The 72,089-nt window shown below is 44.0% G+C and overlaps 1 protein-coding gene and 1 non-coding gene across 2 annotated transcripts; one reads left to right on the top strand and one right to left on the bottom strand.

Annotated features, from left to right (window-relative positions):
* Positions 1 to 23,636: 23,636 nt before the first annotated feature.
* Positions 23,637 to 23,709, top strand: Trnav-uac. Its single transcript has one exon. It is a non-coding gene; the product is annotated as a tRNA-Val (tRNA).
* A 4,432-nt stretch (positions 23,710 to 28,141) lies between these two features.
* LOC115331964 lies at positions 28,142 to 43,811 on the bottom strand. The gene is made up of 6 exons (XM_040214299.1): positions 43,674 to 43,811; positions 37,986 to 38,146; positions 36,427 to 36,506; positions 33,784 to 33,879; positions 33,556 to 33,690; positions 28,142 to 28,395 (listed from the first exon to the last, which is right to left on the bottom strand). Exons 1-6 carry the CDS (start codon positions 43,809 to 43,811, stop codon positions 28,142 to 28,144), a joined length of 864 nt encoding a protein of 287 aa, XP_040070233.1.
* Between the last annotated feature and the right edge of the window lie 28,278 nt (positions 43,812 to 72,089).

Raw genomic sequence — 72,089 nt, forward strand, 5'->3', positions numbered from 1 at the left:
GAACGTGAATGATCGTTCACGTTGTGTGCCGTCGAACCAAATCATTTCGTCTGCTCGCGGTCGGCACGGCAGTGTCTGCCCGCAGATCGCAAATATTTACTAGCATGCGCAGTTTACAGCATTCACGATCGCTTACCATTGTGAGCAGTCCTCGAAATGATTTGGTTCAAGCTCTCAAATGAAGCAGACTAACAGGACGGCAAATCGCCTCCCGCTGTCCTAAGCCTAACGCTCGGCTGGGTCGGCGAAGGCGGTCGCCGAACCGACCGCCATCTTTTTTTTTTACCCGAGTCGTGAACGGTGCTGGCTGCGTTGCGGTGACGACTCCAGCGGCTGGAATGGGAGAAACGAACGAGAGGAGCCTCCCGACTCCCCGAACGACTCGCGCGCGCATGCGTAGTGGCGTCGCGGATGCTTTGGAGGGCGAACCGTTCGTGTGGAAACGACCTGCTAAAACTCCCTATTAACGTTAGGGATCCGTTTTAAGCGGTATTTGCGCAAAGTACAAAAATTGTTGCGTAGCTCCTTTAAGGCAGCGCCAAACCTTTTTCCTCTTTTAAAGCGCATCTCTTAGGCGCCCGCTCCGGTCTGAGCGGCGTCGGCGTCGGCGTAACCGCGCGGTGCATTATGGACCGGTGCCGAAACGTCGCGTAACGTTTCGGCACCGCGCCGAAACGTCGCTTTAGGACGCGCGTTTTGCGCGTGAAAGAAGGGGAAGGGGAGGAGGAGAGTGTGCGAATGAGAAGGAGGGGAATACCCTTCCCTCAGTACGCTCCCCTCCTCCTCCTCGAAAGCTGCGCTCTACATCGGTGTTACAGGAAGTTGTAAGCGTCTTTTATTTTGTACCGTCTACGGGCAAAGCGTGTGGCGCAAGCCAAATGAACAGGGAGTTTTCGTAGATCGTTTTCGCCGTCCCGCAAGGGCCCTCCGCAACCCGCTACGATAGCGGGAACTCCACAGTCAAGGCTATCAGCGCGCAGGCGCAGTAGCACCTTCTTCGTTGCGGAACGCTTAGCGGAGGGGACAGCGCGGTCTACGAAAACTCCCTATTATGTTGCACGGTATCCCTGTGTTCGGTGTGGCCTCCCGTCCACCGGAGCCTAACGGCAGTTAACGGACGGACCCGGCCGTAGCCGCCAGAGCAGCGGACTACGGAGTGGGTGTTGCCTCACAGCGATCAACAAGGTAAGTCGAAACCCAGATTTTGTAACCGGCGAGCTACGGAAGGGCTATTCGCCTCACTGAGGACTTTGTGGTAAACATAGAAGCCTAGAAATGTAAACACATTGGAGTATATAGTGAGATCCCACCGCGTCGCGAAAATGAGAACCCATAAATTATTCCAAAACTTCAGCTTGGACCTAAAGTCGCGAATATTGAGGCCGCGAAAAATAAGTTATATGTTGTGCTTCGTGCTCAGTGTGATAACAATTGCCTATTGACATCATCAGATCTACTGCTCTCATTACTCTTCCTGCCCGTGTAAATACGCCAAAGTTCGTATGAGCTTTTACGCCTGGGCCCGTTTGCTCGAACCACTAACCGCGGCTAAAGTTAGCCGCAGTACCTAGGAAAGGGATTTTGAGATCACGCGACTGGCTCGGTAGGGATGCGGGGAAACATGGCGGTGTCCCAGCGAGTGAGCGCCGCTCGCTTTGGATCTATAAAAAAAAAAACTTCGTTTCAGCTTTGGTCCGAGCGCGGCCGATGTTATGAGCCGAAAGGCCAATCAAACAGCGAGAGAGGCACAACGTCATGGCGTGCTCTCTGCAGCTGACAGGACCAGCCGGTATTCGCCGTCCAACGAGATAGAGGGGCTTAGAGTGATAAACCGGAAGTTCGGAAGTGGCACCCCCCCGGTTGCCGCCATATTTTACGCAAATGTGACCACTCGTCACGTGACCTCCCAAGAGCCGTGACGTCACAGGTAAGATGGCAGCGCCCAGAGCTGGCGGATGCGAGTTTGTTCGGTGCGCGGTAGCCGTGATGTGCAGGTGCTTTCCGACGACTTCGGGCTTCTTCGTGCTCGCTGACGCAGGTATAATGTGAAAATATGAAGGAATGAGACTTTATACCGTTTTTGCGCAAGATCGCTCTGGATCATCTGGATATTAACGCCTGTGAGACAGCATCAGCTCTGCATCGCCGTACCGGTGCTTGGATTCCGGGATGTGTCCGAGGATCGATAGAACTTTGAGTGCTTTTAACATGAAATTTTCGCATTCTCTTAGCTTTGTTTCAACGTTGAAATATCTGAGAATCTACGCGAAATGTATACGTCGCGTTAGGGCCTAAGGGAAGTTGTTTCAGCCCTCCGTTACCGAACAACCATAGCAACTTTTAGCGAGGAAGCTCCTGCGATTTTAACCTTTTGTGCTAATCCACGATTCTACATTCGATCGCTTTTCTTCCTTTTTTTTTTGTGTGTGTGAGTGCGAAGTGCACCCTTATTTTCAGCTACGAGGTTGGCGTTTTATTGAGTATGGGGAAGAATAAATCGTTGCAGGCACCTGCTTCAGAGCTATTCGACTTGCTATAAGAACAACTGTTTTGGTGCATGCATAGATTAACTGCGCATTTTTTCTGTTTTGTAGGATTTATTGCAGCTATACTCTTTTCCATCAAGAGTGCATTGTATTAGTCGGTCAATTATTTAATTGTTCTAATTACCTGGATAAGATGATTCATATTTGTGTTCATCCCTTGCCTGGAGAGCAGTCTTGTTGAAAAATGTTGACTACCATTCCTTTCGGTCTCTTCAATAGACTCTTTTTAAAAGTGTGGGCTGTCTATACTTCGCATCACCGTAACTTGGAAAAGGCCAACCGCCACAGCCCCCTCGAGCCAATCAGAGAGACGGAGCGAAGGTGTGTGACAAATCTGTGCAGACGAGCACTCTGGTGATATGCTGTCATGTGCCTCTCTCCAATGTGTGTATTGACTCACCGAGACCGTAGCCTTTGCCGTCTGCCAAATTCTGATGAAACAAATTACAGTAGCTACTACTGTAAATACCCCAGGCTTTCATACTTTGGGTATTTGCTCGACAAGAATGTTATGTCCGCCATCCCTGTGAATTCGGCTCAGCAACTATTGGACTCGAATGCTGCATTGGCGTTCGACATGAACTAGGGCCCATTCGTGTGCTTTGCGCCGAAAAAAATGGTGACGGTTGTGTTGCTTGAAAAGGTTCTGCAAAGGGTCTATTGTGTCATACATATAGGAAGTGTCATGCTATATAGCAATGCATCAACACATACTATTAAACTATATGCTCAGAGGTGTGTTTGTTTTTCCAATTAACAAGTTACAGCAGTGTGCTTTAATGCTATTATCATGTGTGTAGTTTTAAGTATCCTCTCTGCAATGCCTACGAAGGCCCCTGGAAGGAATAAATTAATGAATAACATTTTCACATCACTGCAGTTGGTTTTCGGATGCACCACATGTTCAGGAAAGGTTGAACGAGTGCAGCCCCTTGCAAGAAGTCTGCCAGTCTGGTATGACCGCTTAATTAATATTGAAGAGTCAGAGAAGCGAATGTCCTCGTAAGGTCCAGAGCGTGCAATGGACACAATTCTCGGTGTGTAGACTCTCAAGGCATGAAGGCAAGCGGAAATATGTTTATCTGGTTAGTGTATCAAATATGTTTATTTCCACTTGATTACATAATTATTGATTCTTAGTAAACGGTTCCATAACGAGTTCTTTCTGCGACAGTCTCGTGTCAGGCGTTCAGTCGTAGTATCTGTGGACCTTGTTGTCGGATGACGCTCCTGGCACGTCAGTGTTCAGTTTTGTCGAGTGGCAACTTTGACCGACTGATGCTGTCTTGTAATCATACGTCATGTGCACTGAAGCTGCAGGGCTGGCTTCTAATCCGAAAATTTTCCTGGTAGTTTTCGGCATCAATGTAGCAAGCTCGGGCATGTATTGCTTACGTGGCTGTGCCTTTCGCTGTACCGTTGACTTGAAAGCTGGCAACAATTTTTGTTTGCTATCCAAGTCTGGTGATGCTTGCAGTTCACTTTTGAGGGCAACCAACCATTGTATTCCTTCAAGTCACTCAGGGGCATTCTCCCTCAAAGTTGGAAATTGTGTGCTTCGTGGAGTGGACACAGAAAATTGGTGTCAGCAAATTTTTAGGTATTGTCCTTGGACGACAACCGACACCAAATCCACTGTCACTGCATCGCCACTCACCTGCTTTGTCGTGCTTACCTCTTGTTGAGGTGATGGACATGAGGAGCTTTGGGGTAATCAGGGATTCAGCATCTTCGATTCAGCACCTTCGGCATCAGGGACAAAGATCGCCGAAGGTAATCCTTAATCTCCCGTGGTCGCTCCTCGAGACGTAATCGAGGGTCGTTTGGCACGAACCCTCGCCGACCAATTCATTGGTACGGGCTGCTTTGGTAGACATGGTCGGCTTCATGCAGTGGTAGCAAAGTGGTTTTCGGTCGCACATTCGCATCACCTACGTTTTCCTCGGTGTACTTTGTTGAGCACAGTCCTACACACGATGTCGGAAATGCTTCGGCGTTAGAGTGTCTCATTGAATTGGCATTGAATACTAAGGGGCAGCCGGTGGCGGTCGTCGTGCCATTGTGGCGTAAGTTGCCCTTGGTTTGTCAGATGCCGCTTCGCTCGCAGAAGTCTCGGTTGAAATACCTGTCAAACTTGTTCTGAAACAATCTCGGCAATCAAAATAAAAGCCGGGCAACTGATGGCAGGAAGTAGCGTCCTGATCTCCTCCCAGACAACGTCGTGGGTGATGTCGTGGATGCCTGGGAGGCTGGCGTCGAAGTAGTAGCAGGACAACTCGAGTGTCGAGACGCCGGGAAGTTGTTCATAGCGGCAGGCTCGGGCATGCAGTGCACATGCCATGTTGGAAGCCTCAGTGATATGAACACTTCGACTGTTGTTGGGGGGTTGCGGACAAGGCTGCCGAAGGTGTTGTCCCTCACGTGAGGCGCATGGGATTCTTAGGTTCTTGGCTTCTGTAGCATCAAGGCCGGCGTGGGCGTGGGCGTGGGCGCTCGATCAAGCGCAGAACATCCTCCACGAGTGCGGTGGCGCTCTCATTGGGGCAGTGTCCTGGACAGAATCAAAAATGCGGCTCTCTTTCGTTGATGTTGGCTGACGGATGCGCGCTTCAGCTTGATCTTGCCAACTTCCCATGACGTTAAGGAGGATCCATGGTTCTCAGACCAGCGCCGGCAGTTGCTTCCACGAGAAGTATAGGTTCTGCAGGAGCTGGTTGTCTGTCCACCCAATGTGGCGGGCGACACTGTCATATTGTTCAATCCAGTCCTTGACGTCTTCATACAGCTTGCGTGAAAAAGCGTCGGAGTGTGATTTGCGACGGGCATGCAAACAATGGTGGGAGGGGACACGGTTTGCTGCTACAGGTTTGTCATTGTTGGCTTAGTCAGCTTCGGATTTTCTGACAGGAGACCGAATTCCGGTGGTTTTTCCTGGTAGCAGCAACTGGCTCGGATTTCAGGTGCTTCGTGGTGTATTTCCGAGGTTACTCCTTGTGGTACTCGGTCGTCTTGCGGTTGTTCTGCCAGGCTCGGGTCAGGACTTTGCCTACGGCTCGACAGGGGTATAAGACACAGAATAGTCCGCCAGCCGTGTCCCATTATCGGGTAACTCGGCTGAAGGGCCGCCGGGTTCACACAGAGTGAAGGGCTACGGGTAAAGTGCCCAGTACCTCCACCTGAACATACGATTACAGCTGAGCATGACCTGCAGTGTCCCAGAATAGTGAATATTGATAGAAGATAGGACTGGAACAAGGATCCGTGACAGTATAACAAAACTAGCAGAAGAGAATCTATCCTGACCACTGAAGAAGCTGCATTGCTTTAGTGGCATTCTGTCCGAATAAATCCTCTCCTTCGGGGTTTGGCGACTGCCGTGGACGAACTGAACTGAAATGGATGTGGGACCACTTTTCTGGTAATGAGCCACTGCAGACTGTTGCCACAAAGCGGCGTGAGCTGGGTACGTAACACGCTCGGTGAAATGTCCGGACAGCTTGCAATTCGCGTAACGAGTGTGGATGAAACGTTTGTGTTGACGAAACGTGCGACAGACCAGCGGGATCAATACCAACTGCAACACCTGTGCTCCGTGAAAGTGCACGTCTACGCCGGAACAGTTTCGGAAGCAGCACAGCATCACCTAAAGCATGGCACAGGAACTACCAGCTTGAAGGCAGCTCTTCGGTGCGCCGCACACCTGTGCTCCGTGAAAGTGCACTTCTACGCCGGAACAATTTGTAAGCAGCACAGCATCATTCAGCACGGCACGGGAACTACCAGCTTCAAGGCAGTCTTCCGGTGCGCCGGACAACCGAAGTGAGCCCTCGGTCATTTGATCGAAGCTGCACCGCGATTGCACACCGCCAAGCACGACTCAGGCAATTTCCGTCGCTAAACTGTGTATCCAAATATATTGCACGCGCTTCACTGCAAACCTCGAAGATTCCGATGGTCAACGAGAGCACAGAAACGTCGCCTTAAATTTTATCCTAGCGGTATTCGAATCAATCCGAGGTCCGAGCAACGTAGGTCAGATTGTCTCTTCCGTGGCAATATCCCGGTCGGTCACCAGCGAAATGGACACCGTTTCTCCGTATTTTCACGTTATACCTACGTCAAACACCACGCTGAACTCTGAACTCGCTTTCGACCGGCCTCATATGACGGCTTCCGCGTCTGAAATCAACTCGCCGAGACGAACGACAACCAACGAAGCATCCGACAAGCTCCGGCCCAGCTGGGGCCAGCCGCTCCATGGGCGCTGCCATCTTTTTTGTGACGTCATGTATTTGGTTTGGTCATGTGACGTGTGGTCAAATTTGCGTACAATGGCAGCCTCCTTATGGGGGTCACTTTCGAGTGCAGACCGGAACCCCGGTTTATCGCTCTAAGCCCCTCTACCTCGTTGTCGCCGTCTCTCTGTGCGTGCTTTTCCGCCGGCTAGTCCTATCAACTACCGAGAGCACGCCATGGCGTTGTGCTTTTTGTGCTGTTTGATTGGCCCTTCGGCTCACAACATCGGCCGCGCTAGGACGTGAGGTGAAACAAAGTATAATATGTCGTTGTGGTTGCAATATCGGGCGCGTTAGTCAGCAACGAATGGTGCATAATCATAATCATCTTTATTTGCTCAGGAGAGCAAATAAAGATGCTCAGGAGGCTTTCGCTTTGCCTTACCTCACTTAAACCGCAAAGCATTGGCAATGACATCACCGCATTTTTTAGATAGTGTTTCGATTCTGGGTACTCCTAAGTCTAAATGAACGCGATAATTGTCGGCATAGCAACGTCTTTGGAAAGCGGATTGTTGATAGCACACAAAAGCAGACGGCGTCCCAACAGACCTTTTTTCTAAATTATCCAAGCACCGAGGTGCATGCTACGACTGTAGTTGCACGCGTCGCACGTGCTGGCGTCTGCAGTAGTAACCGTTCTAAAGCAAAAAGTATCAAACAAATTTTGCCTTGCACGCGCGTTCGTTAAAGCCTTATTATGATTTTTTACTTCAAATCTTTTTGTAAGAGGAAGGCCAGCGCGTGAACCGTAGAACTACACTTCCAGCGTTCTCCTCGCGATGCTTGGATAATGGACCTTTTCCAAATACCGACGGCACCAGGCGGTGGCTGCACGAACTAAAAATCAAGGAAGTGACCTACCTGCGCTACCATCGATAATGGGAGCTACGTTACCAGTTGCTTCGCTCTCTGAGCAGCGTCGCGTGCCCAACGCAACGAGGTAGGCCTAGCGCGACTTTAAAGAAGGAAATCCGTAGCGTCCACCCAAACGTCGTGTTTTTCTTTCCGTCCACTTTCTTTTTTTGTGTAACACAATTATATTTATGCTGCAATTACGTGTTCTACTCGTCGATTTACAGCCTCATTCCGAATTTCCTCGATTTTTTCGTGCCGACTTCCACCGCTTGGCATCGGGCGCTCGCGCGTGCGCAGAACGCTTCTCGGAAAAGGTCCATTTGGAAAAAAGTCTCTCGGGACGCTGTCTGCTTTTGCGTGCTATCAACAATCCGCTTTCCAAAGACGTTGCCATGCCGACAATTATCGCGTTCATTTAGGCTTAGGAATGCCCAGAATCGAAACACTATCTAAAAAATGCGGCGATGTGATTGCCCATGCTTTGCGGTTTAAGTGAGGTAAGGCAAAGCGAAAGCCTCCTGCATTATTCGTTGCTGACTAACGCGCCCGATATTGCAGCTACAACGACATATTAGTTCCAAAGCGACCGGCGCTCACTCACTGGGGCACCGCCATGTTTCCCCGCATCCCAACCGAGCCAGTCACGTGATCTCAAAATCCCTCTCCTAGGTACTGCGGCTAACTTTAGCCGCGGTTAGCGCTTCGAGCAAGCGGGCCCCAGAGCGGGCCCTGGTCAGTGTTCCGGGTCACAATTATTTGCAATGTCATCATTAGCAACGCCTCAAATTAAAAAAAAGCATGCATGCATGCTTTTATCTTTCTTAGCTTCTAAAAACGTCCGCTCTATTTTATATTTTATATTTAAATGCCTATTTGAGTTTATTTATACATTATATATTTATTTTTATCCGAGTGTTGATTTTCTGGCCCTCGAGACTGCGACAGATCCTTAATCCGGACTTCTTAGCCAGAACATTTGGAGACCCCTGTTTATTGTCAGGGCAACGGTCAAGGATAGATGGTTCCACTAGAATCACTAAAGGTTCTATCAACCATTGAGCAAAGTCAGGTCTGCAGACCTCACTTTATACACTAATAAAACGTTTACTGACTGACTTCTCGAGAGCCATCACTGTTAAAAGAAGAAGAAGAAGGAGAAAGCTCTCTTGGATCGAGATGCCAATGGCCGATAGAACGCGATTTGAAGAGTCCTGAAAATGATGCAAGTGATAGATGCAAAGCAATGCACGATGTGGCTGAAAAAGAAGGGGCGCGATTAGTCAAGGCTCAGAGCAAGTAAGAAGTCGTTCGTATTTTTCAAAACATCTCTCGCCCTGCAACGACATTACCCTCTGTGCAAGATCTGTAGCAGTCATTACAACAAATTTCTGAAAACACCCAGATTCGTCCCACTGCCGCTTCCATAGCAGAGTATCTCTCTGCCGTCAACAACTAGATCAAATCAGAGCGTGTAATTTCCGAACCGCTCCGAATTTTATTATAAACTGGTTTGGTGCTTATTCAGTTTCCCTAATAGAACCCGACCTCTACGTCAGCCGGCCGATGCAGCTGCCGTGGGGGACGATGTTTCTAAAAACTACCTCGCTATCGCGGAAATTCTCAGGTATTCTGAGACGTGCTGCGGCTTTAAACGAACAAACTAGAAGTCACACTCGAGAGTGCGGTGTGCCAAGAACCACAAAGCAACATCATCCTCTGTTTGGACAAGCTGCGGGCCAAGGGATCCGTCGAAAGAACGTTCTAACTCAAGATGACCTTCAAGGAGGTCAAAAGCTGGCCCTGCCGCCCTGGATGTCGTCTCGTCGACCTTACTTCAGGAGTGACTGCGAGAAGGCGTTCAAGGAAATCCTCCGGGGAAAGCTAAAAGAAACCGTCTTTTGGGACCAGTTCCTCGACATTGGTTGCGGCGCTGGAGATCTCACCCGGAGCATCGTCAAGGTTTTCGGAGGACACCATAGGGTAGTTGTGGCGACGGAAACATCTATTGAAGTCGTCAAAGTGCTGAGAAGAAACGCTGCAGAACGGGACGTCCTCTACGAGGTCATGGACATTGAGAAAGACGTCGACGAGGCCTTGAAGACGTGGGGTCGCTTCAGGAGGATCTTCTCTTTCTACCATCTCGAGAGGACCAGAAACAAGCGCCTGGCGCTGGCTAACATGCGGGAGCTTTTGATTGATAATGGGGAATTGTTTCTCCTTTTCCAGACGAGTTCTAATCTGCGTCCACTCTTCCAGGCGATCAAGGAAAGTGAGAAGTGGGCACACGTGACCATGGTAAGTGGAGCTGATATATTATTTAAGCGAGCTGTTCCTAGCGCGTGCTCAGAACTTACGCGCACCGAGAGGCCGCTAAGACCAGCAATCTTGTTGGTGTGAATCGATGTTTCAACGCAACTGTGGAAGGTCACTGTCGGCTCGATATCAGTTCTCGTTCAGCGGCTACGTACTCAGCTATGGCCACCAGCCAATATTGACGGTCTTGGCAGCCGATTCCCGTCTCTAGTGCTGAATTGGATATTTCTGAGGACGCTCTAGAATTTTATGGTTGGAACTTTTGCTCTATATTGAATATTTCAAAAGTTAATTGACTTATCTTTATTAAGTAGTCAATTGGGCAAAATACAAAAATAGCCTGACTTGCTCCACACAATGAACAAACTCATTCGTCTTCCCAAAATGCAACAAAAAATGTTTAGACCTTGGCTCGAATTACGTGGAATACACGTGGAATATATATATATATATATATATATATATATATATATATATATATATATATATTCTCAGCACTGCCAAGTCGTCGCAGTGCTGAGAAGAAACGCCGTAGACAGGGATGCCTACTCAAAAAGATTACTAAGAAAAAAAAAGAAGGATGTTTAGAAATCTTTGTAATGCAAAACTAGAGCGCAGCTCTTAACGAGGAGGAGGGGAGGGGGCACAGGGAGGAAATGCACTCCTCCTCCTTTCCCCTTCCCTCTTCCTCTTCCTTTCCTCCTCCTCTCCTTCTCCCGCTGAATTTGTTGATGGGTGACGTGACACGAAGTTAAGTGACGTCATTTTCCCCCGCTAAATTTAGTGGGGAAATTGAATTGATGTTGAGGTTACGTGGCGTCACTTTCCCCGCTAAATTTAGCGGGGAAATTGACGCCACATGGATCTCAACACCAATTTAGTTTCGCCACTAAATTTAGCGGGGGAAAATTATGTCACATGACTTCTTGTCACGTCACCCATGAACAAATTCAGTTTCTCTGCTTGATTTAGCGGGAAAATTTACGTCACGTGACCTCAACACCAATTCAATTTCTCGCTAGCGGCGTGGTTACACCGACGGCGACGCCGTGAAACGCGGAAACAGGCGCATAAAATCTCCACTTTAAAAGCAAGCAATCTATACACCAGCTCATGTTTACAAACAAACCGGAGCGCCCGCAGCGCCCCTAGTGGACGCCACCGGCGCCGCGCATGCGCGATGGGGGTGTGGGCAAGAAGATCGCCGTCGCTCATAAACAAACCATTGAAATGCGATGTTGTCGGCGTCGGTGTGAGTACCCCTGCTCTTTTTCGCGTTGGAATCGTTGATTCTACGTCCTCCTAACGATGTCTGACAACTTGAGCGGCGTCAGCGAAATTAACGAGGCTCGTTACTCCGCAAAACTTCGCGTGAATAACCTGACATGCGGCGATTCATCCTGCGTGAACGCCGCAGAATGGACGCTAAAGCCTGATTCACATGATGAGATTTCGCTCGCAACTTTCAGTAGCGACGTCGCTCGGACTGCAAAAGCGTGAACCGTTGCTTAGATGGTTCACGTCGATTCTGAAAATCGCAAGCAGAATCTAACCAAGTGAATCAGGCATAACAAGTCAGTGATGGCCACTGGTAACAATGATCAACATCTTCTTGTATCTACTGTTTACGTCGAGCCTGCTTACCAACCTTCAAACTTAAGTCTTTTGAGGCCTGCACTTACTTCTTATCGCAAGTACAGGGCCCACGTTTGATCTACGGGCCGGTGTCATCTGAAAGAGCAGACGACAAGCAGAAACGTTTGAAAGAGCAGACGACAGTTCGACCGATCAGGCGACCGTTTGAACTTGAAGACGCACTGGACGTAGTCCGCAGGTGGTCCGTACAACTTGACGGTTTTCCGGCGCTCATTTTGGAACAAAACAAATAAATCTGATGGCCAGAAGTATCCGTGAATTCAACCCAAAAAGCTTCCCGCCCAAGCAGTCGTGGTCCGACGGCGTCTTGTTTTTCCTTTTCACGGCACATTTCCACGTACTCGGACGAACCGAGCGCATGAAAACTGACCTTCAAACCTTTCTCGACCCTTTTGGTACAGCCCCAGTCGCAGCATTTTGACAAGAAGGCAGGTTTTTGTCTGGTTCCTTTCAAAACAACGCAGGAATACATGTCTCTGATGGGCACTTCCGCCCACAGCCTCGGACCGGAAGTGCGTCCGACGCGCCACCACCGCGCCGTGACATAACAGAGATGAGTTCGTGTATACTAAACTTACTCAAAAAATGACTGACAACAAGTAACATGATCACTTTCATTCGTATGCGTACAGTACGACTCTACAATGAGAATTTATTTTTGGGACAGGAAGCTGTGCTCGGATGAAACTCCGATGCCCGAACTATTCAAGTCCAAGCAGAGAAACAGAACAAGACAATGATGGTCGATATGTAACTTCCAGGGTTTCGAAGAAGATGCGTGCACAAAAGCTGCTGGGGAGAAGCCGACCGACATTTTGAGAGACCTTCTGCACTCTCTAGGATTCCACGTGGCACAATGCAAGTTGATGGAGACCGACTGGGTTCTGGCTACCAGAGAAAAACTTGAGCGTAAGTTATTTGGAAGTCGAAGCATGTTTAGAATGTAATGATTTCTCTGCACTACAAGGCATACGTGTCCATATTTAGTAATGTTATATGGCGGCTCGCGTGATGGTTCATGATCTAGTTTGGGATGCTTCCGATCGGTTCAATGAATAGAGCCATAGTGACTGCCGAGGTTTAATGCAGCGTCTTTAACGCGGCCAGGATTCGCATCGTAAAATTAGTGCGGATTGAAATAGCGGGGAGTGGCTCTATACATTCCAAAAGGCAGTTTCAATTCAATTCAATTGACACTACAGTCGTGGAGAACATGGCAGGAAAATAACTACAGAAAGTTTAGCATTTGATTGTAGAATCATCACTAGGCTGAACAAAGTGGCATTTTTGAGTGTCAGTGCAGTTGAAAAAAAAACAAAACGAGTACTTGTTGGGATATATATGGGTGATTTCATCTCAAATCGGGCAGGCTAAAAGGGTCTAATTTTTAATTTTCACGAAAAAAATATATGTTTTGGGGGTAGTTCTCAAATGGAGGAGGGCGCAAACCGCATGTTCTCCCGATTTTTTTTTTCTCGAGTTACGAGCCGTAGAAGCCGCAGTGGCAGAAACTAGTGTTTTTGCTGCCGTCGCAGGTCGCGTGTTTGACACCCTCTGCTGACGTTATTGTTTTCTCTACACCCTCCTAACTTTTCCCCCTCATTTAATAGGTATTATAAAGATACCTTGATGTATTCAAATATTTTTAGGAATTTGATTGTTTTCTAAAACACTTGTCAAACTCGTCACTTCGGTCGCTTTTCGGTTAAATTTGACAGGTCATTACCTTGTCTGTACTTAAGGTAAATTTTCTTTCTTTGGCTCTACAGAAAGCCCAAAGCAAGCCCATTATAGATATAATAATATCATTATGATCTGTCGGCTAGCCACTCCGCTACCTTCACGTAAACGTTGTAAAAAATAACAAATGTTGAAAGTTTGAAATCGATTTTCTCAAAAACCCCATTTTTGTAAATTTTTATTTTTTAAATTATTTTAGACATATTATTCGACTACAAGAAAAAACAGTCTAGAAATGTAATATTTTGGTTTTATGTCCTCTGTTTGAGCCGCAATCGCGTGAAATATGTGAACATTTGTTATTTTTCACAACGTTTACGTGAAAGTAGCGCAGCGGTTACTTGGCATATAATAATTATATTATTATATCTATAATTGGCTTGCTTTGGGCTTTCTGTAGAGCCAAATAAAGAACATTTACCTTAAGTACAGACAAAGTAATGACCTGTCAAATTTTACCGAAAAGTGACCGAAGTGTCGAGTTTGACATGTTTTTTTAGAAAACAATCATATTCCTAAAACTATTTGAATACATCAAGGTATCTTTATAATACCTATTAAATGAGGGCGAAAAGTTAACAGGGTGTAGAAAAAAAATAGCGCCAGCAAAGGGTGTCAAACATGCGACCCTCCGACGGCAGGCAAAAAAACTCTAGTTTCTGCCACTGCGGATTCTACGCTTCGTAACTGAAGAACAAAAAATCTTGGAAACATGTGGTTTGCGCTCTCATTTATTTAAGAAATGCCCCCAAAACATATATTTTTTTTGTGAAAATTAAAAATCATCCTTTTTTATTCGGCCCGATTTGAGATGAAAATTTCCCATATCGGGCAGGCTGAAAGGGTCCAGCTTTTAATTTTCACGAAAAAAAAATATATGTTTTAGGGGCATTTCTCACATAAATGAGAGCGCAAACCGGAAGTTCCCCAGATTTTCCGTTCTCGAGTTACGAAGCGTAGAAGCCGCAGCGGCAGAAACTAGTGTTTTTGCCTGCCGTCGCAGGTCGCGTGTTTGACACCCTCTGCTGGCGCTATTGGTTTCTCTACACCCTTTTAACTTTTCCCCCTCATTTAATAGGTATTATAAAGACACCTTGATGTATTCAAATAGTTTTAGGAATTGGATTGTTTTCTAAAAAAACATTTCAATCTCGTCACTCCGGTCGCATTTCGGTCAAATTTGACAGGTCATTACTTTGTCTGTACTTAAGGTACATTTTCTTTATTTGGCTCTACAGAAAGCCCAAAGCAAGCCCGTTATAGATATAATAATATCATTATTATCTGCCGAATAGCCGCTCCGCTACCTTCACGTAAACGTTGTGAAAAATAACAAATGTTCACACATTTCACGCGATTGCGGCTCAAACAGAGGAGATACAACCAAAATATTACTTTTATAGACTGTTTTCTCTTGTAGTCGACTAATATTTCTAAAAGAATTTAAAAAATAAATATTTACAAAAATGGAAGTTTTGAGAAAATCGACCTCAAACTTTCAACATTTGTTATTTCTTACAACGTTTACGTGAGGGTAGCGGAGCGGCTTGTCGACAGATCATAATTATATTATTATATCTATAATGGTCTTGCTTTGGGCTTTCTGTAGAGCCAAAGAAAGAAAATTTACCTTAAGTACAGACAAAGTAATGACCTGTCAAATTTGACCGAAAAGCGACCGGAGTGACGAGTTTGACATGTGTTTTAGAAAACAATAAACTTTCTACAAATATTTGAATACATCAAGGTATCTTTATAATACGTATTAAATGAGGGGGAAAATTTAAAAGGGTGTAGAGAAAACAATAGCGTCAGCAGAGGGTGTCAAACACGCGACCTGCGACGGCAGGCAAAAACACTAGTTTCTGCCACTGCGACTTCTACGGCTCGTAACTCGAGAACAAAAAATCGAGAGAACATGCGGTTTGCGCCCTCCTTCATTTGAGAAATACCCCCAAAACATATATTTTTTTTGTGAAAATTAAAAATTAGACACTTTTAGCCTGCCCGATTTGAGATGAAATCACCCATATATATATACTTTCATATATATATATATATATATATATATATATATATATATATATATATATATATATATATATATATATATATATATATATATATATATAATATATCAGGGTGTCGAACCGGAACCGAACCGAACCGAAAACCGGAACCGGACCGGTATTTTTTCCGGAACTGAACCCGAACCCGAACCGTTATATTGTTATCGCCATGAACCCGAACCGGAACTGAACCGGAAAAAAAATAACGGTTACCGGCTCATGTCAAAACGGTTCGGCCACGCGCTGTTGACAATGAATGTGCTATCAATGCCGTTTGTTTTTTAAGTGCCGTCAACTGACACACACCTCGCTTGCATATTTTTCTTCTCCACTCAGTCTTAGGAATATAAACGCTGCATCCATGAATCTTGACAAACGCTGCATCCATGAATCTTGACATAGGAACCAGTATTGCGCTGGTCGCGGCTTGCATGGAAAAAAAAGTAAGAAGGCTGTGCAAAAAAAAAAAAAAAAAAAAATCGCATTACGGGATTTTATTTTCCTACATTCTCGTAAATCCTAAATGTTGCTGTGTGCTCATTTCATAACACGTTTCTAGAACGCGCGAGTTCTTGAAGCTTGCTTCCATCGGAATGAGAAAAGAAAAGGCGGTGGAGTTTGATAATAATGCATCCGGCACTTAGAAGCTAACATATTTGTGAGACAGCGAACTCTTCTATCTTAATATTTATCCTATTACGTCCTTCTGGCGTTGCGTTCGGTGAAGTGTTTTTCATATTCCGTATCTTGTTTAATGAAAACTTCTTTAAGGGTCTAATTTGAGTTACCGAAGGCTAGTTCAAATAAAGAAAGCTTTATTTTCTCCCCACTGTTCCTTCAATTGCTTACACGCCGAGGTGGCGGGATAGTTAGCGAGTTCTACTAGTAAGTGGGTTTGTAAGGAGGTCGCGGATTTTACAGCTACTGCGTCGGACCCAATTAGATGAAGTCCGAATGCGTACACGTCGGTGAGGGAACCTTTCAGTGCACATAAAGAAAACATTCCTGGTAGAAATCCCTGAGCCTTACATTACGATGTATCCCGTTTCGTATGTGCTGATTTCAGATGTTTTATTTGTAATTTATTTTGATGTTGCAATTTGTCATTTATAATTTCCGAACCGGTTCGCGAACCGGTTCAGCGCCCGGAACCGGTTCGCGAACCGGTTTGCGGATCGAATTAATCGAACCGGAACTGAACCGGAACAAAATAAATTTTCCTGAACCTGAACCGTAACCGAACCCGTATTTTTTCGGTTCGACACACTGATATATATATATATATATATATATATATATATATATATATATATATATATATATATATATATATACCGGGTATTTTTGCGAAGACTTTTAAAAATCCTAAAAATTAGGGCGATTGAAAAAAGAAGAAACTCTCTTGGGGAACAAACTACCAGACACGGCGGACGTCAAGAATTGCCAAAAACCTACTAATTAGCCAGATAATTAATTAAAACTTGTTAATTAACTTTTTAATGAGGGGAAATACACATATGGTTCCAATTAGAAAGTTGCTGAGCGTTATCGAAAACCACTAAATCAATAATTTTCAGAAAGACTTTGAGCGCGTGAGACGAGTAGTAGCGCACTAAAGTTACCACTCGTGGAGCAGGTACAAGGCTAGCGGTTGCGGTAAGGCGCCCGCGCGATTTTTCCGCCTCTTATCTAGCCCCAGCCTTGTACCTGCTCCACGAGTGGTAATTTTAGTGCGCTACTACTCTTCTCAAGCGCTAAAAGTCTTTCTGAAAATGACTGATTTAGTGGTTTTCTATAACGCTGAGCAACTTTCTAATTGGAATCATATGTCTATTTCCACTAATTAAAAAGTTAATTAACAAGTTTTAATTAATTATCGGGCTAATTAGTAGGTTTTTGGCAATTCCTGACGTCCGCCGTGGCTGGTAGTTTGCTCCCGAAGAGAGTTTCTTCTTTTTTCAATCGCCCTAATTGTTAGGATTTTTGAAAGTCTTCGCAAAAACACCCGGTATATATATATATATTTATGGGTGGTTTCATTTGAAATCGAACACGCTTGTCGGGGTGGGTCTTTCGATTTTTTTTTGCAAAATGTATGTAATTTCCCCAGTTCTGGAAAAAACAAAACCGCTTTTCAAAATTAAAAAAAAAAAAATATATTTCACTTCGCAAAAACATTATTGAGTGGAGCAGGGTGAAAATCTGTTTTTTACATCGTGATTTTTCTACCCAGTTCTGTACGCTGGTATGAATACGGGAAGCATACAAAACTCAGAGTAATTTTTTGTGCTCTTGTATGTTATTTGGACTATTTTTTAGTTCAAAGGAAAATACTTTTGTAGTTTTGTTTATTGAGGCAAAAAATGTCAAACATCGCCTCTTCGACAATTCGGTGACATCTTCAGAGCCTTGTAACTCATGAGTTATTATATTTGTCACTTATTAAATACTATGAAGGTGTAGCCCTATACATGGGCTATCGACGGGCATAAGTATTGTTTATTTTATTTTTACTGAAATTTTTATATAAAATTTGAAATATCGTGGAAAATGAAATTAACCGAAATTTTTAACTCACTTTATCAAAGAAAGGCCATTTTTTATTTCGTTCAATTTTTTTATTATGGCTGCCGATCATATGAACTTTCAATTGGCTTGATGCGATTCCCCCCTTTTTTTGTTGTATCTTCTCTAGAAGTGATCGAAATCGCTCCCACGCGACAATCCGGTGACAACTTCAGAGCCTTGTAACTCATGAGTTTTTATATTTGTCGCTTGCCAAATGCTATGCGGGTGTAGCCCTTTACATGAAATATCGACGGGCTTAAGTTTGGTTTATTTTATTTTCACTGAATGTTTTATATAAAATTTGAAATATTGTCAAAAATGAAATTAATTGACATTTTGAACCCACTTTATCTGGAAAGGGCATTTATTATTTCGTTCAATTTTTTTCATTATTGCTGACGATCATATGAACTTTCAATTGGCTTGATGCGATTTCCCCCTTTTCTTGTTGTATCTTCTCAAGAAGTGATCGAAATCGCTCCCACGTTCTCAGAACGGCCAAACACAGTTTCCGCAGGTCGGCTTTGCTGCAAAGACTATACTGCTTATTTTGTGTTCAAATGCAGCTTGTAAATTCATTTCGATTGAAAATACTCGTGCTTGGCTACATTGTATTTTATTAATTTTTAATGATGGCAACTGACATTCCTTAGTCTGATATTTAGCGGTGCAGCGGATGTTCCATTATCCGATATTTAAAGCCAGAGCACAAAAGGCGGAGAAAACGGAACGAGCTCTTCATGTAGCCAGACCGGGGTCATATACCTGCACAATCTTTGCATTAAGCTCGGTGCGACAAAGTGAAGAAACTAAAAGTCTTCATAGACATTAAGTGACTGTTTTCGCTGCCTTCTGTGCATGTGGGAATCCTTGCTTCTTGGCATCAGAGATATCGATCAGTCTTGAACAAAACCCAACACTTTTATTTTTAACTGCACACACTCGTTCAAACAGAAGGGCACCGTCTCAGGTTCTCGCTTTGGCTCCAGTTTTTGTTCTGTCCGTCTCGACTTACCACGCTGTTGAACTTCTCGGGTGCATCCGACCGGCGCGGTAAAAAGTTCAGCTCGCCCCCGCGCTCCATCGTCTCCACAGGCAAACCGATGCCTTTGTCAAAAAGTTCCATTATTGCGTTTCTCGTGAACTGGACTATTTAAAGCACAACAGCATATTGTTTTACAAATGTGTCCTAAATATATTAGCGTTAATTAATAAAAGTGACTACTTATCGCCAATTAGTGTTTGTGTTCTGTAAAAAATTGTCTTCGCTTCATGTAAACTCAGTCCGTTTTCCTCACTTGTTTTCTGCAAACTGCTTTTCCTTCTTAAAGAGGGGCATGTGATATTACATATTTTTTATATACACGCTGACAATAAAGAACAGGCGATTACATGGTTATTTGATCGCACGCGACAAGACACATCATGGATTGGCGCTCGTGCCGGATGCTTCCTGGGTGTAACGAAGATGGGCCTATAGCGCGAAGGGCCGGGCGTGCCGTACGTGCCTTACAAGCTGTGTATAGCACAAACAGATATATGACCCCGGTCTGGCTACATGAAGAGCTCGTTCCTGTTTCTCCGCTCTTTGTGCCCTGGCTTTAAACATCGAATAATGGAACATCCGCTGCACCGCTAAATATCAGACTAAGGAATGTCAGTTGCCATCATTAAAAATTAATAAAATACAATGTAGCCAAGCAAACGGGTTCTCAATCAAATTGAATTTAACCGCTGCGTTTTAACCTGCGGAAACTGCGTTTGGCTGTTCTGAGAATGTGGGAGCGATTTCGATCACTTCTACAGAAGATACAGCAAAAAAAAAAAAAAAAAAAAAAAAAAAGGGGGAAATCGCATCAAGCAAATTGAAATTTCATATGGTCGGCAGCAATAATAAAAAAGTGAACGAAATAATAAATGGCCTTTTTCGATCAAGTGGGTTCAAAATATCGCTTAATTTCATTTTCGACGATACTTTAAATTTTATATAAAACATTCAGTGAAAATAAAATAAACTAAACTTATGCCCTTTGATATTCCATGTGTAGGGCTACACCCGCATGGTATTTGGTAAGCGACAAATATAATAACTCATGAGTTACAAGGCTCTGAAATTGTCACCGCATTGTCTTGTGGGAACAATTTCGATCACTTCTAGAGAAGATACAACAAAAAAAGGGGGAAATCACATCAAGCCAGTTGAAAGTTCATATGATTGGCAGCAATAATAAAAAATTGAACGAAATAAAAAAATGGCCTTTTTTGATAGAGTTCAAAATATCGGTTAATTTCATTTTCGACGATATTTCAAATTTTATATAAAAAATTCAGTAGAAATAAAATAAACAAAACTTATGCCCGTCAATAGCCCATGTATAGGGCTACACCCTCATAGTATTTAATAGGTGACAAATATAATAACTCATGAGTTACAAGGCTCTGAAGATGTCACCGAATTGTCGAAGAGACGATGTTTGGCATTTTTTGCCTCAATAAACAAAACTACAAAAGTGTTTTCCTTTGAACTAAAAAATAGTCCAAATAACATACAAGAGCACAAAAAGATTACTGTGAGTTTTCTATGCTTCCCGTATTCATACCAGCGTACAGAACTGGGTAGAAAAATAACGGAGTAAAAAACAAATTTTCACCCTGCTCTACTCAATAATTTTTTGTGAAGCGAAATATTTTTTAAAAAAATTTTGGAAAGCAGTTTTGTTCTTTCCAGAAATGGGGCAATTACATATATATAAAAAAGTAAAAAGACCCACCCCGACAAGCGTGTTCGATTTTAAATGAGACCACCCATATACATATATATAATTATATATATATATATATATTATATATTTTAGATATATTCCTTTAAATGCAGGCCAGCTTTGAAACACGCAGACTCAACGTTTCGGATGGAGCGTGTTGAAGGAAAAAGTTGCGAAAAACAAAATATCTGTAAAACTAAAGGTCTTACGTTACCGGGTCTTACTGAAAACTGAAGGGCCCGCTTATATAATTTAAATTTTTGATATCCTTCTGAGTGCCTCTTTGAATAACGTGCCAATTTAGAGTTGCCTAGACAATGTCCTTTGAATCGCATATTGACGCATCTGACGGAGGCTTATTTTGGAGAAGGCGCCGTGTAGCCAAGATTACGGGTGAATGTCAAAAGATTCCCTGAACGAATCACTGCTGGATGCGGATATCTCGCCCTGGTGTTGAGATAGCCGCAGGAGCAATTTCGAGGTCACGTGTGACAGGGTCCATGAATAGAAAGTACCTAGCGTTCTAGCATGTTCCGCTCAGCAGACATAAGCACCTTGCCTGTGATTTTCCATAATTCTCCCTTAAAACTACTTTTTCCGGAAATAAGTTTGCATACCAGTCCTCCTATAGTGCTAGAATGCGGTTAATTTCACGTATATTTGAAGACTAACATAACTATAACGATAATATTCCCTGGAGAGGCGGACAAGGGGAACAAAGGACAAACACCGCTAGGTGACTATACTTCGCGACAACTTTTCTTGAGAATGCAGTGGAAGGTATAAGCACGCGTTCCCTCTCCCATTTTGAGCACTGAATAAAGCTGTGCGCTGGCTCTCCTCCTCTCCCCGGGAAATGCCAAGGAAAGTTGTCGCGGAGTATAGTGCGTGACTGAAAAATTCCGCCTGGTCCTAGTATCGAACCAGGGACCACTCCATTTCCAGTGGAGCGAACTACCAACTGAGCTAATCGGGCTTTAGATGTCAGTAGAACAAAAGGCTTTATCAGCTGCCATGAGTCTAACACCAACAAGGGTAAACGGCGTGTATCTTAAGATTATAATGAAAATCAAATTAATGCAAAGGGGCAAGCGAGCTGGACAAGATTAACGATAATAATCTCATGGAGAGGGGAAGAAGGTGGACAAAAGGACACGCACAAATATTTAAATACAACTAGGTGACTGGTGTACGACTGAAAAAATTCGCCTGCTTCTGGTATCAAACCAGGAACCTCTCCATTTACAGTGGCGCGCTCTATTAACGGAGCTAACCAGGAGTTAGACGACAGTATAGAGCGTACGGATATGGAGAGGTCCCCGATTCGTTACCTGAACCAGGCGGATTTTTTCAGTCTCGCTCCAGTCACCTAGCTGTGTTTGAAGATTTGTGTTTGTCCTTTGTCCCCCTTGTTACCCTCTCCAAGGATTATAATCGTTACTTTTATCCAGCTCGCTTGCACCTTTGCATTAGTTGCATTATCATCATAACCTTAAAATTGAGGCCTTTCACCCTCGTTAGTGTTAAACATGGTGGCAGCTGTTGAAACTCACTTGCTCTATGACGTCTAACTCCTGGTTACTCCAGATGGTAGAGCACTGTACTGGAAAGAGGGAGTTCCCTGGTTCGATACCAGGGCCAGGTGGATTTCTTTTTTTAGTAGCGCACCAGTCACCTATCTGTGTTTGGAGATTTGTGCTGGTCCTTTTTCCCCCTTTTTTCGTCTCTCCAGGTAATATTATCGTTATTCTTGTCCAGCTCGCACGCATCTATGCATTAATTGAATTATCGCCCTCTTTCTGCGTGCAACATCGGACTTTGATATTCGATGCGAGGACGAACCTAAGGCATCCGTATTCCTGGAACGCTATGTACCTCTAATTTCTTGTCCCCACGGAACCGGTAACGCGACCTCGAAATTCCTCTTGCTGCTATTTTAGCCACTGGGAGAGATACCCCCATTCACCAGCAAACCGGCCCAGGTGGTCGCATTCACTAGCAAACCAGCCGAGATGCTCCTCGTTGGTCTTGCCCGTAAAACCACCAAATATGACTCTGTATATTGGCACAGATATGATCATTGCAACCTCACCGTTCCTTCTACGAGTTCCCCAAGAGAAGAGGGAAGAATTCATCCAGGACTGCACCGCACTGGCGGTCAAGTTGCTTCCCAACGACGGCGGCGTCGACTTCAAATTTTCTTACAATACCATCATGGTCCAGGCTACCCGTAGGCCGGAACCTCACAAACGACTTGACAAATCAGCGGACGACCCACACCATCAATGATAGCCCCAAGCCAACCAAGCGTTCTGACCTCCAATACTTTGCTCATACGTTCGCTTGTAATCAGTTTGCCCAGAAGAAAAGCAAGTGATCAAACTTAAACGACCTTTCTTTTGTATACGAATGAGCTGGAAGATCAAAAATAAACAACAACGAATTGTATTATAATATATTTGACCTCGCCGTGACAGTTGAGTACTTAATTATACGGCCACCCTGACAAGCGTATACAGGACATAAATACGGCCCTTAAGCGAATTATAACATTATGGGAAGTTGAACAAGAACCTTAATAAATTGAAATTTTTCAGGTGGCCGGGAAAAAAAAAAAACAACCAATGCTTTAATATTGCTTATTCGCGCTGACAGTGTCGCGCAGTATACACACTTCATGTATTTGGATGATTTAATATATATTAATTGTGGTACATCCTGTTTACACCCGCCTGCAAGCGAGCTCCCACGTGGTCCCCGATCAAGCGGAAATAAACAGCGCAAAAAATAGAGACAAACACAAGAGAGAAGAGGCGGAAGAGACAAGCCGGTTTCGTGGTGTAGTGCTTATCACGTTCGCTTTACACGCGAAAGGTCCCCGGTTCGATCCCGGGCGGAACCATGCTGTTTCTTTTTGTTCTCGCTAATGGGAACTACTTTTGAATTTGCCAGTGGGAGTATGCGCAATAAAGTTCCAGAGAACGAATCCCAGAAGTGAGTTCCAAATATAGCATCGAGGTTGGAATTCAAAATCATTTTCAACCAGGCTGCAAATCCCTTTTAAGCCAGCGCTTGTGTCGTTCGCATCTTCCCTCTTGCCCTTATCTGTATATTTTGTGTACTGTTTATTTACGATTGTATTATGAACCAACTCGCCTACATCGCGACATGAATCCGCGATCAACCAGACCAGACCGGGCTCGTCCGTTCACTGCGTGTTCAAAATATAAATTAAACACATAAATGCACGGAACAGCTGAGCAGCGGAGCATTCCATTCCCATTCCATTCCCATTCCCCATTCCATTCCCATTCCCATTCTATTCCCATTCCATTCCTATTCCATTCCTATTCCATTCCTATTCCATTCCGTGCAAAAGACATCTAATTCCATTCCCATTCCATTCCCTCAACGTTGCCGCCATTGCATTCCCATTCCATTCCGGGGTCGGGAAAATGAGTTATGGTTCCGGAATCATTCCAACTCCGGAGTCTCAACTCCGCAACACTGGTGGAAACCCGGCCAGCGTGGCTCCCCACCTGCATTGTGCTTTCGGAGTTCGCCGGCTTTTCTTGGACGTTTTTACTTTATTTGGCTGTTTATGATGCTTACCCTTTGTGCGTTATCTTCCACTGTGAGAACCAGGGAATACCAGGGCTCGTAGCCTGAACGGCCTTCGCAGGAAACGAACGAAGAGAGCGAACATCAAGCAGGACGCGACGAAGGCAGTTCAACGTTCTTGGAGGATTAATTTCATGGAGATTATCTCCAAAAAGCTCCCCGGCTATGTTCCAGGTTTCGCGAAAAATAGCTGATAGGGTGGGGTCCGGGGTGTGTGGGACGGGATAGACAGGTTCGTTCATTTGCTTTGAAGCTGTGCAAAAAGGAGCTCTCTTCAAATTGTGCCCCAAAGCATTCCGGATTCCGTCCGATCATCGTGAAGGGACTATCGTCGACACTGTGCATTAGATATGCTGTGTTATTTAGACCTTTCTCAAATCCTGTTCGGATAACGTGGCACCGTGGGGTACGTACAATTTATGTTGTTCGATTGATAAAACTCGTTGAATTTCATGTTGTGGTGGGGGAATATCCATGCAGTTCGGATAGCCTGTGTGGTCTAACATTTTCCACGGTTAATACCTTTGTAGATTGGCACCGCTGAGTGTATGGTGCCGCAAAAAGATCTAGATAATATAAAACAAAGATTCCAGTTGCATCTCTTCTGTCGCACACGGACGCACCAAAACAGCTTTCATTTCTTTGTTTTTGGTCCCAAAAATAGCACAATGCATTCGTAAAAATCCCGAGATATTATATTCGCCATAGAACACAAAATAAAAAATGAAACGCGGCAATTTAGCCTCAACCAACGTCCGAAAGTGCGCCTAAGCAGGCTTCAACAGCCCACTGACTAGGAAACCCACAGCACAACTTAGTCGGGCGACACTGACGTACACTCTCAAAACCTGGGACGCGCGCTGTAAATCGCTCCGTTCGAGACTGCCGCTGGAAAGGTCTAGAGAGGAGGCTATGGCATGGGCAACACTGCCTGGTATACGAACTCGAAGCGCTCGGAGAGATGGCATGAAACTACGTCAGAGCAGACGGCCTAAGGCCTAATTGCGTGAGACGTCGCCTTGAACGCAATGCGCCACCCCTTTCCTTGCAGAGTCACGCGGTCACGCCACGCTGCCCAGTCAACATATCGTTAGATCAACGGGGTGCCGAATGCACATCCGTCGGCGTTCGACATCGAATATAAAAAAAGCGCGCGTTTTTTTGTTTTCGTTATGACATTTTTGTTAGCTGTTTTCGTCTTGTTTACAAAAGTTGCGTCATTGTGTCAATCGTGCACGCCCATTTGCCTTAGATGTCACAACTGCATACCAATGTCGTTGTAATGTTGCGTCCCTTGGCTCAAAAGTAATTACACCATAGACCCGACTGCGAGTAGCCGTGTTCCGATTTCCGAACGAGAATGATCTTCGTGATGCTTGGATATGGGCGACTCCGTGGGACCAGAGCCGTATATGTAGAGAGTTTGGTCAATGGGAGGCGCGGGCAGAGCCAGGGCGTGCGGCAGACTCGGAAAGGGGGCTGGGCATGCTCTCTTGACCAACCAGAAGCCGAAAAAAATCCCCTAGTGGTGGTAGCGAGAAACAGTTCTGAGCCGATCGATCATCAAAGATCTTTGTTCGTATATGGTTTTAATAAGTGCGTAAGAGTGAAGTGTATTAACTCTTTGTGGTTGAAAATAGGGTGCACGTGTTGTTTTCATCATGATCATGCAAAAAGATGTAAGAAACGAATGCGCCGCTCAACTCTGTTTTGCGCGGACAGAGTGTGACCGCTCTGACGGCAGATTCCCGGCCCTCGGCGTTTGGCGTACGGATTATGTCGATCGTTCCGCTAGTCGCATTCTTCCACCCTCATTTTGGATGAGCGTGATTGAAACATCACGTGTACCATATTTTCAGCCATCGAGGGTTACTCCAATGCAGTTATCAGGTTTGTTTCTCGCGACCACCACCAGGGTATTATTTCCGGCTTCTGCTTGGTCACATTCGAATTTATGAAGACGCCCTGGAACACGCCCAGCCCGCTTTCGGCCAATGGCGCCTCCTCATTTGTCTCCTATACTTCCCAACGAATGGCCAAACTCTCTACATATACGGCTCTGCGTGGGACAACCTCGTCGTCTCGAGCCACACCAGTTTGGGAACTCCCTCTTTTTTTCTAGTCATCGTTTGCTCTTGCAGAAATCACACGATGTAGAAATGTAGTCAAACAAGCGTGGAAATGAAAATGAGAGTAGCTTCTCAAAAATTAGCGTTTCGATATTCGAGAAGCTTCACGTGGTTGGGTCCTTACCGAAACCAACACGCGCAACTTTATCTGCTTTGTCTGTACGACTACTGTCGTTTAGCGCGCCATTATGGGGTTTCAACAGTTTTCAGAGGTTTTTCAGTTCGGTAAATTACTAAAGCTCACTACATTCGCTCGTTTGTTATCTGTCGTAGCCTCTTCGATCGCACTTGCCGTTGCTCGCACGAAGACGCTTGTATTTCCTAGGTGTGCAAGCTTAATTGCTCACACGATGAAGTGATTCGGGAGAATTCCCGTGTCGACGACAATACTGGGGGCCTGTTGGCTGCGCCACTGAATTGCAGGCGCCTCAGTCCTATAGCAGTTTCGCCAAAATTCCCGGGGTGCCCGATCAACATGTCAACTGTGAGAAAAGACCCGAACTGAAAGAGGAAGCGAATGAATTCGGCTACTTTGCAAGACGCTGTTGCAGAATTGTTGTTTGGGTATGGCCTATGATTGTGCATCTGTGGTTGTCTGTGATAAAATTTGCTTGCTCAAGCCTTTTGAAGTGCAGGCTACGAAAACACGAGAGTTGTTCTAAAGGTGAGAAATACCCCCTTTATTACTCAAGCTTCTCATGTGATTGAGAGGCAACGCGAGGAAACACACGTATAAATCTAAACAATAGAAGCCATAATGTGTTAGACCCTACAATAGAGCACCACCGCTGTACAGCCTTCTACGGTTATAAAAAAAGTCTCTTTGTAGCTTACGTCGTGCGGCAAAGCCACTATAACGAAGACAAGCTGGGTCAATTAGAGTGGTTTTTTTGTCGTTTGTTTCTTAAGCAGGGCATGTGCTATTCAATTTCTGCAATCCTTTAAACTCTCACGGTTAGTGAGAGTTTAAAGAAAATAAAGAGTGGAGTGTTTTTTTATATTAACGTGCAATTTCGTTATTGAGAAAAATGACGTGCGCTTCTGCATTAAAAGCACAACTAATATTGTGCTGTTAATTCTATTATATTTTGCGTCGTTTTATATAAAGTTGCCAAATAATTTGTGATTGCATGTGTCTCTAAAATGTGTTCATTTTAACGAGATTAATTTTTTTGACATACATCTTTTTTATTTTTAATATTTTTTTTGCGTACTGCTGCAAAAATGTCATAAACTAAATAGAAAAAAGAAGATTACTACGGAAGAAAATTGGCTTCTCATATTGCTGAATGCTCCTCCCTAGGACATGGCTTTAGCATATATTTCTGTGACATAAAGATATAGAAAAAAATGAACTGCACTACTGTTGCACGATCAGACGTCGAAACACTCTTCAGTCTTTCTTAGTAAGAACTAAACAAAGTCGGAATTTTCTTCGACTAATTTTTTATTTCATTCTACGCACACAAGCTGGACAACAAAGGCAATGGCCTATTTTCCCCGTCGTTTGCATGCCTACAAAAGTACCCACCACCATCTGGGATACGCGTAAGCGCCACGATGCTCAACTCGAGGGGGTGTGGTTTAGGCCTTTTCTGCTCCTGCATTGTTGCATATGTTCTTGTCGTACATCAGATCCTTTGGATATCCACATGCTGATATGAAGGCATAGCGGCAAGTGGTGGGAAGACTTTTGAATATTTCTTCTGCGGGGTTAATCTTTTCCTTTTCTGCTGTTGAAGCTTGTTTGCCATCACCAGCTACTTTTCTAGGATTCTTTTTTTCGGCGCGTCGCAACACTTTTTTCAACTCTGATTCCTTTAGCCAAAAGTCGCATCCTGAAAAAAAAAGGTTAATGGGATGATCATTAGTTACTAACATTTTGGGGACAGTAATGCAATACCCCTTTGGGGCTCTTAAGAGGTACTAAAAATCAATAAATAAATTAATTGCCACTTTAATAAGGACAGCACACAGGGTGTTTCAAAGAACGCTGTCGAAATCGCTCCTCACTGGCAAATCGCTATGTGCGCTAAGGAAAAAAAGCTGGTATCAAAGGACTAATGGCAGCATTTCGTCCTCTGAACTGAAATTTTGCTCCCCGAAATGACCATCTATTTTAAGCTAGGTACCTTGTGCAAACGCATGGGGACTAACTGCGCTCAACTGGGACTAACCGAAAGGCGTGCGCGAGCAAAAGCAGCCATTAGTAATTCTCGGACAGGGTGCATCTGTGTCTTTTAATCCCCGAAGGCGAACGAAATGATCGCTAAGAAGACAGCTGATATTTTGCTCGTCTTGGGGATCGGCGCAACTCAGCTCAGCACGGCTGAAAGTGTTAACCAAGACTGGCGAATTTCTTTGACGTGAACGATCGTTCAGACATTACATGGTACACTGACCTTCGAGCGCTATGGGGATGTGAGTTAACGATTGTGTTTACTCACGGACCAAACTATCTCGTCGCAATTTATTGGTACTTGACAAGTTCCATTGACGCAATTTGCCCCGCGCAAACATATCAGCATTTATCCAAACAGAACACCTCTGAGTACTAAAACATTAATGTTTTCGTTTCAAATTACACAACTTCAAAAAGTCTGTAGAAGACTATAAATCCTTTCAATCGATCCTAAGTGTTGAGCTCAATGCGCTCTGACATTCTCGGACCTGTTGCGGAAGGTAAACCGTCTTGACATTGGTAATGCATAAAAGCATTTTTGGAGCGTACGATGGACGATTAAACATAATTTACGCTCGTAACATGCTGAAATAACAGCTGTGACAAACTGTAGACTATAAAAAAAATCGTCAGCATACGAATTGATTTCTGGCAGAACGGAACAAAAGCCAATGTTTGGAAATTGTTGTCAACTCATCGCGTTTTCGACAGTGAACGGGCTGCGATAGCAATCATGAGTACAGCAATACAGGCAAATTTCTAATGTCTAATAAACCGCATTTTTCTTTCACTGTGGAATATCGTTCAAGCATCACCGGTAGGACGTAGCACGTATTGCCGTGTGACACAAATCACAGTGCATTATAGTCGGTTCTCCCTTTATTTTACGACACAAGCCTTCGAACACACTTTTACCAAACCTGAGAATTTGTCCACTGAACCCTGTAAAACAGCGGCGAGCTCTCCGAGCTGTTTCTTTATCGGTTAGGCTCAGCGGGTTTACCGACTCGAGATGAGCGATCTCGTAAATGCACTCGGAATACTTCTCACTTCGAGCTTTTCTGTCAAGGTCACAAGCGAATGTCGTCCCGTCCGTTGTAATCCTCGCCCCGTTGAACGTATACACACTTTCAACACTTTGTGGAACCCGATATCCGTCGCCGTCATGTTTTACCCCGCAGGCCGCTACCGCCGCGATGGTCAACAAAACCACGTGATACGCGTTCAAGTACCACGTGGCGCCGCTCCGCACTCCGACGGTATATCAGCCCCGAGCGGGAACGATTAGAGCGCCGCGGTCGCTCGATGATGACGCAGGGATAAGTATCACGTGACGAGGCCGGATATTTTCTCCGCTTTGCTTTACTTTGATTGTGAGCTTTAGCTATTAGCATCTGGAACTGTCCGCTAAAGGCTGATTCGGACACTTGCGTCGAGTCCGACCAAGTACATCTTCAACGTACAGGTTGCCATGGGAACCTGTACGTTGCAGTTGTACTCGAGTATAACGCAGCTGTTGGCATGGCAATGCACAGGTTGCCATGGCAACAGCTGCGTCCGCTCCAACAAAACCGGTTTGCACCCGGTTTTGTTGGAGCCGACGCAGCTGTCGCCATAGCAACCCTCGAACCAGGTCAGACTCACGGAAATGTTTGAACCAACCTCAAAGAGGCACTAACCCCCCTCCCCCGCCCCTTTCTTCCCCCAATTTCGTTAAATATTTTGCCACGAGAGTTTTTATAGTGTCAGAGTACTACCCAATCAATATTTTGACACATCGTCGCGTATATGTTTAATAAAGTAAACAAACGCAACTGCTCGAAACCGAAACTGGACTGGCGAGGAAGAAGGAATATAGAGGATAAGAGAGTTAGCAAAAATCACGTGGCTGTGCAACTTTTTTTTTTTTTTTTTCAGTCAACGCATTTGCAGTTTTTAAGTAGTCACAAAAAATGGTCATCAATTTTTTCTCTTTTTGTAGTGAGTGTGTGCCTTCGATGACCCACGACTTTGATTATCTTTGATGGAAAATTCTACACCATAGAAAACGGTACGCGACAACGAAAAAGAGAGTGAGCTCTGCTCAAATCGGCCAGTTTTCTACCGGCTATCTTCGGGCGGAAAGAAAACGAGTTTCGAGCCTCGAATTGTGTTCTGGTTAGTTGAGCTCTCGTATCTCATACACAATTCAAAACATTAGCGAGCAGAAATACCCTTTCAGTGTCTTTTTAAGTGTATTTGTTTTGCAACCACGCAAAACGTGCGTAGGACGAAACCTAAAAACAAATCTAAATATGCCGAGCGAAGCGCTCGGAAGTTGTGTGCAAGTTACGATGCAATCCTACCATAGCTTCATGGTCGCCAGCACGGCTCGGATACTTCACAGTGGAAACAAGCGAGCATACGTTTACGTGCTCTTCACGCATGTCCCGACTTCAAGTTGTAAACGAAAGGAAATTCGTACTCAAAACCACAATTCTCGGCGAAAGCAGCTCGATTAGCGGATTCCGGAAGCAACGACGACAATCCCGACGACGGCCACTCAAGTCGGTTGGAAAGCCTAGCAATGTCGGTCCAAAGGACTTGCAAGTCGCTCGTCGCTCCCTGCCTTTAACGACCAGCGGCATCGTTAATAAATGTATATGTTCGTGCGACACCTTTCTTTTTACGTGGACCCAATCTATGAATAGTTTGAACCTTGACCTAGATCTTCCGCTTAGAAGGTGAGTCTGATCTCTTCGTTTTCCCCTCTTCATTTTTGGAGTGTTGTGCTGCGGTGGCGGACGTACTCGTCACAGTAATACACTAATCAATTCTATTTGCTGCTTTCTTTGACGTAAAGCTGAAATAACTACGCTATTGGTTACCCTCGCATCATCTGGTACGTAGGCATTATTTTTTTGTGTGTGTCTAAAACCACATGAACAAACTACGAAAAAACAAAACAACCGGCGACCGGAATGCCAAGTTCAATGCTTGCTCGGCCATCTTCGCGATTGGTTTCTATATTTGCTGTTTGTTTGCGACAGGCTGAAAAAAAAAAGAAGAAAAATTGTTAGAGAACTATGCTGCCAGAATTCACGTCTTTAGTCACTTGACAAATCACTGAAGCCACGACGACAACCTGCTCTGCTGTGGTCAGTACGATTACACGAAACTGGGTCAGCTGGGTCCTGTTCCGTAGGCCGGGACGCAACTGTTGTCGCGCTGCTTGCATTTAATTTTGATGGGATGTGAAACCAAAGAATTAGGTCAAAAGCAACCCGTAACTCTCGTTGAAATTAACGAACCAAACATAAATTGTAAACGATACACCTCAAAAATTTGCTACCAACAAAGGGGAGAAGGGGTCACGCTACAACGTCAGGTGTTGCCTAGCTACTACTTCAGGAGAAGAAGCCGCCAGATGTTGCCACCCCATCTTATTGGGGAGGGGGGGGGGGGGGGGGTGAGGTGGAGGCGATGACAATGCCAGGTAAAGAAAGAAAGGGCGTGCACTATAAAGGCGGAACGGGAGAAGGGACAGAAGAGGGCGAGAGAGTGGTGCCCTTGGAAAGAACCTGCCGATCAGGCTACCGCACACTCCACCTCCAATTAGTCCGAGGGGTTTAAATGCAAGGGCTTAAAAGTTAGTCCTGGCAGTCCATCTCTGAGAGTCTAACGGGAACGGAGCAAGGGTTGCTCTCGTCCCCGTCAGTCTCCTAGCGGAGCAATGGCAGTGACAGCGCGTTTAGTCCCCTGAGGGACTAAGTCGCGCTCCATTTTTTCTTAGAGTTAAAGAGCTTGATGTCATATTCGTCTCTGTCAAGGGGTGCAATTAGAAAAAAAAGAAACGTTTGGATACGTTTTAAATTACTTGTGATCAACTGCATTCCAAATTAGTACATTTCAATGTATGGTTTCAATTGGAACTCTTTTGGGCATCATCAACAACTACTAAATCAGCTCAATTCACAAGAATAAAAGAATGCACAGCGTTTTACAGCGTTAGAAGAGGAACTCAATTTGGACACATCGTAAGGTGGTCCGAATATTTACAAAAAAGCGTACAAGGAACCTAACCGACTTTTACAATCAAATGAAACATTGCTTTGTACAAGAGGAGGTCGCTACCTCGGTTGAAGGCCACAAAGACGTGTGAAAATTGCGGGAGACGTGTGCTGCGTGGGGCATGAGGTTGTCCTTTGAATTCCATCTCTCTGTGACAGATGGTATATACCATCTTTGTGGCACTGGCAAATATGGCATATATATAGCAAATACCATCTCTCTGTGAGCGATGGCATATAAACAGCTGTGCCAATAATGTTTAATCTTAGTGATGTACAAACTAGCTCAAAATCCCACTTAAGTACAGTTTAGTAGCTGCGATTTAAACGCTTTGTGTTTGGCCCCCTCTTCTTCGGTCGTCTCTAGTTTTTTTTCAAGCATGTGAGAAGCAAACAACTTAAATGTGCCATCCAGATTCTTTTTTTTTCTTCATTTCACCTTGAATTTATGATGTAAAATGAATGCGAGGATTACAGGTCAATTATGGACATAAATATGCGCGTGAAGATCGGATGCAGATACAATAATTTAAAGCCATGAGGATGCGGTTCGGGTACATACAAAATCCACGTATAAGAATGGGATGCGAGTGGTTAAACGGTTACCTACACAGGGTTCTACTTTTGTGTGTGCTCTAAAATACGGGTGGAATTATTATATATCTTGGCTTCATTCGCTTCTGACTACCGCCAGTAAACTTTCTTTGGTCTTTTATATCTTTATGAGTACAATATTTTTGTATTAAGTATAGTTTTAACGGGCTTACCTTCACTGAGAAAAGGAGACCTGAAAATATTGCACGACGGCTGGCTGTAGACTACATAGAAGTCAAGGTAATCATATCCTTCCTCAGGTTCCGTTTCATCAGAATCACCTTCCACAGCATCTTGTGCGGCCCTCACTGCGTGCGAAGAAAACGTTTCTGCGTACCGCCGCAAACTTTCGGATGGCAGAAAAATTCAGAATAGTGGTAGCCTATGAAAGCTGAACTTACCCATATCCGATAGCGGCAAGCTTGAGGAATTGCAGGAGTAATCACCATACTCGATGTACATGTTGCTTCCCAGAGGGGTTGGTGCAATTGGAATGTCTAGTTTTACGGCGAAAACAAAGTATATACGTGTAGATTATGGTTGAAAAAAATATTTTTGGTATTGTATGGATAAAATAGCCTAGTCTCACGAATCCAAACTGTTAATAAACAATTCTTCACCAAGAAAGTATACGACGTAGAACAAAGTGTGAGAGACAGCAGAGGCTTTATTTTTGACATTTAAAGTAGATCCTGCTCTATTTCAAGTGTAGAAAAATGCAATTTAAAAAGCGCAGGCTCTGCTCGAAACGTCAAAAAAAAGAAAAGCCTCTTCTGCCGCTCACACTTTTTAATAGTCTCATGAAGTAGAAAACACTATTATACTTGAAAGCCAACAAACATAATTATCGTTTTGTTCAGGAAACTGTGTCTTAAAAACTAATGGTGGGTAATTGGATATACAGGGATCGATTGATAAAATGAAACCCGGTTTCCCGGCCCATATACACAAACCACGCATAATAGACCGCTGAAACTTCGTCGGAATATGAAGAAAGCAGTGGGGATGTGGTGCTAAAGTTTGGGAACGCCTTACCAGGATCAGAATATCTAAAAGAAAGAAGAAATTTCAGGATACGCCGACGTCTTTCTAAGCCCAATTTCATCAAAACAAGACGTGATAAATGTGAGCGCCTGTGGCATTTACAATGGTACAACAACCTTGACAGCAAGAAAGCAAACAATATTCCCTTTCTTGTTGACGAGTTCGTTTTACAGAAATAAGTACTACAGGAATCAAAAATATTATTTCTTGTTTTGGCAAGATTAGGCTTATATGAACGTCGGCTCACGGAGGGAGTTGGAATTTTTTTAAAGAATTATTGTAAGCGGGTGATGTCATGCTCCCAAACTTTTATATCCTATATCTCCATCGCTAGTGGCATAATATGAAGGACTTCCAGCTCACTGTAATGCGCAGTTTGTTTATGTCAGCAGTAAAACTTGGTTTCATTTTCTTTGATAATATTGGTACGTTATTTCACAATTTCTCTAGATAACAATCAGTATATAGTTACGCTTAATAACCGAAGTTTTTTTTCCAGACAATATGAGAAATATGTCATACATTATGAAAGAAAACTGAAACTCGCATAATATTGTTTTCTTCGTTTTTTTACAGCAGCCGCAAGACCTTAGGTGTAAAATGCACGATACAATATTATTGTTAAACGTTTTTTACGTTTACAAATTATCAATATACTCTCCCCGTTTGGACTTGAAGAGGTATTACATGGACTTTAAAGTCATCTGGTTAGCATTACGTTAGTGTTTGTATCTAAATTATTTAAAAAGAAGTCAGGCAAACTGGCTTATGCCGTTTAACCCCTGACACACGATGTTGAACCGAATTTACTTATTGAAAGTATGTTCAAACGTTTTTTCATAACAATTAGTTCAATATGTTTAATATGCAATATTTATTGTATTATGATATACCCGAATACATAGACCTGGGAGGTTTTATCCAACCAGGTATTTTTATTAATATATAAATCATCACATGATTTTTGTCAGTATATAATTACCTGTAATAACTATCACAATACAGTCCGCTTCGGCCTAAGATTTGTGTTGTACCTAAATGGAAGCCTAGATTTTTTAACAATGTTAGCCTAAGCAGGCGAGGATTATTAAAATGCTGTTTAGTATTTTTTGGTAAAGATTTAAGATGACTTTCCGCCTCTAAAGTATCCCTATTACCCTAACTAAAAGTAAACCACTGTATGAAGTTCGCATTCCAAGTAGCGACTGCCACCAAGTGTGCTGGTGGCACGCAGCCGGAATTTTGTTTCGGGGGGGGGGGGGGGGGGGGGGCGCCCATGACAAAATGCTGTATGAGGCGGAGGGGGGAGAGGAGGCCCCAGCAAAATGGAAGAGTTCGGGGGGGCTACGTGCCTTCCATGAACCTAGCGTAAAATTATGCTTTCTTGTCACTGATGTCTGTCATTCGTTTGAACTGGAATTCTGCCCTCTGCATCATGTACCACCTCGGTCATTCCTATCGGTCAAGTGAACCTACAGTGGAAGATAGCGAGATCAACTTTTACAGAGCATGTCCCTGTTCCTACGCCATTGGCTGGTAGAACACGTTTTGTAATCACTCCCTCAATTCTGCTCATTTCATTATATCTCGAGTGTCTCTGTGCTTCTCTCCGTACAAGGTAAAAATGCTTACAATACAAGGTGGAACGAATTATTTGATTGAGAAACGCGTAAATGACTGCGCATATCTCATGTACCATAAATATAGTTAGAGTAAATAGTTAGTTACACTGCTCCTATTTTATCACTTTGTATGGGTCATTGTTCATATTTCGTCCAAGTTATACGCAGACCAGGAAATATGTTTTAGAAACATTCAGTGAAAGAAGTGCTTCAGAATATATTGTTTCCCACGCAGAAATAAAGGAAAAACCCTCCTGTGTGCACTCCAGTTTATTCATTTCAATAGTTTCAGGGAATTGTTTTATGAGCTTAGATTTATAAGACAAAATCATACGTCTGCTAAAAAAATATTGAATCATAAATTTTAAAGTCACCTACCGCTCCAACCTGCACGTATGACGTTTTCCAGTTTGTAACCGGTTTGATTCAGAGCTCTTACTTGGTACTCCAAAGACTCGCTGAAATAGAAAAATTTCCTTTTTATTCTAGTACAAAAATAATTGATGCAAAAACAAAATATTATTGCTTAGCTACTTCAAATTTATGCCTTCTATGGTGCCTAAAACACTTCTGCGAAACTATTGGTGGTCGTTTCCTTAAAGTGTCTGTTCAATTGTTTTCTGCCGACGTTACAATTGCGTCTCAATTTCGACTGAGAGAGAAGCTACAGGCCGCCTGTACAACTGTAGCTTGCCCAGCAGTCGGCCAATCTAGAGAAACTCAGGCACGCTTCACAGTGTTTCGAGTAACGACGTTGACGTCCTCTGTATCCTTTGAGCTTGAAGTAGATTTCCTTTACAAGACAAACACCAGACAGAAAATGGAACACGCTGAGATATCTCTACAAAATCTTCAAATAAAAAGCCATAAAAAATGTACCTCACGAGATTTGCAAATACGGTTTCCTTAAAAGCACATTTTTATTCCTGCTCAGTAACATCTCCCCTTTGCTCCCTTCCCCTTTTTGTTGTTTTATTCGTGTGGATGTGTGTTTTTTAATACTGCATAGAAAAAAATTAGTCACGTTCAGGTTTTCGCGCGATATTTAGTTCGTTTTTAGAACATGTATTTAAGCATTTTTTTCAGTTGGGCTATTCGTTTTACCTATAATAAGAATGATGGCGTTGGAGGTCCTTTCTTCAGAAGCCTTGAAGACGACGTTAGGAGCCATTTTATGAAGACTTCAATGCATCGAATGTATCAGTGGGAGAATTCTTTCCAGCTCTATAGTTATGGTTTCTTGGTTAAATCCGGATAAATTCAAGTACCATTTCACTATTATAATGCTTGGAATAGGCGGAAAATAACAGATTTCGTTTTAGCTTCCCGTGGACCATATGCAGGTATAATTTGGCACAAAACTGTGGATTTTGTTTTTAGAATATATTAGTCAATTAATTTTTTATTTTATTTTAAGAATATATTGCCCAAACTCTCCGTTACACACGAAAATACGGTAACATTCCTAACCGATACGTCCACTAAATTCGAACTGGTGCAATATTTGTTTTTGGTGAAAATAATTGAATAGCGGCTTTCGCTTTTTTTTAAGAACAACGGGTATTTTTGTTAGTATGAACAAACTAGCAAATCATAAGGCACATCAGTGACAAATAGACGGCGTAAGTCAAAATTTATTCCTCCAATGGGAAAAAAAAAGTCATGGCTTTGCCACTTGAGATTTGGTTAATTATTTTATGTAGAAATTTTGCAACTGTCATGTAGCAAAGGTTAAGTTACAGTTTAGAAATCGATCAGCATTTTTCAGCCACAAAGCCGTCAAAAAATGAACAGGTGTTTTCTACTGCATCATCTAATCTTTTCTAAAACCCAACTTTTATGCACGATATTCCAATTCAACCAAAGATCATATGTTCTAGTGAAGCTTTTTAACATTTGAACCCTCTTCAAAACATGAGTTGATTGCAAATACTTACTTTTGTTGAGCAGTCTTGTTATAATACGTTCTCGTGAAATTTGAAATTTTTAATGACTGATCGTGGACGGTTGCTGTAACTCGGACACAAGTAATATTTGGTTCGTGGTTTTTTGAGCGAAACAGTAGGATAAATGATTCATCATGTGTTTTACTAATAGCCTGAAAAATAAAACAAATATTTTTATTATCAGAGTATAATAAATAGCTTGAGAATTGTGTTTTAGCTGTCATTGTTTATGAATGCATCCGGAATCATTATTACGCATCGACACCACAAGATGTTCATGCGATGCTTAAAGCTGACCTACAGCCTTATGTATTTCGCTGCACTCTCATACGCCACTGTATGGCTATAGCTAAATCTGCTCAGATATTATAATTCAATATTTTCATGGGGAGAACAACGGAATGGGACTTCTCTTTTCTCTAGACTGATGCGTGCCATACGCTATAATTCGACGAGAGAAAAATAGTAATCTTATGCGCAATATACTTACACCTAAAGTAAGCAAAGAAACGGAGATTTATATTTGCAACGTTTGTTTCAACAAGAACCTGACAACCCCGTCGGACGCAATAATAGACTGCACAACCACGTATTTATAACCACGAAACGGACGATGACATTCACTAAATTTGCACTTCTCGCGACAATTCAGTGATTCCCGAAACACATATTCCTTTAACGTATGTCCTCCTGCCCTTTGCAGCAAAGTTCATTCTCCAGCGGATGTAGAGCTCGTCGAAATACTTCTGGAATCCAGTCTTTGTGATTATAATCAGTTCATCTAGCGTCGCGTTCTTCATTTCCCTTCTCGAGTAATAACTCCATTGAGGTAGACGCGCGAGCTCTTGAAAGAGGGACAAGCTGCCGAACCAAGACCAAAGGAGCACAATGTGTATGATATAATGTCTGATTTTGTTCTGTCTCTACCAGTTCAAAAATATGATAGCACCAAAGGCTACATCTTGGAAGGTAACTATATAAACCTACTCCAATTTCACTAAATATTATCCTTAATATTTGTTGCAAAAAACAGATATCTTTTTTTCATCAAACAGTAGCTTTTAAATACATTGTCGCAGTTATTGTTCCTAGGACTTTTCCGGGGTCTTAAATTCCTTACAATGTGTTTCACTATTGGGCGCACAGCTAAGCTATATATAATTATACTGTGTTTTCTATAATGATGAGCATCAGAATTTTACAAAATACAGATGTTGTTCACATTAGAAAAACAAACTAAGAGTTTTATATTCCAGATAAAGATAAGCAATGCCCCATGTTGAGCGCTGAAAAGCCCGCCATATTGACCGTTTTCCCTATTATCACAACCTCCTTAGAAGGAAATTTTAATATTTCAGCACATACTTAGACAACAATAATAATATATTGAATCAACCATGAAGAAGGTACACAAAAAAGGGACGAAGACATTTGGCAGAGAACGATTGCCTGTAGGGAGCAGTCAGTGGGCAGGCAGCGAGCAGAGCCGCCTTTCCTCAAAACTGAGATAGGCGATGTAACTCCTGACGCAGGCATTCCAGACATTTCTCTGAAAGCTCCAGGGCAAAACAAACCGCTAGAAGGTATGTACATTTTCATTAAACACTTCACTAAAAGAAGTTGTTTTTAATTCCATAAAATTTCTTGTTTCTACCGGATTTTTGTCACTCCTAGCAGCTTCACCAGGGACGACAAAACGCAAAAGGGCTTCAGCAGAAAACTTCCTCTCATGGAGACGTTCAGTAAATTCTTTTTTAACTCATTTCGCATCAAATAGGAACAGGGATCACAGGAATTTATGAAAAACATAAATTCAACGTTATTACAATTGAAAACACGTCAACAAGTCGTGATTATCCATCGCTATAATTTGCGCACTGTGAATTTTAACGCTATCATTTATTGGTAATGTGAAAAATAAGTGTTACTTCCCTCCCATATATATATATATATATATATATATATATATATATGGGAGGGAAGTAACACTTATTTTTACATGTATACATATATATATATATATATATGGGTGGTTTCATCTCAAATCGTGCAGGCAAAAAGGGTCGAATTTTTAATTTCGATGAAAAAAATATATGTTATGGCGCCGTTCTTAAAAACGCAGTCACCGCAGACCGCAAGTTCGTCGGATTTTTTGTTCGCGACTTATGAATTTTTAAAGAGGCCGCGGCGAAAAGCAGTGTTTTTCACACCCGTCGTGGGTCGGATGTTTCGCTTGATCTCCCGCCGTGGATTTTCAGTCCACATTATATTATCTTTTTTAAAGCACTCTGTGGACACATTTAAAAGGCTCCAATACCATAAAATAATTTTAGGCGTTTTGCTTTTTTTCTGTAAAAATGTCAAAAACGCCCCCTCGGTGAATTGTTGACGAACTTTGACAATTAATTACTGGCGATCTACTTGGGTTACATCAATACTTTTTGTGTCCACAGAGAGCCCAAAACACGTTCTTTATATGTATTATAAAATGACTTGGCTGTATAAAATATTCTTTCCGGTACGTTTACGTTAATGTTATGTGAAAACCAAAAAGTACCATATTTGAAATTGATTTTCTCAAAAAACCCATTTTTTATTTTTTTTATTTCTTGTTAAAATGTAGATGTGATAGTTGTCTACACGAAAATCAAGTCTAGAAAGTGTATATTTTGTTTGTATGTTTTTTATTTAGGCATCAATATCGTACAAAAACGTGTTTTTACGGCACGAAATGGACTTACGAATTGCGCGTCTTCACAAGCTTGGAAATAGATTTTTTTATTTTTTTCAACGTTTCCACATAAAAATGGAATACAGTATTTCCACCCTGTTATATTTATTGATTATTTAAATTTTATTATAGGCGGCAAGCTACATTGGAGGAGTTCCAAAAAGAGAAAGCAACACTTCTTAACAGACCAGCAGGTGTCGTAAATTTTTAACGTGTAGGAGTCGGCAGACGTCGTATTGATTCGGGGCCCTCATTGGCCTGCATGAACGTCCCGCCCTTTCGGAGCCAGCAGATGACCACGACCTTTCGCGCTCGTTGTGTTAGATAGGACGGCCCGTGACAGTAAAGCGTGCAGCGCACCCTGTGTCACGAGGAGTGAAGTGGTACGATTGTGTCGTTGACACGGCGAACAGTGACAGCCACCCAGGAGGAGTCAGTCAGAGTATTGCAAAAGGGAAAGCAAAGGAATCGTTGCCTGAAAGGATGAGGACACCGCGGCATTACAATATCGACGGTCAACAACTGTGCTGTCAGCCAAAACAACGCCGCGTGCGCGCTAAAACCGGCGGCGCGGGACACAAATCCCGCAGACGCACACACGAAGATGGGCAGGTTTCGTTAGGGATGTGGGGAAATTTGAAACCAGCCATCCGTGCATGCATGAAACGATACCGCCAGTTTGCCCCAGCTTCGAGCGCCCTATCCTTACCTTGAAACGGCCGTGCTCTCTCTCTCTCTCCGGGGAGATCCGATAGCACCGAAGGGTTATCTATTAAATTTGAGGAAGAAAACGAGAAGGGAGTGTTTAAGTTTAATTATCCCCACCAACCCGCTCGTTCTGTCCTTATAAAGGGTTATCTCTTTTGGAAACAGCAAAGCCCGGGGACTGACATTAAAACGAGCTTGTTGGTAAATATACTTGTGTTTGTATACTGCCCGGAGACTAGTTGGGTCGAAGTCAGCCTCCTTGTCAACTATAACCGTTTGTGAAGAGTGGGCTTCTCCCGAGATTAAAAGTCAGCGCCGGCTGACGTGTTCTTTTGAAAAAGGGAAGGGGAAAGAGAAAGTTTGAGTAACTGCAGAAACTACCTCGAAAGCTCCTCTCCCGATTTGAAGCTTCAGGCATAGTCTCGGTTACCTTCTCGCGCATCGCCTGCTCGACACTATTCTTCACTTTCTTTCGCACAGCCACTGTTCCTCACAGCCGTCGTGGATGTGCGTAATAGAGGAAAAAAACAGATTCGAGCATCATCTGGACGCCGTCATCCTGCCAGACTTCAGTGTCGTGGGACCGACTCGTGTGTGTTTCTTCGCCCCGCTGAACTTAGTTTCTCGGGTGCGTTTTTGAACGTTTTTTTTTTTTTCAATGTTTTTTTACTAACTGTTTGTTAGCCCTGTTCAGTTGTTGGGTTTATTTTGTCATGGCGTAGCGGCCTAGGCGGTGATTTAGAGAGCGTGTTCGCACGCATTTGGTTGCGTCCCATTTAGGGAATGCCCGGAGGAGTTGGTTTATGTTCTTGCCATGTGCGGCTGAGTTTTCCCGTCTTTATTAAATTATTGATTTTTTTTTTGTTTTACCTTTACGTGCCGTCGACTTCTTTGTCTGACTCTCCACCAGGCGTGGAGCTATCGCCTTGCCACCGCTCGAACCTAGATACTTTATTTTTTTTTTAAACGCAATTTTCGTTAAGATCGCAGTTGGGCAATTTAATTCCTATTTATTTATTTTTATTTCCTACCCCTCTCCATGACACACTCTCTGTGTGTTTCGGACCGTTTCTGTGTCACCACTTTTGTGTATTACGGAAGTGAAAGGACATTCCCTGGTGACCTGTGCGATGTGCGGTGAACAAACCCCCAGTGTTTGGTTTCGGAAAGAATTGTATATAACATATCGACGGATGTGGTGACTTTCTTTGTCTTAGTAATATGACATCTAATAGCTAGTCGTGCTAGTTTACTGTGAAAGGTTTATAAATCAAAACAATACAACGTCTGTGCCTTTTGGTTATTGAAAGTCTACTAGGCCTGCCGATTTGGTTAGATATGTATCTCGTGGTTCCCGCTCTTATCAAAACATACATAAATAATCAATACCACAAAATTCGTTTATAATTGATTACAAAATGCAGAAGAAAATTCAAGAAAACTTTTTCACAATTCATAGAGACGCATGGGTCGCAATGTCTGACTTAGGTCTTGCAAAACAAAGACGTCTTTTTTTCCGATATTGAGGCCTAAATATAAAACATACAAACAAAATATACACTTTCTAGGATTGATTTTTGTGTAGACAACTATCATATCTACATTTGAACAAAAAATAAAAAAAATAAAAAATGGGTTTTTTGAGAAAATCGATTTCAAAAATGGTACTTTGTGGGTTTTGCATAATATTAACGTAAACGTACCGCAAAGGATAATTTATACAGCCAAGTCATTTTATAATAAATATAAAGATCGTGTTTTGGGCTCTCCGTGGACATAAAAAATATCGGTGTAACCCAAGTAGATCGCCAGTAATTAATTGTCAAAGTTCGTCAATAATTGACCGAGGAGGCGTTTTTGACATTTTTACAGAAAAAAAGCAAAAGGCCTAAAATTATTTCATGGTATTGGAGCCTTTTAAATGTGTCCACAGAGTGCTTCAAAAAAGATAATATAATGTGGACTGAAAATCCATGGCGGTAGATCAAGCGAAACATCCGACCCACGACGGGTGTGAAAAACACTGCTTTTCGCCGCGGCCTCTTTAAAAATTCATAAGTCGAGAACAAAAAATCCGACGAACTTGCGGTTTGTGCCGACTGCGGTTTTAGAAACGGCGCCATAACATATATTTTTTTCATCGAAATTAAAAATTCGACCCTTTTTGCCTGCACGATTTGAGATGAAACCACCCATATATATATATAGATATATATATATGTATTTCGTTGATCACGTACCTTCCAGGCGCTCTGGAGAGGTCCAAGGGCAGGATCGTTAAGACACGGGTTGTTTTCAGGGTTTTTTGTGGTCATTTGTGTCTGCCAGGCACAAGTAGTGGCGATGCAAGTGAACAAAGCTGCGTACAGAAGACCCATTGGAACTGCTGCAACTATCATTTGAAGCTGTTCCGGGATCCTTTTCGTGCCGCTTTTATAGCTAAGATACGTAGACGTACTTCTTATTTTCCAAATACACTTCCAAATATTTCAAAATCGTAGGTGTGGCACGCCTTTGCTAAGGAGAAACAATATAGACTTTGCTGCTTATGGTTTTTGCGCAATTTCGCTGGTCATTTCTGCGAAACCTTACACCAAAATGTGTATTGTTGTTGTTGTTGTTTCGCAGTAAAGTGAATGGTGCTGGAATTACAGCCAGACCTTCAACACTTGTACATATAAGTTTCTGCTTATTCGTGACGTCAATTGGACCACGAACGACAACGACGAGCCATCGAATCCAACCAAATGCCACGTGAGCGTCACACAACCTTCGGGGAGGGTAGAGGGACGAGCGGGGTGCGCATGGTCACGTGATACTTTCGCCGCGCTCGATTGGTTGGAAGGGCTTGCGGCGTCCGCTGCGGTTTGACGTAAGTTAAAGGGTAGCGTAAAGGTTTTACACTACGCGCTATTTTGTAGAAATCTTTGCATCGGAAGAAACATAGAACACACGTAAATTAGTGTGAAACTGAAATAACTTTTGTGTAATTCCTATTCATATATTTCTAAAATCGCCATATAACGAATCTTCTAGACGTGAACATAACTAGAGTTACTGGCGAGGTTAGAACGGCAGGGATTAGCTTCGGGTGTCCGCCCTGCAGTGCGTGTTTCCAACTCTCCACAACGTTTAGGCGTCCCGTGCACCTCGATCTCGCGCTCTCAGCCAAAGCAAAGCGCAAGGCATGGACCGCATGCTGGAATCTGGGCGTTCGTAAGACAGGCCCCTTTCCGTTCTCATTTTGTCTGTGACTATAGACTGTTGTTATTTTCGGACCCTTAAGTATATCAAAGTCTTGACCGTAGGAAGTAAACAAAGAAACTGCCTAAAAGGGAGATAAAAAAAAGGAAAAGACGCCACGTTTACACGATATGGAAGAAAAACAGCACAATTTATGCGAGTGATTATTTATTATCTTGAATTTTCTGCCAAGTCATCTATTATTAGACTTCACAAGCGCTGCACCGTCGTCTGCATCGATCTTGTATAAAATAACATTATAAATAAGGTTTAAAGATGAGAACAGTTAATTTTATTTTGCTAATTGTCGAATCCTAGAACGTACCTCTTAGTAAGAGGGGTGCTTCTCTATTTCATCCGTTTTATGTATCTCGATGTTCCTTGATAGTGTACAACACATTTTGAAAACGTGAATATCTGAAGAACTTCACCTTCGGTCAACGTTACTAGCACGGGGGATCGGTGGCCGAGTGGGCTGAAGCGCACACCCAGCTCGACGCGCGTGGAGCGAAAGGTCGCGCTGCAGAACCCAGGGATCCTGGGCTCGAGCCCCACCCCTGCCCGTTTCGATCTGGATGAGCATCGTACCGGCTTACGGTCTTTAACGTGGTGCACGTTAAAGACCCCAGGCTAGCGGTTGCACTGCACTGGCTAAATTGCTCATCCACTGCTGGGAGACTCGTCGCCCTGTGAGGCAGACCAAGTTCTAGGCTGTATAAACATACACACAACCCAATTTTTTTTGTTACTAGCACCCCTCAGCTGGGAAACTGCCATAGGGACTGTTCTGAAAAAGTGGCACCAACCCGTCCTCCCGAACCTAGCTAATGGCGATCACAACGCCGCCATTTCTCCCACAGCGGCCACTCGAGGAATTGCACGTGACTTCTGACTTCCATTTTGGCTTCAATCGGCCAGTTTAGCGCCGAAACAGATACGATGGAAGGGGTTTCAGGGGTGTCACACCGATCTCCCCAGCGGACGCGCGCCTCGAATCATTGCCGAAGTCAAAATGCGCCTAGGTCGGGACGCGCTACCTGAAATTACTGCTGAGGCATGGTTGTAGAAAAACAATGTACGGGAAAACTTTGCTAACTAAACATTTTAGAAAACATCAGCCGCCCTTTATTTTGAACTAAACTCCAATAAAAGTTACTACAAAAAGAGTTTTTTTCCGTTGGTTTTTACGCAAAAACATGCTTTCTAAAAGCTCAAGGTGACCACACTTAAGACAAATGATAAAGGCTGGCGCTGTTATCGTATTTAGCTCGGTCTTGGTGGATGCCAGCAGCCCAGGTTTCGACGGCGAGTTTCCCAGATGAGTGTTTTAGTAACGTTGCTTTCGGTGCACCTGAGCTATTGTAGTCCACCCCATTTTTCTTCCCCATTCTCACAATCCGCAACTTACAACGTTAAGCCGAAGACAGGTACAACCCTTGTTTGGTGTCTCCTACGTTAGGTAAGTATAATGATGAAATTACGTATTTTTATGCTTTGTTTTTATTTGCCTTTACAACGCTGAGACTTCCTTTTACACAATGGCCTTGAGCTCACCGAATTCACAGCTGGGAAGAAGACGCTCGCGCCTTTCTAGACATTAGGATAAAAGCAAGGAGGCAAGCAATGTATCCAAACAGCTTTTTGCCACTGTTCTGCGGCCTCTCACACTGAAACTGCCACACTGCCTACCATATTTTCAATATAATTTTACTTTTCCTGCAAAACAAAAGATGAGGCAGGATAAAATCTCATACTCAGATTCAGGCTGTGTGAGATACCCCCATACAGCATATTGGTAAACTTAGTGAAACTAGTAAGAAAAAAAATCGTAAAAAACATAATCTTCGTAAAGCAGAATTATCATTGTACACTCAAGGCAGATATTGAATTGTATGTAAAAGAATGAACCAATTAATTTAACTATAACCTTAGGTTAAGGCCTACTGTTTTGATTTGTGCTTCACTTTAATCAAACGCGGCAGAGAGAAACGACGCTGTTGCCTTAACCCATTTGGCCCAGTTCTATGCGCAACTGAATAAAGAAATATTTTACAGCCGTACCTGCTCTTTTTAATTAAAACAGACTAATATGCGATACCAAAATTTGTTTGTTGTTGTTAGATGAATAATATCATTACTCATAATCAACTAGGCTGGCAGACTGGCATGTATTCTGCATGATGGAATGTCTCGTTGCTTAGAAGGCCGATAGGGTTGGTCACCCAGAAAAACGCTTTGTCTACTTTGTTGGTGAGTCCACATATTATCGTAAGAGGCTTCTAAGAGGTTAAATAACTAAAGACAGTAATGAGCTTTGAGAGCCGTATAAATAATTATGAGACTATAACGGAGTTGTAAAAAAATTAGACATTTCTGTCCCTCCTTTTCTAAAAAAGATGTAACGGACGTGACTGCGAAGTGATGCTCTAGCCAAACGGATTTCCTTATCTTATATAAAACGAGAACCTGAATAAAATTGGGAATTACTCAAAACTTGTAATGATATTACAATTATATCAACTTTGAGCAGAATCAGGCTATAAAAATAACGAATATCTTAATCAAATAAATCCAATTTACTTTAATAAAATAATTTAATCAAGTATATCTGATTAAACTAAGTTTTTTTATTTCGACTTAAACCAATTTATCGTAAATTTAAATACATCCTAATTCACACGTTATTTTTCAAGTCACTATCATTTTAAACTTAACCAAGCAATATGTTTTGGCATAACATATTAAGTTTATTATGAGGTAGTGAAAATCTTTATTAGCTACATTGCTTGAAAAATGAAAATATGAGTCACTTTGGAGTTTAGATTATAAAAATGTCTAAAAAAACACCTTTCGGTCATTTTGACACATCTCCTTTTAAAAGCGTACGGCCAAACATTTTTCAGGGAACTTCGTGCACGCACCACACATTTTTGCCGTTTCCTCTGTGATTTGAGACGATGTCATAGCGGTCTCTGGGCAGCACCATAAGTGAAAAGCGGCAAAAACAACAATCTCAACGATGAAGAATTGTGACATTTGAATACACCTTGCGAGTTGCATATCGGTAATCATGGCAATCTAGTTTTCTTGTTGTTTAGCGATAGGCGGTGGTACGCTTCCAGAAATCAATGAAAAACATAAGGGATATTTTGAACGATGCAAGATTAATCTTCAAAGTATCCCTCGGTCATGTTTTTCTTTTTTTATTGTCTCTTAGTTTTATTTTTTTTCTGTCGTGGAAGTGGACGCAAGGAAGATATTTGAATGGTGCCATTTATTCAGATTTATTCAGCCTATTGTTCGTGTTCATATTGATATAAAATTTCCGTACCTGGTGATCTTTCGATTCAAACACAAATTAAATGACCATTAAACTTAGTAAAAATATAAATATTGTAAAAATATTTTTTGGGAAATTTGGAGGAAAATGTTAGATTTAAATTCATAGTAAAATTGGTGTAAAGTGATGACTTAAGTCGCGTCTTGAATAAAGCAATTTTTTTAGGCCATCCTTTGCCGGATACAGAGGACTACACATATTAAGTTAAAAGCTCTATATAATAGGAGAATCATATTTATGTTATGAAGTGCGACTTATCGATGAGGAATATTCTTCTCGAAGCCTGCAAAGGTAAAACAAAACAATTTCACCTAGTTTTTGTTTAAGTGGTACTGTAAGGTTTACTCTTCGCCTTCAAGGAAATGCGATTGCAAAGAGAGTTTCAACATTTTAAATAAAAAAAAAACAAGCATAATTTATTCCGACGTTTTGGTTTCTCAAAAGCTTTCGCCTTAACTACTAGTGATAGAGACACTTTTTTTAATATAACCTAACTGTAACCAAAATAGTGTGTGTATTTTAATGTCAATAGCTAGAGCATTAGTGCCATTTTCTGGTAGTGTTCGTATCCCACCAGGTGAAACTGAAATACTTATCGTAGATTTAGTTTGGGAACGTTCAGGGAAAGTTTATTTACGAAGAGTTTTTTTCAACACAAACAAACAAACCGGGGTAACACGGCAATAGCAAAAATAAATGTGTTTATTGTGAGATGATTCTTGAACGTTGAAAATTTACAAAAAATGTGGCTTGCGATTCGGAAATTTAAAACGAGGCATGTACACGGTGTGTGCGCAACTTCCGGCCGCCATGACACGAGGAAAGAACTACTTCCGTTCCTCCTATGTTTACCTTGCGTTTGGCTGGGTAAACGACGGCTAGCGATCAATTCCGTGAGAGCTACTCTCTATAAATGTGCCGGTGCCCTGCGTTACTTAACACAGAAATAAAAATACCACTTAAATGAACGAAAGGCAGACACTCACAGTGTTTTTCATTAGAAAGAACTGTGAGTGTTTGTCCCTCGTCTTTTTAAGTGTTTTCAATCTTTCTGTCTGAACTATAGTTTATCCAACGCGCTCTGCAATGTGTACTCGTTCTTTAAAGTTTCCGATCCGTACCGGCACGAAAAAGATGTCACAGAGGAAGTTAGTTCGACTTTCTCGAGACGATTGAAGACACCGACGCCGCCAAGCATAGGTGATCGCAGTACTACGGCATTCGCAGAAAAAGCTAGCTATTTCGATGTGCTGCGGACAGATGGCGCAAAGGGACAAACACGAGAATCCGAAGCAGGCGCAGTGGTTGCCGCGGTACCTCGACTGACCCACCAACCATCTCCGTAAAACGTTGAGCCATTACGGCACGCACAAATGTAATGTGCATGGTATCCTGGGAAATAAACTGTGAATACCGACGCAGGAAAGTCAAAACGCAAGAAAATAGTGCACTACAGAGACTCGCGACGTGCTGAATGAAGCGGAATAAAAACTTTCGGATGATTCTCCGCTAAAACCAAGGCCCGGCTTGGGGACCCCTGCAGGGAGGCTGTGCGCGTATTTTCGGTGCCTGGGGGAGGTAGGTGCCCATCTCCGGTGCTTTGCCGCTCACGAAGTTGTTGAACACGTTTAGGGATTTGTAGGTTCTAAGTTGTTTTCGGCTAAAAGGACCAGACGAGTCCTGGAAATGTACCCACAATACCTTTGGCTGTTTTGACATTTCCTTAGACGATGGAGTGCTCTTACCTTTCACCCAAGAGAAGTGGAAGGAATATTAATACCGTATAAGTAAATTCAGGGAGGTACCGCAGTTAGTCCCCGGCCGTGAAAGTTTTAAAGTATGCGCTACTCACTGACGGTCCTCAAAAAACAATAAAAAACAATAGCCAACCGGAAGTAACATACTGCCTCCGGAATTTCCGCCATTATTTGTTTTTGTTTACCTCCGAACACCCTGCATAGGAAAGATTTCTTTCCTCTCCCACGATATGACGCACGAGGTGACTTATTAACTTTTTGCGAACCACGGGAAACGTAGTAATTTTCGGAAGACCCGTGCAACCGCTTTTATTTTCCTAACTAATTTGTGTATGGAGCAACATGACACATCAAAATGTGGCCAATTAGTTGTTCTTTCAAAGAAACAAGTTAGTATAATGTAGAAAGAAGACTTCAAAACTTAATACTTTGAAATTACAATGTGCGTGCGGGAGGCGTATAAACGCAGAAACGTCCACAGCAACGTCAAATTAAACAAATAGCCTTGCTTAGTGTTATTTTCTCGGAGAGTTTGCCCGCATAAAATGTGTGATTTTCAAGGAAAGAATGCCTATATTGGTGAAACAGAGACCACAGCTCAAATCCCCAGCAGAATGTTTTTCTTTGTGATTATTCCTTGGTTTTGGCATAGCCTTGGTTGCGGTTCCTTCATATTTAGCATTTTCGTTCGCAATGATGGGAACATAAAACGGGTACGCCGGCTCAAAACAGCATTGAAAGTTATATACCAAGCACCATCTGTAACGCGACGTTTATAACATAATTTAAAGTGTCCCCCAGAGGTCATGAGGTTTAAAGACATATATCACACTACAGTTCAATTAAATAAATAAGCCCATCTTTGCTACAAAGACTGATGCAAGTTCTTAGCCATGATGGACAATGCTAGCACTGTTCCCAGTATTAGGCCGTTCCCAGGAATGTGCTGATGGGCTGTCAAGAATAGTCTTGACAACCCACCAGCTTGTGATAATGCTCAAACCTACATTGAAAGTGAAAGGACACTTTTTCGGCTATCCACGAAATCGTGGAATAAAATTCTCAGCACTAAACTTCATTTCTTGACGGCGCTTGGAAACCAACGATCAACGGATTCGATGGCCTGTGGGCGCGGTCAGGAAAGATGTATTTGAAAACACGATGATGCCAAGAGACGACGTGGCCAATCAGGGACCGCCAGCTTTGCAACTCCAACGAGTTCGTTGAAATCCTTTCCCTCTGCTGCATATGCCGTACACGCGTATCACGTACACTGCGTCGAAAACGTATTTTCTGCGAGTGGGTGTATTCATTCGTCACATTCAGGGCAACAGCCGGTTGTTGGCAACGGCCGCTTTATTGTCGTATGTCAATTTCCACAAACAAGGCTTTAAAACAAAGTATGATGTGAGTTTAGAAAAAATAAATGGTAGTATAAATAACTAATAATAAAATGTAAGGTCTCGACGACACTGACAGCTTCGGAAACGGAGGGTGTGGCGAGCATATCATTATGGCGCCACAGCCAATGAAGCTGCGGCATTAGCCGATACCAACGCGGAGGAACCAATCACGAAGCAAGAAAAGTTAACCTAAGAAGCCACACCCCAGCGATTGGTAAGCTCTTTGCGTTTTTAGCCAGAACAAGCTTCAAAACAGTTGATGGAACAGGGCAAATTAATTAACGATGGGAAAAGGAACATTCTACATTACTGAATCGAATTTTTGAAAAGCTTGGATTAATATTTTTCTCTCGAATGTCTGGGGTTTGTGCTATGATCGCCGATCTAAAGTAAATTGAATATTTATGTACTTTTGGGAAATTATAATTTTATAGATTTAGATTTATAGTGAACTTTTACTTAAATTCACGCTCGCCAATGGGGTGCCATGAAACCAGGGAGAGCAATTGTATTATCTTAATGACGCAAAATACGTCTTCCACACAACGTAGACTCATTATTCCTCGTTGTAAATATATCACAATTCACTTGAAGTTTCCTTTAAAAGGATGCTGAACTAAAATTTGTATTTAAAAAATATAAGGCCGGAGAGGCGTTGAAGGGACGCTACAAACTCCAAAACACCACTCATACATCGATATCTAAAATGAATGGTCGTACCTTTAAAGAAGAAGGGCGTGATCAAGAGGGGTCTTTGACGTCATGGTCCTCCTGTGAGATTTGCGAATAAGGGGAAACGGTTTCGTTTCTATGCTACTTGCTTCGGTTCACCAGCTCGGCGGGATGTAGCAAGGAGAAGAGGGAATGAGAATCGTGACGTGACTTGAATCGTCGGCCTCGTCGGCGTTTGCAATAGCGCACTTCTTTTTAAAAAAAGTGCTGCTATCCGTTATTTCTGTATGAGTGATGTTTTTGGGTCCTGCAGCGTCGCGCCTATTCGTTCAGCCTCGTTTTGTGAGTTCGTAATATCGGTGCAGTATCCCTTTAAGCAAAGCGCCTAAAAACTTTTCGGATGTAAATTTTTACTTCTGAAGAGTTTCCGAAGAGAGGCGAAATACGCTCAGAATAAAGCGTAACAACTGGCGTCAGAAGTGGTGTTCCGTTCGGGACAACGTCTTCCGGCAAGCCTGGACCCTTCTTGGACAACACGGGGATGGGCTTCCGCGACCTGGAGGAGGAGCCATCCCGCCCGGATAAGTTCCTGATCCCGGTGAGCCTAACATTCAAGCCGATGCCTCGACCGCCGTAGCAGCTCTGCAGTACGTCCACCACGAGCGGGCTGCAAAAGAGCTCAGGGAACGCAATGCGGCTCTCCTGGAGGCCATTTCAAACTCCTTCAAAAGAACGTCAGTCGCAATCATTGAAATTTTCCGAGCGCCGGCGCAGCCAAGATACCCACTATTGAAAATGAACTTGCACCCACGGCTCTACCGACCATCGCTCCGTCTGCGACGGATCTCAAGCTACGGTCAGCACAATTTGACGGCACCGGCACCTGGTCCGCCTACGTGACACAGTTTCAGATCCTCGCTGCCGCCAATCGATGGACCGACGAGCGAAAGGCACTGGCACTTGCACTAAACCTCGGAGGTCCAGCAATACAGGTTATTCACCACTTGTCGCCAGAATCTCGTACGTCGTACACCTCTCTAGTTCAAGCGCCGGAGCAACGCTTCGGTGATGGGCATCAAGGCTACCTACACCACACCCAACTGCGCCACCGGCGACAAAATTCAGATGTGACGTTGTCTCAGCTCGCTGACGGCATCGAGCGTCTTACATGCTCGCCGTTCATGGGTTCGCCTGAAGAGACTATAGATGCCGTTGGCACTACGGCTTTTATTGATGCGATTGCGTCAATTGAGATCCAAGATGCAGTCCGCCTTTCTCGTCCTCAAACACTTTGAGCCGCCAACATTTTTGCCCTATAGGAGGCCGCCCGCAAGGCATCACGATTGGCTACGAGGCATCCGCCTGCTGCACCCGCCTCAATCCTACCGAAGATAATCTGCTGGAACTATCGACACGAAGGACACAGCCCAGATGCTATCTCCTCTTACAGCCCCAGATGCCCGAGCAATAGGTGCTCAAAATGCGTCACGACAGAAAATTACTTCTACTTGCTCGGTAGCTTCACCGTCAGCCATCCACCTCCAAGGTAACATGAATGCGCCGTCCCTGTGCGAGCATTGATAGACACAGGAGCCACAAAATCAGTCGTTCAACCCACAGTCTTCGATCAGTTACATCTTTCAGCCATGCCTGTGGGACCTGATTCCAGTGTTCAGACTGCAACTGCGCTACCCATGCAGATTTGGGATAAGCCAATGTTCTGTTCCAGGTTGGTGGCCTGCAGACGTGTGGCAACTAGTTGCACCACCCGAATTCCGCGCCCAGATATTCGACAGCTTTACAGCGGTCTCGAAGGAGGCCATTTTGGCGTCAACCGTACCCTACAGAAGATACGTGAGCGTTTCTACTGGTTGCAGTGCCAGAACGATGTCGAGTTGTGGTGCCGTCAGTGCGACCCGTAGGCTTCGCGTAAGGGTCCACGCAAAAAAAGCATACGCGCCATTGCAAGAACGCGTCAGTAGAGCACCATTTGAACGGGGCGCCATAGACGTCCTAGGTGCCCTGCCACGAACACAGACTGGGAACGGATTTCTTCTTGTCATAGAAGACTATTTCTCAAAATGGCCAGAAGCCATCACAATTCCCGAGCAAGCCGCCCCTGTCGTGGCAGATGCTTTGGTGACCCACTGGACAGCATAATACGGTGCACCCTTGTCGTTACATTCAGACCAGGGACGAAACTTCGAGTCAAATGTCTTCCACTATGTCTGTCGACTGTGTAACATCACGAAAACAAGATCGACGCCGCTGCATCCCCAGTCCAATGGCCTCGTGGAGCGTTTTAATCGAACCATACTGCAGAATTTGGCGATGTTCGTCAACAACTATAAAGAAGACTGTGGCTGCTTCGTCCCTCTGTTCATCTAGCCTTTTCGAACTGCAATTCCCGAAGTCACCGGGTATACACCCATCCTGACTCTTTTTAGACGGGAAATTCGTATGCCGCGCGACCTCGCCTTCTCAGGTTCGCCAGACCGTTCCTCTGACCCCGCGTCTTACGTTGGTGGCTTGATGACGTGTCGTCAGCGGAGATACGACTTCGTTCCAGGGCGTCTGTCTATCGCTTTCTACCGAATGAAGGCACGTTACGACGAGCACACCACGGAAGAAATGTTTCAACTGGGAGACAAAGTTTGACTTTACAACCCTCTGCAAAAATGAGGGCTTTTGCCCAAGCTACGGCGTAGATGGCAAGGACCATTCATTGCTGTGACGCGCTTGAACGATGCGGTATACCGCATGCAACGCAACACTCGTTCGAGCATGCTTGTTGTTCACAGAAACCACTTATCAGTACGGGGGCTGCTCAGCTTGAACCGAACTTATTGTCATTAACTTTTAAAGCGCAGCTCTTATGCGCCCGTTCCCGGCTTGAGCGGCGTCGCCGTCGCCGTTGGCGTCGCCGTCGGCGTAACCGCGAGTAACACTCGTAACCCTCGTGAGGGTTACGAGGGTTACTTTCACGAGGGTTACTCTCACGAGGGTTACCCTCACGAGGATCACGAGGGCTACGAGGGTTACTAACCCTCGTTATCCTCACGAGGGTTACGAGGGTTAGTTATTTTCAAAAGGGTTACCCTCACGAAGGTCACGAGGGTTACCCTAACAAGGGTCACGAGGGTTATGAGAGTTACCCTCACGAGGGTTATGAGAGTTACCCTCACGAGGGTGACGAGAGTTATCCTCACGAGGATCACGAGAGTTATCCTCACGAGGATCACGAGAGTTACCGTCACGAGGGTCACGAGAGTTACCCTCACAAGGGTTACAGCGTTACCCTCACGAGGGTCACGATGGTTGCCCAGGTCACGTGACCTCTCCAGGGTGACGTGACCCCTGAGCTGACGTGACCCCTCCCAAGGTCATGTGACCTTGGGAGGGGTCACGTGACCTTGGGGGATCACATGACCTGGGGGTCACGTGACCTTGTGGTGACCTTGGGGGGTCACGTGTCCAGGGGGTAACCTTGGTTACGCCGACGGCGACGGCGACGCCGACGCCGCTCAAGCCGGAAACGAGCGCCTAAAAGCTGCGCTCTAAAATGGGGGTTTACAGAACGAACCTCCGCAAACGTTCAGTATTTCTAACAATGCCGCTCTGCAGGTATATATCGTAAGAGTGGTAATATATCCATGTAGTGTTTTTGCGAGAAAAAGACCGTCCTATGGCGCGTTTACACTTCCGGATTTGCGGGCGGAGACATCCACGCGGCAAGCGGATTTTGGAGCCGGGTGGCGAATTCGACTCGTAACTGGCGGAAAACTCAGATATGCGCTACGAACTGATCCAGATTTTCCGGCAGCGACAAGCGGATTTCGCCATAGGCCTAAAAAATCCGCATTCTGCCGGCGCGATTCCTCCCGCGAATCCGCTAGGGTAAACGCGTCTTGAGGATGCGGGATTTTATTCTTTTATTTTTTTTATTATATAAATTCCCGCTTCTTTTGGCATGAAAAATTAATTAAAGTACAGGCCACGTAATGTCAGGTCCCGTGACATTAATTGAAATCACGTGGCCTAAACAGCGATTGAGTTTCCCCGTTAAGCTTAGCCGGGAATGCATGGACGAACGGACGGACGGAGAAAATTTGGCGATTAGGGGTGGCGTTAAAAAGTATTTCATGTTTAGAAAATAATGGTATCAGCAACCAGCTAGTACCTGAAACTGAGTGTGTATTTTGGTTACGTCTATGTTTCTATATGCATACAAAACAGGTGGTTATAAGCACCTGTTTTATAAGCACCTGACTTCTAAATGCATTCGTGGACATACTGAATTCCCAGATCTTGTCATATGTAACACGAAATAATCACATGAAGAATAGCGTTGTGGTGGCCTTTACGTCCACCACAACGCTAATCTCCAGGTGATTATTTCGTGTAACATATGACAAGATCTGGGAATTCAGTATGTCCACGAATGCATTTAGAAATCAAGGCATTCTTAACGACGCCAAAACATTAAAAAGTGGTTTCTGCTTTAACGCGTTACTTTTGAGCTAGTAAAGCGTTCGTGGCGAATCTCTGTATCGAGTAGCGTAGTAGTTACTTTTAGAGCAAGTAACAATGGCGTTATTTGGTTCCTTTGTTTTGATTAACGCGTACATTTCTTTCCCGGAACCGCCTCCGGCATTCTGATCCCCGCGTCATGGAATATTTCATGCCAGCTGTGTTGGCGAAAGCGTTGGTGTTCGACAATATTTTCAAGTTATTCTATTGTGTTCTTCCAATATTTTCAAATTTCTTGTTTTGTAAAGACGTGGTACCAACCACTCTTTTTATTTTATTCTAGAAGTTATTACAAAATACAAGCTTTTTACGTCCGTTCTTAAATTCCCTTACGCCGAGTGGGGGGTAAATGAATTAAAACTGCATTTAGAGAAGAGATATTTCGTAAGAAGCCTGTGGAGGTTCCGATGACTTCTTTTATTACTCTCCTTGCATCAGCTCGTAAAAAACACAGGGTGCGGTCGTAAGAACTGAAACAGGGGACACATGAGGGACGAAAACGCACATTGAGCAGCAGCATCCCTAGCAATCGGTGCTGGCGTCAATACGTTTCTTTCTCGCGGCGTCGCGTCACCCCGACCTGCTCGTTTCAGATAATGCTGCGAAGTACGCCTGTGGTGCACCTTGCAGCGAGAGGCGAGTGCCGCGCTGTGCCCAGTTTCAGCGTTCATTTGTTCCATGCTTAACACATTTGGAGCGCCCTGCGAAATTCGAATTCCCAGCGTGAAAGTGAACACGCAAACTTAGTTTCCAAAGAAGTTTTATGTTTATTTTTGAATGCTCAAGACAGACATGGCAATATATATATAAAAAGAGCAAAAACGGCGTCCTTAAATTTTCTGTTTTATGTGCCTGGTGTTCGTCGTCTGCTCACCGGTTTGTAAGCTTGCTTCCAGGTGATCATTATTTATATATATTTGGTTAAGACTAATAATTATTGTGATTATCATCCTCATCGCCAGCCTGGGCTATTTGTTTTAACCAGTTTCGCCTTCAGCAAGCCACCTGGGAGCTAGCTTATAAACCAGTGTGCAGACGACAAACAGGCTGTTACAGGACATGGGAAATACGCGGTTTCCAACATTGGGTTATTTTTAATATTTTTCTATCTCAAAATTGATCTGAAAATAAACATAAGACGGCTGGTGAAACTACGTTTGAAGATAAGTATGATGGACTAACCTTTGAATTCAAGAAGGGGCCTTTCCTGCCTGTGTATTGTCATCTTACGCAATTAAAGAAAGTGGCTTTCCTTAAGGAAAGGTGTCATTTCTTTTCAGAAGCCCACCTTATCCTTTCCTTAGGTAAGCAACAGACTAACCCAGGTAGCACGCCAGAGGAATGCCCAACTTGGGCAAAGGTCTGGCAAACATAAGGGCCCAACTTTGGCGAAGTTAGGTTTTTGCACCATGGCATTCATCAGTGCCAAAGTACGGTGCCTAACTATAGCCTAAGTTGGGCGATCCTATGGCATGCCAAAGTTTGGCTCTTCTCCGGTACGCCAGAGGAGTGCCAAAGTTGGTGCCATACTTGAGCCATAACTGCCATAGTAAATCCTAATCTGGGAATTCGGGGCATGCCAAGGTTTGGCATTTCTCCGGTCTGCCAGAGGAGCGCCAAAGTTGGTGCCATACTTCAGCCATAACTGCCAGAGCAACGCCTAATTTCGGTATTCGGGACGTGCCAAGGTTTGGCGTTTCTCTGGTCCGCCAGAGGAGCGCCAAAGTTGGTGCCATACTTCAGCCATAGCTGCCAGAGCAACGCCTCATTTCGGTATTTGGGACGTGCTAAGGTTTGGCGTTTCTCTGGTCCGCCAGAGGAGCGCCAAAGTTGATGCAATAATTCAGCCATAACTGCCAGAGCAACGCCTAATTTGGGTATTTCGGACACGCCAAAATTTGGCGTTTCTCTGATACGCCACAGGAGTGCCGAAGTGTGCCATACTTGAGCCATAACTACCAAAGCAACGCCTAATTTCGGTATTTCAGCCTCGCCGAGTTTGGCTTTTCTCTGGTCCGCCACAGTTGTGCCAAAATAAGTGCCAGACTTGAGCCATAACTGCCGCAGTAAATGTTAATTTGTCGATTCGGGGCATGCCGAAGTTTGGCTCTTTTCTGGCTACCCACTGAAGTGCCAAATAAGTGCCTGGCAAAGAAAGCCGAGAGGCCAGCCCAAGTTTCGAATATCTCTGGTGTGTCACAGAAGTGCTCTTTTACGCGTCCCAGGAGAGAAATAAAATAAATAAGCGTTGGAAGCACGATAGTAAGATGTCATCACCTCCGTTCCCAAGCAGCCCGGCAATACTTTGCAGTATCGTGCCAGTGCCGGCCGAAAGTCGGTTACAATATCGCTCAACTGTCCAGTTTTGCACCACCGTTTGATACCCGGCAGGTATTGCCGTACAGCTGTTTCGTCCCGGCCTAGCGTTCGCGTAATATTGTGCGAAAACTCTACGATGCGTCTGCTTCGTATTGGCCGAACGTCGTGCAAGTATGTGTACGTTACATGTCATTTGTTGCATATCCAATCACTTATACGGACAAACAAATTTTTTCGATCGCTCCCAGAAGTTTATTAAACAACTATCATTACACACAGTGTATTCTCAACATATTTACAAAGGTCACACTTCTCTGTAAAACGAAAAGCAAATTATAAAATACAATTAACACTGTCCTCCTGCCAAGCAAAACTCATCACACGTAAAACCGCAGAGAATGAAAGGAAAGCAGGGCGACTATCAGAATCATGCTTGCAGTGCACTTACTAATAAAAGAGCGATATCATGTAATCCTTGATAGATGCATAATCCAACTCAGGCACCCCACAAACACATTCGAGGAAGAAGGTTGCGCACATTCAACTGACGTCTCGTCGTCGGCGAAGAGCAGTTTTTGTCGAAGCGTGTCCAACAAACACATCACAAGTATTCCACGAACTCCGGTGCAAAAAATGACTGTTACCGAAAAATTGGCATGGACGTATTCCGACCGTTTACGACGAAAAAACACGGCCGCGTCTGCAACGCACGAAAGCAACAGGACACTGAAGAGCCCAGTTCGAAAACCGGACCTACGTGGCCTGCTTATTTCTATAGACCTTTACCACAAGGGCGCCGCCATCTTGAATTGTCGTCACTTCCAGTATGGGCGACGACAAAATAGTAAAACGTTTCAACCCGTAACTAGTTAAAAAATAGAGGCGAGCCAAAACGAGAATGTGTGACGGTTAGGCTTATATCCTAAATGTCTTCTCTTGGCGTGGTGACGGCAAAGTAATGTTTTCGCCCATACTGGAAGTGACGACAATCCAAGATGGCGGCGCCCTTGTGGAAAAGGTCTATAACTAGGCAAACGGCGAAAACGACAGCCCCAGAGATCCCATCAGCGTGACAGAAAACGTCACGTGACAAATTTTTGTCCAAACTTTTTTGTCCTACGCGTCCTATGTAGAGAGGTCACGCTGAGTAACGCGTTTCGCTTCATCCTTTGATTTGCTTAAAGCGGCTGTCGCGCTCGCTGACAGCCACACGAAGACGCAAAAGCAGGTGGGGAGGATTTGCAAAAGGCGAGGTCGAAGGGGCATCAACAACGCATAAAAGGAAAGGCCGCTTCTGCCGGTGACCTTGTCGCCTTGCCTAGTCTGTCAGCGTTCGGCTTCCATTAAAGGGGTCATGAAAAGCTTTTCCAACTTTTTCCTGTTTCGCTTTCCTCCTGAACTCATAAATCGCGCATTCCACCAAACAGTTGAAGAAGACGAAAAGGGGGAGTCCCCTCTTGCTCGCACTGCCGTTTGTGTAATCCCGGACACATCCATTCTCCCCCTAGAAGATTAGCCCGTCGCTCAAAATTCGGCAGCATCCCCCCTGGGCCGACCCTCGCGGAAGGGCCGAGCGTGGATTAGGGCCGAGCGAGCCGGAACTGCCCAGTGCGGGGGCTAGGCCGACCACTGCGAAAGGGCCGGGAGGGGTGTCGAGGCCGAAAGAGGGGGGAAGGCCGGGCACGGCGGCAAGGCTAAGGGAAGCGTAAGGGCCGATAACGGGGGTGGGGATTAGAGCGATCAGTGCACGCGTGGCTCCTTCGTCGACGCGGGAATTCGTTGGAAAGAAAACCGATAGATGGCGCGCCCTGGTTTCGCTCCTTTCCGTTTGGAGATCTGTTTGGTTTGACGAGTCTGGCGTGGAGCACGGTGGAGGAAAAATGTGTTTCTTCCACCGCGGCCTAAAAGCCTTTCTTTTTTTAACACACATTTTGAGCGAGCGAGCGAGCGATTGTCACAGCAGAGTGAAGTCTGGAAAAGCGAAACAACGTAATCAAGCTGCATGAGCTCTCGTGCATCCAGATCTTCTTGCAGTGCTATGAACTCGTGCTCTAGCTTTCGCTATAATACACGGGGCTCCTAAATTGTCTCAACATCTTTGTCTTCTATGTGCTTGCCCAAAAGGGCACGGGCACAAGCCCTGTTTGCATAGAAGCCTCTTGGCTCCCCTCTAGGCCGACTGGCACAGTGTCTTCACGCGGCAAGGTCAAGAGCTTCATTTCGTCGCGTACTACTACTTCCGACTTTATGAGCCCTCACAGTGAAAGGCATGAGGCAGAACCTCAGTTTTTTCTGCACCCCAGCCAACAGAAGAAAAGTAAACTTACCATGATCCCAAGGATAAATTCGGAGTATACTTGATGTGTGGTGTCTGAGGTGGCCAAAAACAAAGAAAAATATTCCTACGAGGGAAACTAAGCCTATCGCACATATTACACATTCTGTGCACTCCGAATCATCTGTGCGACCGATCTAGGTAATTTGCAAAGAAAAAGTCTACTAAGCAAACGTTTGGATACAATACAAATAAGGAGAACTACGGAATAGGATTTGCTCCTTTTTGATCCAAAGGCCCGACAGAATTCTAAATTGAAACCCGGATCACACCGCTTACACCTCATACAAAAGACAGCCTGACAGACACGATCGAGTCACCGCGAGAACCGTGTTTCGAATGCCGCGTGCCATGTTTCTTCTTGAACTCATTGCCCTGCAGCATTCGAAGAACGGACCCCGCGGTGACTCGCGTTCGAACCTGTCTGCAGACCGTCCTTCGTAGGATTTATGAGCAGTGTGACCCCAGCTTAACGTTCAGGTATATATTTTATCATGAAAATCCTGAAAGATCACGTAGTCGGGGGCGGTATGTCATAAAGCAAAAGCGACGGGATTGCCATGGTGGGGAAGAACAATCAGAAATGCTTAAAAGAGATGTAAAAAAAATGCAAGGCGAGTAAAAAAAAAAAATTAAGATTAATTAACCGCGTTTCTATGAGAAAGCAATGGACGTTGCACTGAGTTTCTATTTGTGCACGAGCTCACTAGGTAGCCGGACAAAAGCTCACCGGACAAAAGCTCACCGACAAAAGCTTACCTATTTTTTTGGCTAAAGACAGGCTGGGATAAAGTGCGGGCACGATGGACATTGCACCATTTTTAGGATGACTGGTACCCCTTATTATACAAAGATGTCGACAGACAAGCCATAACAGGCGAAGCGACGATTTGGGACCAAAATTTAGGTCACCGATATTGAGTGCAGCTGATAACATAAAACTTGCCGGAGTACCCTTGCGCCATGCCGAAGGAACTTCGTGGATCGAAGTTTTGAACCCGCTTTTTCAATGTTCTTATGTCACGCTAAACGCGCACATAAAGGTTATGCAGAATCTACTCATCGACATTGCAACAACGCAGTGGCATATAATGGTCAGTGGTAAGCGTGTTTCACATGCAGCGATTTCGGCCCTAGAGCGGCGCGATTTCTGCCGTCGCGGCGCTCGTGCCGCTCAACCGCTGGTGCTGGCCAAAGCGCCGGGACGGCAGAAATCGCGCCGCTCTAGGGCCAAAACCGCTGCATGTGAAACACGCTTTAGTCTGGAAATACCTTTAGCTTATTACTGGAAGCATGCTTAAATAGGCTGGTTTAGGCGTGTTAGCTTTGCCTCCAGAAGTTGAAGTTGCTCGAGCGCTTGTAAACTTTGTTTAATTTTGTCAAGGCGCGATTCAGGTGTATTTCTGCAAAGTAAAAAAGAAAATAGCGTGGTACAGAAATTATATATGTTTTGCTGTTTCTTTGTGCATATTCAGGCGTCTGAACCAAAATGGGTTCATCGGGACCGCCAACTAGGGCCGCCGTTATGTCCATGCGTCTATGCCTCGCCATTCCGTCGTGGCCAAATGCATGGAACTTTCGCTCTAGATTATTATGTTAGACAAGCTTTGTACCCCAACTACGGGTTTATGGACAACATTTCGTGTCAGATGAGGAACCTCTTTGCGATTGACTAGGGAAAAATATATTCTGAAATGTGATTATAAAAATACGGCTCTCTGACTACGGCACTACCGCTGCCACAATAAGACGCAGAATGCCTCCAACATGGCGTCAAGGCACTGATAGCAGACGACAATGTTGGTTTCGATTTCGAGTCTAACCAGAAGTGAGTTAGGTGCAAAATCTTATACTTAAAGGCGCAAAAGAAATGAGCACAAAGAAGTAGGCGTGCACACTCGGAGCGCTACAAACAACTGAATTTTATTTTGAAAAAAAAAAAAAAAAAAAAACGAACATATATACACACTTTATTATACCTCACCCCAAATGAACCTGAATTCCTTATTTGATGAAACGAGTGACGACGCACTCATGCAACCGTCATACTCATTTACACTTTCTGCCGCTTTTTTGGATTCCTACTTCCCCGGAATCTGTGTTTTATCCAGCAAAGGATCACACGAACACTTATTACAGTGGACTTCGAAGTTCCATGAAGGAGACCGCTTTACAGAATGTTGATGACCTATGTACGATCGGGTGGTGCACGGAAGCACCCGATGGCAAAAGCTCCGTGTGAAATGACCACGACTGACACACCGTCCTTTTGCCCCGCCTTAAAATGGCCAGTTTCATCAGGAGCGAATGACGCGAATTCTCAGATAAGGTGGCCGGGTCCTCACCGTGACGGCGGAGCACTTTGCTTCTAATTAAGCGACAATAAGTGGGCACGCGAGCGTGTGTAACGTAATCATGCCGTCATTGGAACAATGCTGGTTGAAGCTTGCACAGGGCTTCTGCAGGTGGGGCTATCATGCTACATACGTACGATCGCCCATATGTCGTTGATATTTTAGACTACCGATGTAGCGCATCCCACATGTTTGTGTGAATGTTTTTTGTTTTTTTTTGTGCGCATGCTTTTTTGTTTTTGTTTATTTTTAAGCGTAATCTAGTTAGCTTCAATGGTGCTCTGAGGGAACGCCAACAAGGCCGACAATTTTCTTGAAATTTATATCGACCCTTTTTTTTTCGTTGGTAACCATTTTATTTTTATTGTCTCTTTTTAATTTTGACTGTAGGCTTCAAGTTGAGTTTCGAGCTTCGTGTCTCTCAGTCGCTTTTTGTCCTTTTGCTCTAGAGTCTTCTTTTTTTTATATATCCGCGACTCCAGCAAAACGGACGCCGCCAAGCGGGAAAACCGGGAACCAGTCGGTCCAGGTCGCTCCGCGCCCCGCCGCGTCTCTGGTGGCTTTCGCGGACGCGTGCTGTCGGCGCGGGGGCGAGCAATGAAATTTGACGAAGGTTCGAAAATTTCTTAGGTTTGCCTCAGTGTTCTTTAGTGTGGTGAAGCCTCAGTATATTGTTTCTTTCCATCACGTGTTTGAAAGCCTGTTTACTCCACAACACACGGTCGCGTGCTTTCGATTTCTCGGAAGGGGAGGAATCACGGAAAAATTTTTGATTTCTTGTCTGTCTCTAATCACATTCAAAGTGACGATTACTTGGTAACTGATAAGTGTTTTTTTATAAGGATGTAGAACAGTGGACTGAGGACAACAGATGAGGTGTTTCACTGGAGGAAACACCAATGTTGCAGTCAAGTGAATGGGAAGGTTCTATAGCTGCTTTTCTTGAGTTTGGTTGTGCTCGATTAGCTTCAAGATTGAGCCAGTAACGCCGGCCGGTGCGTTGGCTATTCATCTTGGCTGCTTTTCGCCGAAAAAGACCACACTGAAGGAGTTGGGCTGATTTCGCAATTACTTGATTCAGAAAACCTGCTCGCTGCACATGATTAGTGAGGGAAATTATCTGCTTTCAGAAGATGGGGGACGCGTCTCGCAAAGTTAGAAGCTGTCACGGCAGTAGGATCTATCGCGCCTCCAATATTTATATTATAAGCCCCGTCGAAGCCAGCAGCAATATAAGTCTGCATTGCTCAGGTTGACCGGCCACAAAAAAATACTCATTTTATCCGTTCAGGATTCGAAGTCAAGTTCAACGCAGAGAGGTCTGAGCGAATCTCCAATGAAGACTCTCCTCAGTTTGTCCGCATTCGTCTCCGTTCTACCGGCTAGAACCATTTGGCTAAGTTTAAGTAGTGTCTCTCTGTCCTGTCAAATATACTTTTATTCAGCAGTTTACCTAATAGTTAGTCAACTAAGTTCATATTTCAACCCGAAGAATATACCAATATCGCTTTAGTGGGACCCCCATAGTACGTAATATAATACATAATCCGCATATTCTTCAAAATGACTTCTCGGTTGCTACTAAAACCTGAATTTAAATACGAGTATCAGCTGCTTTGTGAAGCGCCAGCGGGTTAAATGCTCCTTGGCTCAAGAAGCACTTGCTTAATTTTCGTAATTTTCCTGCAGCCTCTGTTCTTGACCGAGCACGCGACTGGAGCTGTTTCTTGAAACGCGGACACGCGCAAAAGCTCAATTTCGTGGACAGATAAGTCGCATGGTCGAGGCATGCGAGTTAGCTAAAAATTACTCTCGGTGGAACAATTTTGTAGCCATCGCCGCTTTCCTTAAATGATCAAAGTTAATTAGAGTCTATTACCGTTTCTCCGAAGCCCATAGTTTCGCTTTTGAACGAAGTCTCCGAAACGAAAGTTTGACATGAAAAGAACGAAAAACACCGGGAAAACAAAATTATGCTCGGCAAGTTTATGCGCACCGGCTACACTTAACCGTCTCAGTTCAAATACCCATAAAATTGGGCATTAAACAAAAAAAAAATCTGTTAAATTGAATGCGCCACCCATTCAGGCGGCCCGGCCGAGCCGACACGACCTGGACCCAGCCGCCATGTTGGTTTGGTGGTGGCGCCCCCTATACACCAACTCATGTTTACAAACAAACCGGAGCGCCCGGAGCGCCCCTAGCGGACGCCACCGGCGCCGCGCATGCGCGATGGGGGTGTGGGCAAAAAGCTCGCCGTCGCCCATAAACAAACCATTGAAATGCGGTGTTGTCAGCGGCGGTGTGAGTCCCCCTGCACTTTTTCGCGTTCGAATTGTTGGTTCTACGTCTTCCTGGCGATGTCTGACTATCTTGAGCGGCGTCAGCGAAATTACCGAGGCTCGTTACACCGCAAAACTTCGCGTGAATAATGTGACATGCGGCGATTCATTCCGCGTTGACGCCGCAGATTGTACGCTAAAGCCTGATTCGCATGATGAGATTTCGCTCGGAATTTTCAGTCGCGACGCCGCTCGGGCTGCAAAAGCGTGAACCGTAGCTGAGATGGTCGACGACGATACCGAAAATCGCAAGCAGAATCGGACCCACTGAATTAGGCATAACAACAAGCCGGTGTTGGTCACTGGTAACAATGACCAACATCTCCTTGTATCTACTGTTTACATCGAGCCTGCTTACCAACCTTCAAATGTAAGTCTTTTGAGGCCTGCACTCACTTCTTATCGCAAGTACCGGGCCAACATTTGGTCTACGGACCGGCGTCGTCTAAGATAGCAGACGACAAGCAGAAACTTTTGAAAGAGCAGACGACAATTCGAACAATCAGGCGGTCGTTTGAACTTGAAGACGCACTGAACGTAGTCCACAGGTGGTCCGCACAACTTGACAGTTTTCTGGCGTTCATGTTGAAACAAAACAAATAAATCTGACGACCACAAGTATCCGTGAATTCAACCCAAAGTGCTTCCCGTCCAAGCAATCGTTGTCCGACGGCGTCTGCTTTTCCCTTTTCACGGCACATATCCAGATTCTCGGACGAACCGAGCACGTGAAAACTGACCTTCAAACCTTTCTCGACACTTTTGGTACGGCCCCAGTCGCGGCGTTTTGACGAGAAGGCAGGTTTTCGTCTGGTTCCTTTCAAAACAACGCAGGAATACCTGTCTGGCATGGGGACTTCTGCCCACAGCCCCAGACCGGAAGTGCGACCGACGCGCCACCACCGCGCCGTGACGTCACAGAGATGAGTTCGTGTATAGGCTCCTTGCATTGACGTCACATCGCACACATTTGCACACCAAGTAAAAGGAGGAGAGGGAAGCTGCTTTTGTAAGAATTTTGAGTGACAGGTTAATCTTCTATAATCTTCTGGGGGGAGAATAGCGACGCCTGTGCAAATCCGGAAGGCACAAAGGAGGGTCCTGATAAGAGGGGAGCTCCTTCTCCCCCTCTTCTCTGGAGGGTATCGGAAATGACGTCATGTGCAAGGAGCCTATAGACCTTTTCCACAAGGGTGCCGCCATCTTGAATTGTCGTCACTTCCAGTATGGGCGAAAACATTACTTTGCCCTCACCACGCCAATAGAAGACATTTAGGATATAAGCCTAACCGTCACACAGTATCGTTTTGGCTCCACTCTATTTTTTTACTGGTTACAGGTTGAAACGTTTTACTTTTTTTTCGTCGCCCATACTGGAAGTGACGACAATTCAAGATGGCGGCGCCCCTGTGGAAAATGTCTATAGGTCGCTGGAGTCGCGAATATATAAGCAAACTTTACCACATTCGTTTTGGGACAACCGGATCAGAGGCTCTAAACCGGATAGCAAATTTGAGCAGAAACAGACGAAAGTATTTGAGAAAGGGGAGAGCACAGGGGAGGGGCGAGCCTGACGGCCTCGGAACGGATTCCTTACCAAGGTCGCCCGGCTAAACTCATGGCGCACCCTCTCTTTCCCTCAGAAAGGGCGAGAGACGTGATGAGAAAACAGTTACCCTCCCGTTTTCCCCACACAAATCTCCTTTGTGGGCGAAGAGGACTCGGCGTGCTTGAGCGACAAGGAATCCGTTCATTCCTAAGCTGATAGTGCAGGGGGAGCTACGCGCCCGCCGGATCAGTCATCACCTGCCCCGCTCTCTGCGCGTGGTTACGGGAAGGAGCGTGATCACGTGATTAAAGTTAGACGTGCGACTGGTTCACCGAGCACCTTAGCTTCCTCTACACTCTCAGCTCATGGGCGACGGAGTCCAGCCAGCGAAACAGACACAGAAAATGAGGTCGCGTTGACCAAGGCCACACGATAAGGTAGGGGTCGACTGGAGGACGGTGGGGACTGTTCGACTGTTTCGGGGAACTTTCGTTATCATGAACAGTGTTGCGCAACCGGGAACTACAAACGGGCAGAAACAGCTCTTTTCTCCAAGAAAAAAGAATTGCAACATTAACATGCGGATATCAGGACATCGTGGTGCCAGTTTTTAAAGTTGTTTTAGTGCATTTTATTGCTTAGCGGACTGTTTTTATCGTGCGAAGCGGCTCGGCATATTCACCATCCACGCTACCTCTACTGGAAACGGCAAAAGCGGGGGTTCTAGAGCTTTAATCACCAGCAGCGCATTCCGTCTTAATGCCAAGTGCGATCTTGAACACGCGGATTGTCAAAACTTGTACCACTAAATAAGCTACGCTTCAAAGTAACGGCATTTGGCGGTATTGTGGCTTAAAATCATGGTTGGCAGTTATGTGAAGCTTTATCTGAAATCACAGAAAACGCTTTTTCGTCCTCCACAAATGTTTAAACAGTTCGCGACAAAGCAAAGCTATATTACATGAGCTTCCTTACACCGAATTTAATGTTGAGGAAGTCGTACTTTTGAATAATGACGATCGGCAGCTATGTCTGCTCTGCACAAGCACCAAAAAGGCGGCGCCCAGAACAATGTCAGCGAACGGAGTGCCGATACTTTAGACGCAGCTCATTTAGTGGCTCTAGTCAAAAACATGGATATACTCTCGGCAGCCCCTACACACCTGTGACCTTCCTTTGTTGTGTGCATACATGTCACTACTAGCCTCGGCGGATTGAAGACGCGATGGACCGCCCTTCTTTCCATGTGAGTGACAAAGAGAGGACCTCTTGACCATCGGGGACATGTGTTCTTGCTACACAATGTACGCTTTGTCATGATCCGATGAGTTTGGACTGCGTCGAACTCTGTGACAGGAAGCTCCGACGAGTCCAGCCTGTAACCCACAGAGATCGGCCCGACTGGCCTTGTACAGCGCTAATTGTAAGTGTCTTTTTTTTTTATTCAAATAGACTGTTAGGGACAAACTGATTGGTTATTTTATATCTTCGAAGTCATTTTTATTTTATTTTTCCTGTTAAAATATGGGTGTCTTCGTGTCGCAAGATGTATGTCTAAAGCTGAATACCACGGAAGCGTTGGTTTTGCCCAGATTCGGTTTGTTGGCTGGAAGTGAAGTTTAATTTATATCAACGCGCTATTTGAGTGTATTTGCCTGTAATTTTCTTTACTCGTCAAGCTTTTTTTACGTGCGTGATTTATTTGAAATGCTTGATTGATTCAAGCGTTATGTTCTGTTCAGCTGTAATGTTCCTCTCGTATAACAGGCTATTTATTGAACTGTTAATTTCGTAGCACATTTGACACTGGTGAGCTGAAAAAGGCCAGCGATTTGGTTTATAACTTGTAAATAATATGAAGGAAACACTAGTACATTTGTAACTACATATTTCTGTGCCGCAAATGCCATAAATGTAAAGAAGTTTTTTTTTTTTTTTTCCAAATCAACGTAGAGATATAAGTGTTAACTTAAATGGTGAGATTGTAATTAGCAGGTCTTAAGGCTAGATGAAGGGTTGAGGAACCCTATGATGTTGCAAGAATAGGGCTAAACAATTTATGGATTAACCTTTCTACTATTTGATTAATTTCTTTAATCACTATCAATATTTAATACTAGATCGGTTGAGCTCTGACTTAGGACAAGTCGGGCGAACAAAACAACAGTTAACGCCTATGCCGGGTTGCTGGAAACAGCGTCTCAGCTGAGACTAGGGAAAGCACTGTCAAAGCCAGCGCAAAAGCTGAGCGCGACTCATACCTCGTCTCAAGACGCGCGCGCCCCACCCTTTGCAGTGCTTTTTTTCACCCATTGTCGGCTGGGGCGCTGATTGCAGCAGGCCGGCCCAGGTGTCTTACTTGCTCATCATACTTGGGTAGTAATTCAATTACAGTAATTAAATTACTGTAATTTAATTACTTTTCCTAGTAATTTGTAATTGTAATAATTACTTTTGGCTAAAAGGAATTGTAATTGTAATTTAATTACCTTCTAGCGTCAGTAATTGCTAAATTTCAGGCACAATTACAATTACTTTTGCAAGATTTTGTGGCGGCGGCGCTTTTCTCCCCTGGCCACTGAGACGACAGCACAGCCAAAGTGACAGGGGAGAGAGTGTCTCCCAAACTGCTCAGAAAAATGGAAAAGAGGGATGGGAAAGAGAGGCTGGGATAGAACGGAATGAAGGATTTTGTAGACTGTAAAACGATTTAATGAAGAATTTGAGAAATAATTTGATAAATGAGGGCTACTTTCGCGTCCGTTTTCGTTCCTGTCGTAGTTGAATCTGACCCTTCGTCTCGTTCGCTTCCTGTTGCTCCTGCCCTTCTAGGGGTCTTTCTTATTTCTCATTCCCACACGGGGGCATCGGGGGTCGCAGTCGAGCTGGTTAGCTCCGATCACATCATCCGGTCGAGGCGGGGAGGTTCGAGGTTCTCCTTACGCGTCTTCGCCGCTAGCATATTCGCTTACATATTTCAGTCAAGTTTGGAACTTTTTTGTTTATGAAATTATTCTCTTTTCTTTATGAGTTTTTCACGCCCTTCTCCTCTATCTCGTATGTTGGTACCACTAACAGTAAGTCGTGCTACTCTAACATCGAGGCGAAGAAGCAAAGAAGCAGCAGGTCTCAATAACACGACTCACCCTGCCTTACTTCCAACTGTTGTTACTACACTGCTCTTCCTTCTCCCAATCCTCGTCTACCTTTTTTAATAAATCTTCATTATTTAGTGTTCGCTCTACCTAACCCTTTCAACCGTTTGTCAGCTTGATTGGACGAGATTCCAAAACTTACAAACCGCGGCTTTACACTGTAGGGAGCTAGGTTTTACATTTGTTGTTCGTTAAATGCTTTTTTTTTTTTCATAGAGGGCTTGGCTTGCACCTTGTTTTTACACCTCTATCGTGACCCTCCACGCGTTGTCCTCTCGTCCTGGCCTGTGGAACCGTCCCAAGGCGCGCAGTGCTGCTCTGCATTGAGAACCAGCTACAGTATTATCTACAATGGAAAAGGAAAGGCAGCCGGGGCCTTGTTACGAAAAATTCTTTAAACAGATTAGCAGCAGCGTAAAAAAACTATAATCGTGAGGAGCGAACTCTCCGCACCGTTTCTGAAAACAAATTCAATAAACCGAAAGGCGACCTCCAATTGGCGGAAACATTTGCAGGTAGGCAACTTTTTTGTCACTTTGAATAATACTTACAGTTATAAAAAAAAATAAAAATAATAGCTCGTCTATATCTTTCAGCTGGAACACGCTCAAGTAAATCATGAAATCGAGGCGTCCAAGAGGCCGCAGTTTTGGAATAATTCGCGGATTCCAATTTTCGCGACGGGGTGGGGTGGCAATATAGATTCCAATGTGTTTACATTTTTTTCGCGAATTGTAGGCAATTCGCGAAAATAAAGTCGTTTGCAGTGTATAGTGATTTTTTGAGGTTGTTCTTGCCATGCTAAATTCAAATCGGTCTTCTTTACGAGACGTATAACATTGATACAATCATTCCTATCCTAATGATTAGCTACGTGACGATCCTAAACTTATTATCTATCTCAGGAGCTTTTTGGGTGTTACCGTGCACTGAATTAACCCAGAATCCCTGGTAATAGAGTTGCTGCTATTATGACACTAGTTTTGTGGAAGCGACCACAGTTCGCGTGCTACGGTTACCCACATCCGGCATGTTACAAGTCCACAGACAGGGAGAGGCAGCGAATCATCGTGGCTGAAATGTTTTCGTAAGCTGTCGTATTCTTTAAATGTTTGACGTCATTTACAAGTTTCTCTTATTAGCCATTTTTACGCGAGTTTTATGATACCAGTGCTGTCGCATATTTGTTTCCTTGTATTATTTTTAAGTTTATTTTTTGTTGGTTTGACTTGGATACCATTTGCATAAACTCTAAGGAGATTCACCTCGCACCTGTGAATTTTGGCGCCATTTTTTATTTTTTGAGAATATATGAACGCAGGAGTTCATTACTCCAAACTATTAAGTTCTATAATCCATTTAACAAATTTCATAAAAGGAGAGTACAATGCGTGACATTTATACAGCGGCCATATAACTCGTTTACAGTTATATGACCCAAGGTGGGGGTAACTCTCAGAAATAAGTAATTGTAAAGTAATTGCATTACTTTTAAAAAGTAATTTGTAATTGCAATGAACTACTTTCGCGTAGTAGTAATTGTAATTGTAGTTAAACTACTTTGAGAGCTAAGTAATTTTAATTGTAATTAAATTACATTTTGAAAGTAATTTACCCATGTATGTTGCTCATCTATTTGTTATATAAGGCAATACTG

This window comes from Ixodes scapularis, unplaced genomic scaffold (assembly GCF_016920785.2).
Source record: "Ixodes scapularis isolate PalLabHiFi unplaced genomic scaffold, ASM1692078v2 PGA_scaffold5__190_contigs__length_132052651, whole genome shotgun sequence".
Classification (NCBI taxonomy): Eukaryota; Metazoa; Arthropoda; class Arachnida; order Ixodida; family Ixodidae; genus Ixodes; species Ixodes scapularis.

Excerpts from the sequence above, each read along its gene's own strand:
- LOC115331964 (XM_040214299.1), bottom strand. The coding sequence starts at position 43,811 with ATGGGTCTTCTGTACGCAGCTTTGTTCACTTGCATCGCCACTACTTGT. Across the intron at positions 38,147-43,673 it reads CTCTCCAGAGCGCCTGGAAG|GCTATTAGTAAAACACATGA; the intron begins GTACGTGATCAA and ends TTTATTTTTCAG. Across the intron at positions 33,880-36,426 it reads CATACGTGCAGGTTGGAGCG|ACATTCCAATTGCACCAACC; the intron begins GTAGGTGACTTT and ends CCGTAAAACTAG.